Source organism: Pongo abelii, chromosome 9 (genome assembly GCF_028885655.2).
Source record: "Pongo abelii isolate AG06213 chromosome 9, NHGRI_mPonAbe1-v2.0_pri, whole genome shotgun sequence".
NCBI classification, from domain to species: Eukaryota; Metazoa; Chordata; class Mammalia; order Primates; family Hominidae; genus Pongo; species Pongo abelii.
In genome coordinates, this window is record NC_071994.2 from 145,165 (window position 1) to 212,042 (window position 66,878).

The 66,878-nt window shown below is 56.7% G+C and overlaps 7 protein-coding genes and 1 pseudogene across 12 annotated transcripts; 4 read left to right on the top strand and 4 right to left on the bottom strand.

Moving 5' to 3' along the window:
- The first annotated feature begins 12,919 nt into the window (after positions 1–12,919).
- Positions 12,920–20,606, top strand: NLRP6 (NLR family pyrin domain containing 6). Of its 3 annotated transcripts, none has more exons than XM_024241353.2 (8): positions 12,920–13,110; positions 13,963–14,243; positions 14,470–14,508; positions 14,719–16,477; positions 17,345–17,437; positions 18,881–19,051; positions 19,126–19,293; positions 19,784–20,606. In XM_024241353.2, the coding sequence occupies exons 1-8, from the start codon at positions 13,082–13,084 to the stop codon at positions 19,920–19,922; spliced, it is 2,679 nt and encodes an 892-aa protein (XP_024097121.2). In that variant the 5' UTR covers positions 12,920–13,081; the 3' UTR covers positions 19,923–20,606. The 3 variants fall into 3 exon arrangements, with proteins under 3 accessions (XP_024097121.2, XP_024097119.2, XP_024097120.2); XM_024241351.2 differs by lacking the exon at positions 12,920–13,110 and adding an exon at positions 13,205–13,233 and having other exon boundaries at positions 17,342–17,437; XM_024241352.2 differs by lacking the exon at positions 12,920–13,110 and adding an exon at positions 13,205–13,233.
- A 2,595-nt stretch (positions 20,607–23,201) lies between these two features.
- On the top strand, positions 23,202–29,829 carry PGGHG (protein-glucosylgalactosylhydroxylysine glucosidase). 4 transcript variants are annotated; one of them, XM_063728310.1, is made up of 15 exons: positions 23,223–23,363; positions 23,786–24,200; positions 24,514–24,724; positions 24,802–24,905; positions 25,053–25,237; positions 26,106–26,225; positions 26,673–26,804; positions 27,013–27,124; positions 27,291–27,363; positions 27,494–27,630; positions 27,723–27,856; positions 27,958–28,053; positions 28,227–28,324; positions 28,395–28,606; positions 28,913–29,124. In XM_063728310.1, exons 2-15 carry the CDS (start codon positions 23,942–23,944, stop codon positions 29,011–29,013), a joined length of 1,974 nt encoding a protein of 657 aa, XP_063584380.1. In that variant the 5' UTR covers positions 23,223–23,363; positions 23,786–23,941; the 3' UTR covers positions 29,014–29,124. The 4 variants fall into 4 exon arrangements, with proteins under 4 accessions (XP_024097123.1, XP_063584380.1, XP_054379996.1 ...); XM_024241355.3 differs by having other exon boundaries at positions 23,202–23,363; positions 24,802–25,237; XM_054524021.2 differs by lacking the exon at positions 27,958–28,053 and having other exon boundaries at positions 24,802–25,237.
- A 2,356-nt stretch (positions 29,830–32,185) lies between these two features.
- IFITM5 (interferon induced transmembrane protein 5) lies at positions 32,186–33,612 on the bottom strand. Its single transcript, XM_024241354.2, has 2 exons — positions 33,330–33,612; positions 32,186–32,700 (listed from the first exon to the last, which is right to left on the bottom strand). The coding sequence occupies exons 1-2, from the start codon at positions 33,513–33,515 to the stop codon at positions 32,488–32,490; spliced, it is 399 nt and encodes a 132-aa protein (XP_024097122.1). The 5' UTR covers positions 33,516–33,612; the 3' UTR covers positions 32,186–32,487.
- A 1,654-nt stretch (positions 33,613–35,266) lies between these two features.
- Positions 35,267–38,449, bottom strand: LOC112131358 (small ribosomal subunit protein uS3m-like). The gene is given in 3 exon segments (XM_024241342.3): positions 35,267–38,138; positions 38,141–38,233; positions 38,236–38,449. Coding segments are annotated over 3 exon segments (780 nt in total). The 3' UTR covers positions 35,267–37,665.
- Positions 38,450–41,568: 3,119 nt separating this feature from the next.
- Positions 41,569–43,400, top strand: LOC100453977 (interferon-induced transmembrane protein 3). The gene is made up of 2 exons (XM_002821311.6): positions 41,569–42,519; positions 43,086–43,400. The coding sequence occupies exons 1-2, from the start codon at positions 42,271–42,273 to the stop codon at positions 43,236–43,238; spliced, it is 402 nt and encodes a 133-aa protein (XP_002821357.1). The 5' UTR covers positions 41,569–42,270; the 3' UTR covers positions 43,239–43,400.
- A 3,897-nt stretch (positions 43,401–47,297) lies between these two features.
- On the top strand, positions 47,298–48,543 carry IFITM1 (interferon induced transmembrane protein 1). The gene is given in 2 exon segments (NM_001198762.1): positions 47,298–47,619; positions 48,186–48,543. Coding segments are annotated over 2 exon segments (378 nt in total). The 5' UTR covers positions 47,298–47,433; the 3' UTR covers positions 48,378–48,543.
- A 3,745-nt stretch (positions 48,544–52,288) lies between these two features.
- Positions 52,289–54,209, bottom strand: LOC129048547 (uncharacterized; annotated as a pseudogene).
- LOC100455435 (interferon-induced transmembrane protein 3-like) lies at positions 54,178–55,579 on the bottom strand. The gene is made up of 2 exons (XM_009245970.4): positions 55,059–55,579; positions 54,178–54,492 (listed from the first exon to the last, which is right to left on the bottom strand). Exons 1-2 carry the CDS (start codon positions 55,302–55,304, stop codon positions 54,340–54,342), a joined length of 399 nt encoding a protein of 132 aa, XP_009244245.2. The 5' UTR covers positions 55,305–55,579; the 3' UTR covers positions 54,178–54,339.
- Positions 55,580–66,878: the final 11,299 nt, after the last annotated feature.

Here is a 66,878-nt window from a genome sequence, read left to right on the forward strand (position 1 = left end):
CTCCCAAAGTGCTGGGATTACAGGCATGAGCCACTGCACCCAGTCAACATACAATGACTTTATGTGACAATTATAATTATTAATGATAACATACACTAAATCATATCAGAATTATAGGAGTTTCCCATTTTTTTGGAACACATACCAGTAACATGCAAATACACCCCAAAGATAGCCAAATACCATTTGACATTTGACAATGATTCCTGTATGATTTTCATACCAAGTAACCAAATTTCACCCTTTGCATTAGTATACTATTAATGTCAACCCCAGTTCTTAGTAAAACTTTATAGACAAATCTATCCAATCTTAATCAGTTTGACCATAACGTAAGATTCTCATAAACCTTTTGTAACCCCTTACAATTTTTGTTAAAGAGCAACCAGCACTCTAAGAAAAACCTGTTGTGCTTTTATTTTAATGTTTAATTTAGAGAAAAACTGAAACCCCTTCAGCTTCATCCGATATGCTCACAGAATTTCTTTTATAATTAATCTTTTATAACCTTCCACAACCTGTTCAAACCCTTGAGTTTTTCCTATCTCACTTAAACAACTCTTTAACCCTCTAAACTCAAGAAATCTACATTCCAGTGCCATCTTATAATCTTTTGCCAAAAGCATACTCTACTTTCCTTATGAGAACTGTTTCTTTAGTAGCCTCAAACACATGTTATACCGTTAATTCTTAGCAATTTTTACTTTTGGTGAAAAATCTAGTTCGTAAGTGATTGTGATTATGTACCAGGTGCACAGCCTAGGACATCAGACAGAAGTGCAGATAAGGGCTCTTTCCAACATAGCTAGGAGGTGTGGCTCTCCACATGTCCCCAGGCCTTATCTAGAATCCAGTGCTCCAAAGTAGGTAAAATGAGGCCGGGCACAGTGGCTCATGCCTGTAATCCCAGCCCTTTGGGAGGCTGAGGTGAGCAGATCACAAGGTCAGGAGTTCAAGACCAGCCTGGCCAACATGGTGAAACCCCACCTCTACTAAAAATACAAAAATTAGCCCAGCATGGTGGTGCATGCCTGGAATCCCAGCTACTCAGGAATCTGAGGCAGGAGAATTGCTTGAATCCAAGAGGCAGAGGTTGCAGTGAGCTGAAATCACACCACTGCACTCCAGCCTGGGTGACACAGCAAGACTCCATCTCAAAAAAAAAAAAGTAGGTAAAATGAATAATTTTTAAAAGTCAAAGAAACAGTTTATGACCTTAAAGCAACTAGCAAACCTAATATCCACCTGACTGACCTAATATCCACCTGATTGACCTGCCCAATTTACACCAAATCTTGAAGACATTTTTATTTTACCAAGAAAAATTATCTAAATATTTGTCTAAATTTGCCTATATTTGTCTAAATTCAGACAAAATGAATTGTCTAAATTTTGAAGTCTTTTTTTTTTTTTTTTGAGATGGAGTCTCGTTCTGTCGCCCGGGCTGGAGAGCTGTGGCACAACCTGGGCTCACCGCAACCTCTGCCTCTGGATTCAAACAATTCCCTCCCAAGTAGCTGGGATTACAGGCATCTGCCGTCACACCCAGCTAATTTTTATATTTTTATTAGAGATGGGGTTTTGCCATCTTGGCCAGGCTGGTCTTGAACTCCTGACCTCGTGATCCACCCGCCTCGGCCTCCCAAAGTGCTGGTATTACAGGTGTGAGCCACCATGCCCAGCAAAGACATTTTTATTTTACCAAAAATATTTAAAACTGTCTTTATTTCCCAAAGCTTACTAAAGTCACATGAACCAAAAGGCATTATAGTTTTCCTTTTTTTTTCTGAGACAGAGTTTCACTGAATTGTCCAAGTTGGAGTGCAGTGGCACAATCTGGGCTCACTGTGACCTCTGCCTCCCATGTTCAAGCGATTCCCCTGCCTCAGCCTCCCAAGTAGCTGGGACTACAGGCGTGCATCACGACATCTGACTAATTTTTGTATTTTCAGTAGAGATGGGGTTTCACCACCTTGGCCAGGCTGGTCTTGAACTCCTGACCTTGTGATCCACCCACCTCGGCCTCCCAAAGTGCTGGGATTACAGGCATGAGCCACTGCACCTGGCCAGTTTTTCTTTTTCTGACAAAACATTTGATTTCAACACTTATTATTTTTAAACCAACTAATCAAAGCTCTTTTATTTCACACACACAACACGTATAAATACAGAGACAGAAGAAGTTCCAGCAGTTGTCAGATTTTTCATTTGCCAGTTGCTTCATTGGATTACTGGCTTCAAGGTGGAGCTCCTGGAGAAACAGGGCCAGGAAAGCATGCAGTTTCCACAGCTTAATAAACAAGCACAGCTGGAAGCAAAACAGATCCCCAAAAATGAAGGGCCCCATTTTTACACTGGATCCCAGATACCCAAAAGAGAAACACTATGGAACAAGACAGTGCAACGATCCGAAGCCAGTCAGTCCATTTTGTAATTAGCGCATCCCCCATGGGGGTCATCTCTCAGGGGGCTGAGGACACCTCCGCACCTTCTAGGTGGCCAGGAGCTTCTCTGATCCAAACATGCAAAGAGCAAGTGTTCACCCTGGGGGGGCTGAGGACATCTCCGCACCTTCTAGGCGGCCAGGAGCTTCTCTAATTCAAACATGCAAAGAGCAAGTGTTCACCCTTAACTGCCATTAGCCATTCCTAAAAGTATATTTCCTACCTAGTTATTACACATCAAAGCTGTCTCATAATGCGAGGTAATTTCTGATACCCCCAAAAGTCAAAAAGGTCAGATAATGCAATGTGAAACAGAACAGAGACTTAGATTTTGAGAGAGATCTATCCACTTTCAATTCCTGGGGTTCCATGAGGAAAACAGTGTTGTTGTTTTTTTCCAAAACAGGGTCTGTGGCGCCTCCTCCTTTTTTGCCCAGGCTTTTAGAGCATGAATATCCACTTTTAACTATGCTTACTGTTAACCATAGTGCTCTTAAAAAAACAAAACAAAAAAAACTCCTTTTAAATATCTTATTACCCAGCTTTAGCCAGGCTAAACAGCCAACATTTCTGCCTTTTGAACTTTGCCAAAGGTAACTTCACAGGTGCTCAGAGAAAGAAAAATTCAAGACAGTTCCTGGAAGGGAAGATAATTAATAAATGATAAAGGTCACTCAAATATCATACTAGAAACCACTCATTCTCTAAGTCAGGAATTGAACCCTGGACCCAGGCCACCATTCTGAAAAGACAAAGCTTTAGCTACTGAGCTACAGCCCTGAGCAGTCTCCATTGCTCTTTCCAGAAGGAGCCTAAAGCAGCCAATTTTGAGCTTGCAAAGGCTTCTAACCGCTCAAGATAATTTTTAGGACTATAACATGAACCCCCAAATTCCTGTCCACTGGATGGTGGAAACTGAGAGAGAGAACCGCCCTGGAGGGTGGAGACCAGAGAAAGGGCCGCCCTGGACGGCGGAGACCGAGAGAAAGAACCGCCCTGGACGGCGGAGACCGAGAGAAAGAACCGCCCTGGACGGCGGAGACCGAGAAAGAACCGCCCTGGACGGCGGAGACCAGAGAAAGGGCCGCCCTGGACGGCGGAGACCAGAGAAAGGGCCGCCACATAGTTATCAGGTCAGGTTCCCAAGGACATGAAACAAAACGAAAGGGAGAATTCGTCCTTTTTTTCCCCCAGAAATCTGCAGCAAAGTTTATAACTGAGCAGTTTGCTGAGCCATCTTGAACAGCAGGCTTACAGGTGCCTAGGCCTGCATTCTATACCCCTCTTTATGACAGAACAATACATAAAGACACACGAAGCACATCAGATTTGCTGCAGTTTCTCACCTTGGCCAGGCATGGTGGCTCACGCCTGTAATCCCAGCACTTTGGGAGGCCGAGGCAGGTGGATCACCTGAAGTCAGGAGTTTGAGACCAGCCTGGCCAACATGGAGAAACCCTATCTCTACTAAAACACACACACACACACACATACACAAATTAACGAGGCATTGTGGCGCACGGCTGTAATCCCAGCTACTCGGGAGGGTGAGGCAGGAGAATCTCTTGAACCCGGGAGGCAGAGGTTGCAGTGAGCCAAGATCATATCACTGCGCTCCAGCCTGGGTGACAGAACAAGACTCTGTCTCAAAAAAAAAAAAAAGGAAAGAAAAGAAAGAAAAGCTAGCCTCACGAATCCTTTTTCCCATTAGTCAGAACTTTACAGGAGATAAACAGTGATTTTACCATTCATTCAACCAGTTTGCACAGACAGAAAGAAAGAGGCCGCAAGTCTGACTGGTAAGAAATTCTTACCCTTTTGCTGGTATGCCAGGCTTCTGGGTTCCCTCTCCCTCAGCGGCCCTAGTGACCCAGCTTGCTGCACCACAGCTCCGGGGCCAAGCTGCAACACAAACGAAAATTACCTTTTTCTGTTCTGGCCAGAGTAAAATACGTGTGACAAAACACAGACATTAGCCACTCTGCTTGGCACCCAACATCAGACTGGCAAGGCTCAAACTTGCCCCTGACTGGGCCCTGTCATCGTTTATCCAACCTCCGACCATGTAGTCTCTGCGCAAGATGGTCTCTCTGAGTAAGAGAAAAGTTAAGAAAGGGAAAGATCAGAAAGGGAGAAAAGCATTGCCTGCGGTAGGGTGAGGAAGGCGAGGGGCTCAGGGAGGCCAGAGAAAGACCCACCCCTCCCAGTGACACTGAATCAAAAGTTCAGGAGGCCGCTGTCAGTCAAGAAGGGATCTTTCCCAGAAGTCCCATCAGCTCTTATTTATTTTTTTTTTTTGAGTCGGAGTCTCACTCTGTCGCCCAGGCTGGAGTGCAGTGGCGTGATCTCAGCTCACTGCAACCTCCGCCTCCCGGGTTCAAGCAATTCTCCTGCCTCAGCCTCCCGAGTAGCTGGGACTACAGGCGCCCGCCACCACGCCCGGCTAATTTTTGTATTTTTAGTAGAGACGGGGTTTCACCACATTGGCCAGACTGCTGTCAAACTCCTGACCTCAGGTGATCCGCGCACCTTGGCCTCCCAAATTGCTGGGATTACAGGGTTGAGCCACCGCGCCCGGCCCCATTAGCTCTTAAGTGTCTCACTTTGGGAAGGAAAAAGCTCCACATCCCATGATCCTGTACATGCCTAATTCTGTCACCCACAGCCATCAGCAAAGACTGCAAGGTAGATTATTCCAAAGAGAATAGCGGTTAACATCCCATAGTACCAAATCCATTCTTAGCCAAGAGGAACTTTACCAAGTGGGGCTTCTAAACCCCTAAATCTTAGAAGGGACTCTAACCCTCCTAAGTTGGGCCTCAAACCCAGGTTTGGTCAAGCATCCTTGCCTTTTATTAAGAGGAGCCTTGCTGAGCACAGTGGCTCATGCCTGTAATCCCAGCATGTTGGGAGGCCAACGCGGGTGGATCACCTGAGGTCAGGAGTTTGAGACCAGACTGGCCAACATGGTAAAACTCCGTATCTACTAAAAATACACAAATCAGTCAGGCATTGTGGCGCGTGCCTATAATCCCAGCTACTTGGGAGGCTGAGGCAGGAGAATCGCTTGAACCCGGGAGGCAAAGGTTGCAGCGAGACGAGATCACGCCATTGCACTCCAGCCTGGGCAACAAGAGCGAAACTCCATATCAAAAAAAAAAAAAAAAAAAAAGCAAAAAAAAACAAAAAACACAGAGGCCTTTAACCCTCTTGGTTTTAGGAGAGACTCTAACTCCCTTAAGTTGGGCCTCTAACGCAATCCCATCCTTTACTCGGGTACCCCACCACTTACCCAAAGTTGGCCGATTTGTGCTGCAGTCTATTTCCTTTGGGTCAGGGGTCTCCTCAGTATCATCCCATCTGTGGTTTGATAGAACGATGTTACCAGAAAGGGGTCCCAATCCAGACCCCAAAAGTGGTTCTTGGATCTTGCACGTGAAAGAATATGAGGCAAATCCATAAAGTGAAAGCAAGTTTATTGAGAAAGTAAAGGAATAAAAATGGCTACTTCATAGGCAGAGCAGACCCAAGAGCTGCTGGCTGCCTTTTTTTTTTTAAACAGAGTCTCACTCTGTCACCCAGGCTGGAGTGGAGTGGCGCGATCTCGGCTCACTGCAAGCTCCGCCTCCCGGGTTCAAGCAATTCTCCTGCCTCAGCCTCCCGAGTAGCTGGGACTATGGGTGCCTGCCACCACGCCCAGCTAATTTTTTATTTTTAGTAGAGACGAGGTTTTACCATGTGGCCAGGCTGGTCTTGAACTCCTGACCTCAGGTGATCCACTGGCCTCAGCCTCCCAAAGTGCTGGGATTATAGGCGTGAGCCACCACGCCCATCCAGGGTGCCCATTTTTATGGTTACTTCTTGATTATATGCTAAACAAGGAGTAGATTATTCATGAGTTTTCCAGGAAAGGGGTGGGCAGTTCCCAGAACTGAGGGTTCCTCTCCTTTTTAGACCACACAGGGTAACTTCCTGACATTGCCATGGCATTTGTAAACCGACATGGTGCTGGGGGAGTGTCTGCTAGCTTGCTAATGTATTGTAACTTGAGTTTAATGAGCTGTGAGGACCACCAGCGGTCACACTCATCGCCATCTTGGTTTTGGTGGGTTTTGGCGGCTTCTTTGCCACAGCTGGTTTTATCAGCAAGGTCTTTTTGACCTGTATCTTGTGCTGACCTCCTATCTCATCCAGCGACTAAGGATGCCTGACCTCCTGGAATGCAGCCCAGTAGGTCCCAGCCTTATTTTACTCAGCCGCAATTCGAAATAGAGTTGCTCTGGTTCAATGTCTCTGACAAAACTGTATCATTCCACCCCTGGCCCCTCCCAAATCTCATGTCCTTCTCACATTTCAAAACACTATTGTGCCTTTCCAACAGTCCCCCAGAGTCTTAACTCACTTCAGCATTAACTCAAAAGTCCAAGTACAAAGTCTCATCTGAGACAAGACAAATTCCTTCCGCCTGTGAGCCTGTAAAATCAAAAACAAGTTAGTTACTTCCAAGATGCAATGGTACAGGCATTGGGTAAGAACGAAAGAACGAAAGAAAGAAAGAGAGAGAGGAAAGAAACAGAAGAAAGAAAGAAAGAGAGAAAGAAAAAGAGAAAGAAAGAGAGAAAGGTTTAATTAGCTCATGGTTCTTCTCCTTGGGAGGCCTCAGGAAACTTAATAATCATGGCAGAAGGTGAAGGGAAAGCAGGCACATATGACCGGCAGGAGAGAGAGCAAATGGGGAGGTGCTACACACTTTCAAACAACCAGATCTTGTGAGAACTCACTCACTATCAAGAGAAGAGCAAGGGGGAAATCCACCTCCATGAGCCAATCATCCCCACCAGGTCCCTCCTCCAACACTGGGAATTACAATTCAACATGAGATTTGGGTGGGGACACAGAGCCAAACCATATCATAGTTCTGCTCGGATTTTTTTACTTCTTTTGGAGTCAGTTTCAATAGCTTGTGCCTTTCTATGAATCAGTCCATTTCATCCAAGCTATCTAATTTGTTGGCATACAAGGGAGAGTCCACTTCCCTGCTCCTCCAAATGTCATGGAGCCTTCAGATGTCCTCATTCTGAGGCTGAGATGTAAAAATGGAATGCTTTATATCTTTTTCCATAAAAATGGAAAGTTGTAAAAAGGAAAGAAGGATGCTGCTCAGGGCACAGGACATGCGTGAGAACCTGGCTTCCCAAAGGAAGGAGGTTGAAGGGAATGCCGAGGCACAGTCGAGTGGACTCCAGGGAGGCCTAGTCAGCAGCTGCCATGAGAGAAAACCTGAAGGGAGGAAGAAATGCTTAAAGAGTTTCCTGACATTTTGCTGGGTAGTAAAATCCCTGTGGACGGAGCCTTTGAGGAAATACAGGAAATACACAACGCAGTCTCAATTGCGTGTTAAAGATTCTAAGTTGTCCTTGGGAATTGGCTCTGCTCAGAAGCTAGGCTTTGTGGGCAACACAAATCCAGAATAGACGGCACTACAGGCCAAGCTGCTCCCACCCGCCCCTCCTATTCCCTTGTCTGTTCACTTGTTCCTCTCCTCTCCCTACTCTCTGGCTTTCTTTACCCACCATTGTGGCCCCACAACCTGCAGCCCCTCCCTCCCAAATCCCCTCCTCATCCCCAAATTTCCACCTATGGCCAAGGACTCTGGGAAATGTTGGCTTTTGTTACCAAACCCTTTTCCAGGACTGTTATCAGCAGGTGCTAAGAGCTGATGAGGCAGAGTCCACTGAATGTGAGGCCCTTCTTATGCAGATGGACAGGCTATATCCCGACCCAGGCAACCCCACATCACAGGCCTCAGAACCTTTCCCACCTGGTATGCCAGAATGCCAAGGAGCCAATGCAATACTGTCCTGCTCCAGTGATCTCTCTGTCCTACAGCCATCGGTTCCCTTTGACCCCAGGAAAAGAGCATTTCAGGGGAAAGACCATGATCGGCGCTATGTGCTGGTGAGAAGCAAAGTGGAATCAGAACTGAAGTGGGTTTAGCAATCGAGATGCTTTTTTTTTTTTTCTGTCACCCAGGCTGGAGTGCAATGGTGTGAACTCGGCTCACTGCAACCTCTACCTCCCAGGTTCAAGTGATTCTCTTGCCTCAGCCTCCTGAGTAGCTGGGATTACAGGCGTGCACCACCACGCCCAGCTAATTTTTGTATTTTTAATAGAGATGGGGTTTCACCATGTTGGTCAGGCTGGTCTCGAACTCCTGACCTCGTGATCCGCCCGCCTCGGCCTCCCAAAGTGCTGGGATTACAGGCGTGAGCCACCGCACCCGGCCAGCATCAAGATGCTTTTGATGGCTCAGAAAACACAGGTGCAGAAGAGCAGTACAGTCAGGGCCGAGGCTGTCCCGTCTGCAGAACACGGCAGTGAGAACAGGAGGTGTGCAGGGCATGCCCGATGTGTGCAGTGAGCTTTACGCCCCAACCCTACAATATAAGTTCCCTCACTGCCCCATTTTACGAATGAGAAAATGGAGGCCCAGAGAAAGTGGGTAATTTGTCCAAGGTCACACATCTATTGGGCAGTGGAGCCAGGGTTTGATCCCAGACAGCCTGGTTCCGAAGACTGTGCTCTTCATCTGTGCATTCTCTGTCTTAAATGACAGGGACTGGGAGTCAGAGCACTTGGGGAGACTGCTTCCAATCAGTTTCCAATCAGTTGTTTCCAATCAGTTGTGCTGTGGAGAGAGAAAAGAGAATGCGCATTTAGGAGCGGTGGAGCTGTGCCTCAGAGGGCTGCATCTGCACCTGAGTGGGAGAGCCTCTGGGTTAGAATGGGGCCGAGTGAGAGGTCGGCGGGGCCACCTCGGGGTATTCAGGCTGGGGCGGTGGCCTAGAGGCCCAGCGGCGCCCACTGAGCTGGCAGCACCCAGACTCTCCCACAGCCGAGCTCCGAAGCACCCCTGTTTGTTCTCCAGGTTGTTGCCTTGCAGAATCCCAGCCTGTCAGAAGAGCTAAGTCAGGGCCAGCAGGTCAAGCAGCTGAGAACCCCAAATGGACAGACCCTGCCTCTGAGCCGGGTGCCCACAGCAGTCACTCCCCTCGCAGCCAGGCCGGGACACGGGCTCAAGGCCAGCCTCCGAAACTAGGCCACAGGCTGCTCACAGCTTGTCCCCAGGGCTCTACCCCAGGAAGACCCTGTCCCCTCCTCTACTGCTGGGAGCTGCCCATACTGTGGCCCGGAGCGAGGGCCTTGTCGTTGCTCTGGACCTGCCCGGGGGAGGCTGCTTCAGCACACAGGCCCCGCATGCTGTCTCTGCCTGGGGCCGGTGCCTCCCAAGGTTCTGTGATAACAGCAAGATGTGCTCATGTTCATGAAAGTCCTTTAAAGAGTACCCCCCAGCACGCACACGCACACACACACAACTAGCAAGATGTGTTCATGTTCACACACACACACACACAACTAGCAAGATGTGTTCATGTTCATGAAAGTCCTTTAAAGAGCACCCCCTGCACACACACACACACACACACACACAACTAGCAAGATGTGCTCATGTTCATGAAAGTCCTTTAAAGAGCACCCCCCAGCACACACACACACACACACACACAACTAGCAAGATGTGCTCATGTTCATGAAAGTCCTTTAAAGAGCACCCCCAGCATGCACACACACACACAACTAGCAAGATGTGCTCATGTTCATGAAAGTCCTTTAAAGAGCACCCCCCAGCACGCGCACACACACACACACACAACTAGCAAGATGTGCTCATGTTCATGAAAGTTCTTTAAAGAGCACCCCGCAGCATGCACACACACACACACAACTAGCAAGATGTGCTCATGTTCATGAAAGTCCTTTAAAGAGCAACCCCCAGCACATACACACACACACACAACTAGCAAGATGTGTTCATGTTCATGAAAGTCCTTTAAAAAGCACCCCCAGCACACACACACACACACACACAACTAGCAAGATGTGTTCATGTTCATGAAAGTCCTTTAAAGAGCACCCCCCAGCACGCACACACACACACACTCACACACACAACTAGCAAGATGTGTTCATGTTCATGAAAGTCCTTTAAAGAGCAACCCCCAGCACACACACACACACACACAACTAGCAAGATGTGTTCATGTTCATGAAAGTCCTTTAAAGAGCACCCCCCAGCACACACACACACACACATACACACACCAGGATGTGTGCTGGCGGCAGCCCCCTCCAGGCCACTCTCCCTCTCCCTCTGTGCCCAGCAGTCAGGTGAGACAGGCAGGGGCCCCAGCAGGAGGTCAGGAAGCAAGAAGGAGCAAGGAGGGATCCCCTCTCCACTCAGCTGTGTCCCCAGGCTCCTGCTGCCATGGCATCTCCTCCGCCTGCCTGGGAGCACCCCCGTACCACCCCTCAGCGTGGTCTCTCCTTCGACTCTGCTCACGGCTTTCCGAGGAATCCCATTGCAGCCTGGTCAAATGTGGGCGGCATTCCTCATTCCCTGCCACAGTCTGGCTGCCACAGCAGTGAGACTGGACAGCTGATGGCCATACACAGGCTTGTCATCACCCGCACCCCATGCAGAAGGCAAGGTGAGGAGGGGGCCTCTTACCCACTGACCACCTGTCCTGGGCCCTGTCCTTGTCCCTTTAGTCACCACAGCACCCTGGAAGGCAAGACTTTTCTCCTTGCTTTAGCGCAAGGGAAACTGAAACTTCGAGAGGTTGCTTTGACAGGGCCACATGGCCGGGGAGGTGGAGCCCAGACTCAAGCTCAGCGGAGTCTTCCTGAGTCTGTGAGCCTCCTGTGAGCCCCTACTCTGCTGGGGACCTTTCTAGGCACCAGAAAACCCCTGTAGGGACAGGCCAACAGGTACCTGGAGCCACCCTCTGCAGAGACCAGTGCTGATCATGCAGTATCTGGAGGCAGAAGCTGCTGGGGATGCACATTGAGAGTCTGAGGGGTAGGTGTGAATGGGACTGAACAAGAACCACAGCTTTAACAATCTGAACCTCAGGAAGAGGTGGGGTCTCTTTTGTCTTAAAATTTTTTTTTTAATCATAGGGAGAAATGGACCCATCTCTGGGCCCTTCCTCCAGTTCTCTCCCCAAAGCAGCTCTCAAGGCTCCTGATGGAAGCAGGACTGAACACAGGGGTCTTCGATGGCCCAAGGGAGACCTGTCAGGTCATCCAGCCAAGATGACAGGGTCAGGCCAGGCACTGCTCTTGCAGACAGCTTTGTGCACACAGGTTCATGCAGATGGGTTCTGTGTTCACATCCTGCAGCCGCCATAACAAATTATTACCGACACAGTGGCTTAAAACAGCACCCATGGCCAGATGCAGTAGCTCACACCTGTAATCCCAGCACTTTGGGAGGTTGAGGTGGGTTGATTACTTGAGGCCAGGGGACCAGCCCAAGCAACATAGCGAGACCCCGTTTCTACAATACATTTTAAAATTAGCCATGTGTGGTGGCGCATGCCTGTAATCCCAGCTACTCCAGAGGCTGTGGCAGGTGGATCACGGGAGCCCAGGAGTTCAAGGCTACAGTGAATTATGATCGTGCCACTGCACTCCAGCCTGGGCGACAGAATGAGACCCTGTCTCTAAAATAATTTTGTTTAAAAAACAGCACACATTTATTTTCTTACAGTTCTGGAGGTCAGAAGTCCAGTTGCTTTCCCAGGGCTGAGATCCAGGTGTTGGCCTGGCCGCGCTCTGCCAAGAGGCCAGGGAGAGAACCCTCCTCCTGCAGCCTCCCTCCTCATCGTCAGAGCCAGCAGCTTCAGTGCCACACCATGCCATGTTGGTGTCTAGTCACCCTCTGCTTCCACTTACGGCGTTCAGGGCAACATTTAGGCCCACCTGGAAAATGAAGGACCATCTCCCATCTCAAGATCCTGGCTTTAGTCTTGTCTGCCAAGTCCCCTTAGGCACATGAGGAACATTTGCACATTCTGGGGACTAGGACTCGATGTCTTTGGGGACTATTATTTAGCCTACCCCAGATACATTCACACACACACCATCAACATGGCCACAAAGACGTACACACACACCTCTCATTTCCACACATTAACCCCCCCGTTCCACACACTCTCACATTTGGTCCCGGGGGTCTTGAACACCCCTGACATCCAGCCTCTGCCCGCCAGCTGTTCAGGTCAGGTGGGGAGGCTGCAGTGCAGGCCCCTGCCCGGCGTCTCCCTGGAGACTGCCTTCCCTCCCATGTATGGTGCGTGCTGCTGGCTGTCCTCCCTGTTCCCTCTACCTGGAAGTCTTTCCTCACCCCTGCTTTCAGAGTCTAACCTCTCCCCAGGCCTCAGCCGAAGGCCTGGCTCTGAGCCAGCCACCTCCTTCACACAACCCACCTTGCTCTGAAGCTGCCTGCTCACAGCCATGCCCCGATGCCACACCCAGGGGTTCTTGGGGAACAGTAATGGGATAAAGGAGTAAGAAAATCAAAGGTCACCAAGCCAAGCCCTTAAAGGGCAATGCTGTGCGTGTGCCACAGTGCCCAACAGCATCTCGTGCCAGCTGAGCTGTGGTGTGTGGACCCGGGAATGGACCAGGCTGGACAACCTCTAAGACTTGGCTCCAGCTCAGCCTGTGAAGCACTCACCTCTCTGAACCCCACTTCTGCCCCGGAGTGCTAGACCCAGGGAGGAAGAGACCCCATGGACCAGCCAGAGGCCCCCTGCTCCGGGTGAGTGCTAGACCCAGGGAGGAAGAGACCCCATGGACCAGCCAGAGGCCTCCTGCTCCGGGTGAGTGCTAGACCCAGGGAGGAAGAGACCCCCATGGACCAGCCAGAGGCCCCCTGCTCCAGGTGAGTGCTGGCCCCAGGGTGGTCACTGGGAACCGCCTGGTCTCAGCCCTCTGGGGCCTCCACCTCACCCGCTGACTCCCTCAGGCTCTCCACCCTTATCCACATCCTTCCCCCACCCTCACTCCCAGGCTTAGGAGTCTAAGCACTGCCTCCCCACAGAGGGCATTTGTGGATTCTGTTCCCCACCAGGGGCTCAAACTCAGACCCTGGTGCAAGGCCCCAAGCTGGGCCCCACCAAAGGGTGGCGGGGGTGGGAACCCCAGGAATACAGCCTGGGCCTGGCAGTGTCTGCTGCTATAGAGGCCAGTTCTGCTCCGGGCTCGGGAAGAGAGGAAAAACTAGGAAAGGGAGGAAAGAGAGCTTTCCTTGGAAATACCTCCCTCGGGGCATGTGACCTGTCCTGGGGTGTGGAAGGACAGAAGCAGAAAGGGAGGTGCAGGGGAGGAAGGTGCCCCCCAGAGCTCAGATCAGCGGTGGCCAGTGCCCACTTCACCCTCAGAGGGCGAAGAACACCAAGACGCCCCAACCCGGGTCCGGGGACGGGGGAGGGCGAAGTCTGGGGTCACTCCCGGTTGCCCCCTCCCCCCACCCCATGGATCCAGACGTTGCTTGGCCCGGGACTCCCTGAGGCCCTGCCCGCGGTGGGTTCTCGGACGCCAGAGTCGGGGGAGGGCGGGGGTCACCCGAGGGCCGCTCCCCGATGACCCGCGCCCGCCCGCCCGCCTCCAGCACCGGGCCGCGCCTCGCGGTGGCCCGCGAGCTGCTCCTGGCTGCGCTGGAGGAACTGAGCCAAGAGCAGCTGAAGCGCTTCCGCCACAAGCTGCGCGACGTGGGCCCGGACGGACGCAGCATCCCGTGGGGGCGGCTGGAGCGCGCGGACGCCGTGGACCTCGCGGAGCAGCTGGCCCAGTTCTACGGCCCGGAGCCCGCGCTGGAGGTGGCCCGCAAGACCCTCAAGAGGGCGGACGCGCGCGACGTGGCGGCGCAGCTCCAGGAGCAGCGGCTGCAGCGTGAGTTCGGGGCGGGAGGTCCCTCCTGTCTGGGCAGAGGCTGGGCTGCCCTCCTCCCCGCTTCCCGGAGAAGCCCCGGCGCGGTCCTCGGCCCCCGCGTGTTTTATCCACAAATTCGCGGTCCCCAGGGGTAGGACCCTGCGTGCTCCTCAAGGTGACTCGGACCCCCGTGGCGCCTTCCCCTGTTCCCGCCCTCGGCGGAACCTCACCCAAGTTTCCTTTCCAGGGCTCGGGCTCGGCTCCGGGGCGCTGCTCTCCGTGTCCGGTGGGTCTCTCGCTGGAGGGCACGAGTGTCCCCAACCCCACTTGGAGGGTCCCGGGGAGGACCGGGGTGGGAGGGCCGCCAGGGGCGTGGGCTGTGGTCCCGTAGAGGAAACTGAGGCCTGAGCAGGGCCGGGGAGGGCGTGGGCTCCCTGAGGGCGCAGCCTGCCCCACCTCCGACCCCTGTCCCCGCGCTGTCTCCCGCTGCGCCCAGAGTACAAGAAGAAGTACCGGGAGCACGTGCTGCAGCTGCACGCGCGGGTGAAGGAGAGGAACGCCCGCTCCGTGAAGATCACCAAGCGCTTCACCAAGCTGCTCATCGCGCCCGAGAGCGCCACCCCGGAGGAGGAGGCGCTGGGGCCCGCGGAGGAGCCCGAGCCGGGGCGCGCGCGGCGCTCGGACACGCACACTTTCAACCGCCTCTTCCGTCGCGACGAGGAGGGCCGGCGGCCGCTGACCGTGGTGCTGCAGGGCCCGGCGGGCATCGGCAAGACCATGGCGGCCAAAAAGATCCTGTACGACTGGGCGGCGGGCAAGCTGTACCAGGGCCAGGTGGACTTCGCCTTCTTCATGCCCTGCGGCGAGCTGCTGGAGAGGCCGGGCACGCGCAGCCTGGCTGACCTGATCCTGGACCAGTGCCCCGACCGCGGCGCGCCGGTGCCGCAGATGCTGGCCCAGCCGCAGCGGCTGCTCTTCATCCTGGACGGCGCGGACGAGCTGCCGGCGCTGGGGGGCCCCGAGGCCGCGCCCTGCACAGACCCCTTCGAGGCGGCGAGCGGCGCGCGGGTGCTAGGCGGGCTGCTGAGTAAGGCACTGCTGCCCACGGCCCTCCTGCTGGTGACCACGCGCGCCGCCGCCCCCGGGAGGCTGCAGGGCCGCCTGTGTTCCCCGCAGTGCGCCGAGGTGCGCGGCTTCTCCGACAGGGACAAGAAGAAGTATTTCTACAAGTTCTTCCGGGACGAGAGGAGGGCCGAGCGCGCCTACCGCTTCGTGAAGGAGAACGAAACGCTGTTCGCTCTGTGCTTCGTGCCCTTCGTGTGCTGGATCGTGTGCACCGTGCTGCGCCAGCAGCTGGAGCTCGGTCAGGACCTGTCGCGCACGTCCAAGACCACCACGTCCGTGTACCTGCTTTTCATCGCCAGCGTGCTGAGCTCGGCTCCGGTAGCCGACGCGCCCCGGGTGCAGGGCGACCTGCGCAATCTGTGCCGCCTGGCCCGCGAGGGCGTCCTCGGACGCAGGGCACAGTTTGCCGAGAAGGAACTGGAGCAACTGGAGCTTCGTGGCTCCAAAGTCCAGACGCTGTTTCTCAGCAAAAAGGAGCTGCCGGGCGTGCTGGAGACAGAGGTCACCTACCAGTTCATCGACCAGAGCTTCCAGGAGTTCCTCGCGGCACTGTCCTACCTGCTGGAGGACGGCGGGGTGCCCAGGACCGCGGCTGGCGGCGTTGGGACACTCCTGCGTGGGGACGCCCAGCCGCACAGTCACTTGGTACTCACCACGCGCTTCCTCTTCGGACTGCTGAGCACGGAGCGGATGCACGACATCGAGCGCCACTTCGGCTGCATGGTCTCAGAGCGTGTGAAGCAGGAGGCCCTGCGGTGGGTGCAGGGACAGGGACAGGGCTGCCCCGGAGCGACACCAGAGGTGACCGAGGGGGCCAAAGGGCTCGAGGACACGGAAGAGCCAGAGGAGGAGGAGGAGGGAGAGGAGCCCAACTACCCACTGGAGTTGCTGTACTGCCTGTACGAGACGCAGGAGGACGCGTTTGTGCGCCAAGCCCTGTGCCGGCTCCCGCAGCTGGCGCTGCAGCGAGTGCGCTTCTGCCGCATGGACGTGGCTGTTCTGAGCTACTGCGTGAGGTGCTGCCCTGCTGGACAGGCACTGCGGCTGATCAGCTGCAGACTGGTTGCTGCGCAGGAGAAGAAGAAGAAGAGCCTGGGGAAGCGGCTCCAGGCCAGCCTGGGTGGCAGCAGGTGCGTCTCCAGGGCAGAGGTGCTCTCTTCTGTGTGAGGTGTGTGTGCCGGTGCAAACCTGTGCACCTCAGTGTCCATCTGGCATGGGGCGCACCTCCAGACCAGACCCTGGTTCCCCAAATGGGGAGGCTTTGACCACCTCCTTGCAAGGCAACGACTGAGTTCCTGTCTTCTTCCCCAGGGTGTCCTCACCATGCCCACCGTCAGCCACCCACAACCTATGAAAACTTCCTAGTATGGCCCTACAGCTCTGTCCCAGCCCTTCTTCCCATTATACTTTCTGACAATAAGCTCTGGAACACACGATGCCCTCTGTCCTGAGCCTCTGCACTTGCCCTTCCCTCCACCTAGAATATTCTCAGTTTGCTGCCTGTCCTGCAAGTCTGCCCTGGCTCCCCCAGCTGGCTGGGGACCCAACTGGCTCCAGAAGTGCCCTTTTGACCACCCTGCTATGACATCTGCCCCACACCTCCACCAGACCCTTGGCTCCTCCAGGGCAAGGCTTTTGCCAGAGTTCCTTTGAATTTAGCTCCAATTCAGCCCCTGCCCAGGTGCTTGCTATCTGTTGAGAGGATGAACGTCATGGTGTTGGCAGGGGCTGGGCCTGGGGACCCAACAACCCATGTAGGGGATGTGGGTGATACCGTCCCACTGGCCTCACTCAGACACCCCAGTGGGATGATGCCTGGGCCACAGATGAGTGGTTTTACTCTGGGTTTGGTTGGCGGAGTGTGAAGGAGGTGGCTCAGCATGGAGGTGAGGAGGAGGGGCAGCTCTGAGACCCCAGGACTAGAGATAGACAGGAGTCCTTTCCAGGAGGCACTGTGAGGAGCAGGGTGGGCTTCACCTTCCTCTCTCTCCCAGCAGTTCTCGAGGCACCACAAAACAACTGCCAGCCTCCCTTCTTCATCCACTCTTTCAGGCAATGACTGACCCACTGTGCCATCTGAGCAGCCTCACGTGAGTGGCAACGCCCCCAGCTCTTCCCATGGAGCGGGCTGAGAGCAGGATGCCCTGGGCAGAGACAGACGTATGGCCTAGGAAAGAAGGCTGAGGGGTCAGGCCAGAGCCTGAGGCCTGTGGGTGCTGGGGCTGGCAGGCTCTGCCCACACAGAGCAGAGGGAGGAGGGGATGAGGGTCTGGGGCTTCATTACCAGGTTAGGTACTGGTAGGAAAAAGTTGGTCCTGGTGTGAGTGGAAAGCAGCTAAGCGTACTGAGGGAGGGATTAAAGAAGACAAGAGTATATTTTCCTTCCGAAGGAAGGCTGCCGTTGGAAACTGCTGGGTTCTTAGAAGCAGTGAAGGAAGGTGTTCAAGCACAGGCTCCAAGGTCAGGCTGTCTGCAAATGCTAGCCTGCTTCTGTGTGCCCAGTGGCAAGTCCATCTGTTCAAGCTTCCATTTCCTCCCCTGTGAAATGGAGCCAGTAGATCCAGAGAGTTGGGGTGAGATTTAATGTGGCTACACATGTACAGTTCTTTTTTTTTTTTTTTTTGAGACGGAGTCTCGCTCTGTCGTCCAGGCTGGAGTGCAGTGGCGCAATCTCGGCTCACTGCAAGCTCCGCCTCCCGGGTTCATGCCATTCTCCTGCCTCAGCCTCCTGAGTAGCTGGGACTACAGGCGCCCGCCACCACGCCCGGCTAATTTTTTGTAGTTTTAGTAGAGACGGGGTTTCACCGTGTTAGCCAGGATGGTCTCGATCTCCTGACCTCGTGATCCGCCCGCCTCGGCCTCCCAAAGTGCTGGGATTCCAGGCGTGAGCCACCGCGCCCGGCCACATGTACAGTTCTTACATGGCAATAACTTTCCAGTCACTCTTAGCTACCACCAAGTGAGCAGAAAGGAAGAGAAAATCTAGGAACTAGTACTGATGGTGAAACAGGTATATCCTACGTTGATGGCGACTCAGCAAATTAGCTTGATATGGGGGTGGGGGATGTGGCAATCTGGAGATAAACATAAGAGCCAAAAAGGTGTTCACATTTGGCCCAGCAATTCTGCTGGTAAACTGAGATGTTCAGCACACCATTATTTACAATGGCAAAAAAAAAAAAAAAAAAAAAAGGATAAACAACAAAACTACCCAACCATTAGGGACTGCCTGACTAAATAAACTGAGTTGGCCACCTCAACTTGGTGGACGATTGCGCAGCAAACATGCTGAAACATGTCTCAGCTCTCCCAAGAGCTCGTAGAGAGTGTCGTAGGGAGAAATGGACACAGCTCCCCGGGGGTGCATGGTGACAAAGGGCAGGGCAGGCTCTGCCGGGTCCAGGGAGGGGACGTGGCGCCAACACATCTCTCAGCTGAACCCTGGGCCACCGGGCAGCAGGCATCGTGTGCAGTTGGAGGTGGTGTGGTGGCTGAGGCGCCTGCAAGTAAATCTCTGTGCTTCTTGACCACAGGCTGTCCCACTGCAAAGTCCCTGACGCAGTCTGCCGAGACCTTTCTGAGGCCCTGAGGGCAGCCCCCGCGCTGACGGAGCTGGGCCTCCTCCACAACAGGCTCAGTGAGGCGGGACTGCGTATGTTGAGTGAGGGCCTAGCCTGGCCCCAGTGCAGGGTGCAGACGGTCAGGTGAGGCCTGGCCTGGGAGGGACTGTGGGATGCCCCCGCCACCCCAGCAGCTCCTGAGGTTGGCCCTCCCACAGGGTACAGCTGCCTAACCCCCAGCAAGGACTCCAGTACCTGGTGGGTATGCTTCGACAGAGCCCCGCCCTGACCACCCTGGATCTCAGCGGCTGCCAACTGCCCTCCCCCATGGTGACCTACCTGTGTGCAGCCCTGCAGCACCAGGGATGCGGCCTGCAGACCCTCAGGTGGAGGCAGGGGAGGGAAGGGTGCTGGGGACACAGCCTGTCAGCCCAGGGAGGGGGAGGGGGCCTGGGGGCTTCCCCTAGACCCTGAAGAGGAGCCCCTCCCAGAGACCTCCCATGGGACCGAGCTCAAACACCAACCTAGGAGCCTGGCCCTGACAGCCCCGCCCTCTGAAGCCCTGGCCACAGCTCGGGGCCTTGACCGCTTTGTCTGACCAAATGTTCATCTGTTGTCTGGTGCCCATGGCAGCACTCTGGGCCAGTGGCCCCAATACCCTTTTGCCACCCCCAAGGCCTGGCCTCTGCCCCCTCCCCCAGCCTCCGACAAACCTCTCAACTGACACCACCTGTCCCTAAGTGTCTGTGGCACAGCTAAGCCGACAGACAGCCCGGTCACTGCCCGCAGCCCGGCTGCCCCCACGGCACTGCCCCCAAGCCCTGGCTGCTTTCCTCCACCGCTAACCCCGCTTCTGCTCTCTGTGTGTGGCTGCAGTCTGGCCTCTGTGGAGCTGAGCGAGCAGTCACTACAGGAGCTTCAGGCTGTGAAGAGAGCAAAGCCGGATCTGGTCATCACACACCCAGCGCTGGACAGCCATCCAGAACCTCCCAAGGAACTCATCTCAACCTTCTGAAGCCCTGGTGGCCAGAGCAGGGTGGAAGACCCTAGTCAAAGTCCCTGTGGAGAGATCGGCCCATTCCAAGGGCGGGAGGATATTGCTCTCGGCCTCTGGGAAACTTTTGAGCCGAGAGGCCCCGGACAGGCATGTGGGAGGCCCAGACACGGCACCCTGCCCCGTCCAGGACAGGCCCAGGACCCGCCCCTCTCTCCACACCTGGGGGACCCCCTCTCCCCCAGCCCCACCACTACTCCACCCACCTTCCTCTCCTGAGACCCTCCAGCCATTCCCCTTGAAGACAGCCCCCCCCGACCCCAAGCCACGATAATGATGGCGAGAGCTCCAATTAACTAAGCACCTACCTGGAGGGCAGAATGACCCTTCACTGTCTGGTCCCCATCTGCAGTGTGGCCCAACAGCCCCCAGAACTGTGCCCGTGTATACTGGAAGTAGGCAGGTCACCGTCCCTCCCTGTTAGGAATGAGACCATCCCTGAGGCTGTGGCCCAGGCCCAGAGGTGTCCAGTGTCTGAGATCTTTGGGAAGGGAGACTAGGGCAGGGTGGAGAGAGCAGAACCCCCGTGCTGAGTGGGAGGCATGATCACACGGTGGGTGAGCAGCCGCCGTGCACTGATGGTAAATTCCCCTGTGGACTCATTTCTGTTGGTTTCTATTACACTTGGCCAGGCGTGGTACAATACAGGTCGGTGCTCATCATCTTTCCAGCATTCCACTTTCACAGGGCAGGATGGTGGCCCCCGGTTCCCCAATGAGGAAAGTGAGTCTCAGGGGGCAGCCTGACTGCAGAAAGTGCTGCGACAAGGGCCCTGATGGACAGGACCTGCAGCGGACAGTCCTCGAATCCTGGAGTCTTCTCTGCTCAACCCTGCTGGGCTGCTGAGACTCCAGTCTGAGTGGGGAGGTGGGGGAGACTCTGGATTCAGCTCCATCACTACCCAGGGGAAATTCCCTACTATAATCCACTTTCTAACTCCATTTCTTCATTTCAAAAAACACAAAAACCCCTGTCCTCCTAGAGCTGACATTCTAGGTAGGAAGACAAACACCTATACGATACACAGTGTAATACAATAAATATATATACAATACATACCCAACACATATGTATGTGATACACAACGCAATAGCACAAATACGTATATTATACGTATACGTGTGCCAGGTGTGGTGGCACATGCCTGTAGTCCCAGATACTCAGGAGGCTTGAGCCGAGGATGCAGTGAGCTATTAGGTTGGTTGGAAAGTAAGCAAAAACCACAATTACTTTTGCACCAACCTAATATGATTTTGCCACCGCACTCCGGCCTGGGCCACAGAGAGAGACCCCATCGCTAATAAGTAATAAATAAATGTGTATCTGATACATAAATGCACACCACAATCCATAGGCCTATGATGCGGCCGGGCGCGGTGGCTCACGCCTGTAATCCCAGCACTTTGGGAGGCCAAGACGGGCGGATCACGAGGTCAGGAGTTCGAGACCATCCTGGCTAACACGGTGAAACCCCGTCTCTACTAAAAATACAAAAAAATTAGCCGGGCGTGGTGGCGGGCGCCTGTAGTCCCAGCTACTCAGGAGGCTGAGGCAGGAGAATGGCGCGAACCCGGGAGGTGGAGCTTGCAGTGAGCCAAGATCAGGCCACTGCACTCCAGCCTGGGCGACAGAGCGAGACTCCGCCTCAAAAAAAAAAGACCTATGATGCATCAACAAGTAACAATGTAATAAAGATGCAGAGGCAGGGCGGATAAATGCTGCGGAGGAAAGTAAGGCAGAGCCTGGGGCTGGTGGGAATGGATGGAGCGCAGGGTTTCCAGTTGCATGAAAGGGGGGTCTGAGGAAGTCTAACTGACTACTGGGCATTTGAAAATCCGAAGGAGTGAGGGGGCAAGCCCCAAAGAGGTCTTGAGAAAAAGGGCTTCAGACAATGATGCTGCCAGAGCAAGCCAGGCGGGGAGCTTGGAAAGTTCTAGAAGCAGTAAGGAAGCCAGGTAGCAGCAGCGGAGTAGGGGAAGGGGAGGAGATGAGGTCAGGGAACCAAGGCAGGTGCAGGAGGGGGTTTGTGGGTGGAGCTTGTGTGAGGAGAGCTTTTGGCTCGTCCTCGGTGAGTTGGGCGCCATGGCTGCCTTCTGGGCAGAGAGCAGGGTCTGCCTTAAATGTTGCGGGGGGGTCTGTTCACAACAAAAGCAGAAGTTGGGAGCGACTGAGCCACTCCAGGAGGAGGTGTGGGCCAATGGCGTGTTGGAGGTGGAGCCACAGGACCCGTCCATAGGTTGGATGGAGTGTGGGTGACAGAGGTAAACCAGGGCTCTCGGCCTGGGCAGCAGGACAGGTGGAGTCATCCTCACCTGTGCTGGGGACTCTGTGGGAGCAGCAGGCTTCCGAGCACGTGTTGGACCCCGGCGTCTCTGGCTGCACCGAGGGGTCAGGGCAGGGACATTGAGGCCGCGTCAGGGAGCGTGAGATACAGGGACAAGCGGGCCCAGGGCTGAGCCCAGCAGTGTCCGGGTGGAAGTGGCGTTGAGATGGGAATGGGGAATTGCACGGGTGGTCTCAGGAGGATGGAAAACCCAAGCAGCAGCTGGACCAGGACCGAGGCAAAGGGACCGCAGTTTAACAGAAAACCCAAAACGAGAGCGAGAAAATGGCCAAAACCCCGTGCGAGTGAGACGTCCATGACCCTTCCCGGCAAAATCCCAAATAAGGGAGAAGGGGCAGTCACGGCGGGGGCCGGGGTTCCCTGAAATCCCCTTCGTTTCCAGAATCCCTGAAGATTATTCCGCCCCCCAAGGAGGAAACCCAAGCTCCGCCGAGCGCGGCGGGTCTGGGCCTTCGCTTCGCTTCCTTCTGACCCGACCCTGAGTTCTTTCTCCGGACGGTGTCGCGAACCCGGGCGCCGGCTGGGGCTGGGGTCTCGCTGGCCTCGGAGCCCCCCGAGCCCTCAGGCAACAGCGAGGCGGCCGGGGGCGCAGAAGGCCCAGGTGGAGGCGGCCGGGGGCGCAGGCGGAGGGAGGAGTCGCGGGAGGGAACCCCCGGCCCGCGGGCCCCACCCACAGCCGCCCCGGGACACAGCTCGGGGTCCAGGCTCGAGCTTTGCTCGCTCGGGGCGCTTCGTGCAGGGAACGCCAGGCCCCCGAACGCAACCCACACGGGCCCCTGCCAGCGGGGACCGAGGGGAGCCGGGGCTGCAGCCACGAGTCCACGTCCCGCCCCCGGGCCCGGCCCAGCGACCGCCCCCGCCTCCCTCCCAGCGACCGCCCCCGCCGCCCAGCGACCGCCCCCGCCTCCCTCCCAGCGACCGCCCGGGCCCTCGGGGCGGGGACCGCGGACCTTCCTGGTGGCGCGGCGGCCGGGCGGCTCCCCCTTCCTCCCGGCCCTGGCGTGGAGCAGAGGGACACGGGTTCCCACGCTGGCGCCCGGCGACCGGGTGGGGCTGCGGTGAGTCCCAGAGGCCCCCGCCCCGCAGCTCCTGGCCGCCCCGGCGCGTCCCCCCAGCCCCCAGTCGCCCCATGCGCCCTCCCCCACCCCCGCCTGCCCCAGTCGCCTACACCCCCGAGACCCCCACCCGCCCAGCGCCCCCGCAGCCCCAGACTCCCTCCCCCATCCCGCCCAGCGCTCCCCCTCACCCTCCACGCACACCCGCCCCCACTTGCCGCCAACAGACGCAGGTCCCGACCACAGAGGGTGGGGGCAAGACCGGGGTTGTGGGGGGTGCGTTTGGAAAGCAGGGTTAGGACTGGAATTCTAAGGTGCCAGGTGGGAGAGACACACTCAGGGGCTCAGCTGGGTTCCTGGAGATCAACCTTTGGGGTCTGAGCACTTCTGTGAGTTGAGCTCCTTTCCTGGGTGTTTTCCTCTAGGAGGGGCCTCAGGAAAATCGGGGCTGCCCAGCTGGTTCCGCAACTCCCCCCAGTTCTGAGGGAGGCTTCAGGGGATTCCAGACGGTCTCAAGAGAGAGGCCCAGCCAGTCCCGGGGCCCCTGACACCCCATCAGGCCGCTCAGGCCCAGCAGCTCCATGGAGGACACCGGCGAGGACCCCACCACGTTCGCTGCCCACTCTCTTCCCAGTGACCCCCGTCTCTTGGCCACTGTGACCAGCGCATACCTGGGCACACGAGTGTTTCACGACACGCTGCACGTGAGCGGCGTGTACAATGGGGCTGGCGGGGACACGCACCGGGCCATGCTGCCCAGCCCCCTCAACGTGCGGCTGGAGGCCCCTGCAGGGATGGGGGAGCAGCTGACCGAGACCTTTGCCCTGGACACCAACACAGGTAGCGCCACCTGGCCTGCCTCACCCCCGCCCCAGGCATTGTTCCAGGTCGGTGGGGAAACCACAGCATCGAATCCCACCAGCACCTCCTGAGTTTACACCGGAGTCTCACTAACACAGGAGGCCCCAGAGGCCCGCAGGGTCCCCCCTTCCCTCCGCCTGGAGGCTTCCTGTGCAGCTGTAGCAGGAACAAGCAGCCAAGGGCCCGGAGGGATCCGCCTCATTATGGAGAGAGGCAGTGGTCGGGTGGTCCGCTCCTGCCCCAGAGAGGCCATAGCTTGGCAACCCACCTGCCTTCGCTTCTGCCTCCCCAGGCTCCTTTCTTCACACCCTGGAGGGCCCCCGCTTCCGGGCCTCCCAGTGCATCTATGCGCACCGCACGCTGCCCCACGTCCTGGCTTTCCGAGTGTCCATCGCCCGCCTGGCCCCGGGGAGCGGGCCCATCACGCTGCTCCTGCGGTCAACCTTCTCCCCAGAAAGCCCAGACCTGGACCTGCATCAGGGCCCTGACTTCCAGGGAGCCCGGTAAGGAGGGGGCTGGATTTGCGGCCAGGGAGTCCAGGGAGGGAGCTCATCCCTGAGGCATGGCCATACTCTCACAGGTACCTGTATGGCCACACCCTCACCCCTGAGCAGCCCGGGGGGCCACAGCAAGAGGTACACATGCTGTGGACACCAGCACCCCCAGACCTGACCCTTGGGGAAGGTGAGGAGGATAGGATGTGGGACTTCCTGATGGCGGTGGGCGGTAGCCAGGCTGAGGCTCAGGCCTGCCTCACTGAGGCCCTGCAGCTGCAGGCCAGGGGAGCTCTGTACACGGCTCATGCACAGGCCTGGGCCCAACTCTGGGCAGAATGCGGCTTGGACGTGGTGGGGCCCCTGCCGCTGCGCCAGGCCCTGCGTGGCTCCCTCTACTACCTGCTCAGTGCCCTGCCCCAGCCCAAGGCCCCAGGATACATCTGCCATGGCCTCAGTCCTGGAGGCCTCTCCAATGGGAGCCGTGAGGAATGCTACTGGGGCCACGTCTTCTGGGACCAGGTGAGCACTGTACACCCAGCGCCAGCCACACGGCAGGCGACACATGGAGGTCCACGGTCTCTGCCCTCCCTGGGATCAGGGCTGTGGTTGAGGAAGCACAGGGACTGTGACAAAAGGGAAGAGGCCTGGACGGTGTGCAGGAGTTTGGTAGAGGAGTGATCTAGGTGAGGGGAACGGAAGGCACAGAGACCAGAGCTGAGAGGGCCTGAGGTACTTTCCAGGGCGTGGGGAGGGGCCCCCACCAAGGTGAGAAGGGCTGCAGGTCCAGATCACCAGGGTTTGTAGACAGTAGTTTGGTGCTTGGAGTTTACCTGAGGGCCAGTAGAGCTCCAGGGACCTATCAGGACGGGGACCTGTGGGGACTGGGAAGGCCTGTGGGGCTGCGTGGAGCCCGGTGCTGGAGGCCGACGGGGGTGACAGGGACACTGAGGGCACAGAGTGGAGGGGCATGATGGCTGCTGGGCGTGGAGGTGTCGAGACTGACTGCTGGGGCTGCTCCATCGTTGTCTGAGCCTCCCGGTGCTGCTGCTGTGGCCGTTTCTTTGATGAGGCTCCCAGAGGCCAAGTCATTCACTGCAGGTTGGCCGGCCTGAGGCTGCCCATGCCCATATTCCGGCTGGAGCCTCTGAGGCCACACAAACGCCGGCTGGGGAGGCGAAGTGTGGAGCTGAGGACCAGAACTCCAGGAGCGTCTGGGCTGGAGACAGAACTGGGTGGGCAGGTGGGGAGGGCCTGCAGATCTGAGTGGGCAGCAGAGGAGGAACCCAGAAGACGCCAGCAATGGAGCTCTGCCGGGGTGGAATATGGCCAGGAGGGGTGGGAGCAGTGACGGCCTGTCCGGCGCTAGAACGAGGGACCGTGCTCTCAGGACCTCTGGATGTTCCCGAATATCCTGATGTTCCACCCAGAAGCCGCCAGGGCCATCCTGGAGTACCGCATCCGCACGCTGGGCGGGGCCCTGGAGAACGCCCAGAACCTGGGCTACCAGGTGAGGGGACCTGGGCACTGGCCCACAGGGCCCTGCAGAGCCTGCAGCCCCCACACCCCTCCCAGGCCTGTATCCCTCTCCCCAGGCCCCTCTCTGGACAGAGCTGGGACGTCCTAGATTTCCCACCCTGAGGCTTGTGGGGCCTCAGCAGTGCCCTGCAGCCCGCACCTGAGAGAGAGGAGGTGGGAACCGCAGCAGGCTGGGACCCCGCTTTGGCCCAGGACCCCCCGGGGTGCCCTTGCTGCCCTGTACCAGGGTCAGCACTCGGTGAGAACTGGGCAGAAGCCACCTGGCCCCGTGAGGACGTGTAGTGGGCCTTCTAGCAGTAGCACCCACCGGTACCTGGCGCAGGCCGTGCCCCCCTCCTCCAGGGCGAGGGCATGGGAAAGTTGGGGGGCCACCTCTCCCCTCCAGCAAGGTCAAGTCTGCCCCCTCCCAACCCCTCAGGGAGCCAAGTTTGCCTGGGAGAGTGCAGGCTCCGGCCTAGAGGTTTGCCCTGAGGACATTTACGGAGCCCAGGAGGTCCACGTCAATGGGGCCGTGGTGTTGGCCTTCGAGCTGTACTACCATACCACCCAGGTGAGGTGCTGCGTGCCCAGCATTCCTGCAAGTGTGGCCAGGCAGCTGGTGTAGCCCCCACTCCTCGTGGCTTCCTGTTTGGGGCCGGTCCTGGGAAGCTGGCTGAGGACAGGTGTCTCAGTGCCAGGCCTTGCTTCTGGGCACAGACAGGCCACTGGGAATGAGAGTGACTGGGGCCCTGGCCTGTGTGCCGCCTCCTGTTCCCCAGGACCTGCAGCTATTTCAAGAGGCTGGTGGCTGGGACGTGGTCAGGGCTGTGGCTGAGTTTTGGTGCAGTCGTGTTGAGTGGATCCCCAGGGAGGAGGAGTACCACCTGAGGGGTGAGGGCCATGGTGGGGAGGGGCTTGGGGAGGAAGGGTGGATGCTCCCAGACTCAGCAGATGATTTTCAGACACCTCACATGTGCCAGCCCCACGCTGACCACCGGCGTGGAGGGAAGGCCTCTGAGACTCTGCATTGAGCACCATCTTGGACTTGTGTTTCCAGGAGTCATGTCCCCCGACGAGTACCATTCAGGGGTCAACAACTCTGTGTACACAAACATCCTGGTCCAGAACAGGTCAGACACAAGATCCCCTCACCTCACCCCACCCCCGCCCCAGCTGGAGACCTGCTCCAGTGCCCCCACTAGGCAGGCAGCAGCTGGAAGCGTAGGGATTGCAGCCTCCCCCACCTACCTCCACCTCCAGCCTGCGCTTTGCTGCTGCCCTGGCCCAGGACCTGGGTCTGCCCATCCCCAGCCAGTGGCTGGCGGTGGCTGACAAGATCAAGGTACCCTTTGACGTGGAGCAGAACTTCCACCCGGAGTTCGATGGGTATGAGCCTGGTGAGTGGACCCCTTCAAGGGCTCCTCCCCTGCCGTCGAGACCCTCAAGTCTGTCCCGGAACACCCCCCAGTCCAGCAGCATCTCCCTGTAGGAGAGGTGGTGAAGCAGGCAGACGTCGTGCTCCTGGGATACCCCGTCCCCTTCTCCCTGAGTCCTGAAGTTCGCAGGAAAAACCTGGAGATTTACGAGGCTGTGACGTCCCCCCAGGGCCCCGCCATGACCTGGGTGAGCACCTGGGGCTGGGGAGTTCCTGCTCCAGTGGCCTCAGTCTTCTCTGCCCACGCAGTGGGCCTCACCCCTGTGTGTCCTCTTACCTCTGACCCCAGAGCATGTTTGCTGTGGGCTGGATGGAGCTGAAGGACGCAGCGCGGGCCCGGGGCCTCCTGGACAGGAGTTTTGCCAACATGGCTGAACCCTTCAAGGTCAGCCTGGCCACGCCTGCCTCCCACTGGACCCCTTGTGGTGGGAGTGGAGCCCGGCCTCAGAGCAGGCACAGCAGGGTGCACCCCTGGAGCTTCCTGCCAGATCTTGGGACAGCAGCCCAGACAGGACGGTGTCCTGGGGGTCCTGGTGTCAGCTGCCCTTTCCCCTGCAGGTGTGGACAGAGAATGCAGACGGGTCAGGTGCTGTGAACTTCCTGACAGGCATGGGGGGCTTCCTGCAGGCGGTGGTCTTCGGGTGCACAGGGTTCAGGTAAGTGCAGAGGCTGGCAGAGGGCAGCCCACGCCCCCACCTGCCACCTCACAAACCTCTCCTCCCACAGGGTCACCCGAGCGGGTGTGACCTTTGATCCTGTGTGTTTGTCGGGGATCTCCAGAGTGAGCGTCTCCGGCATCTTCTACCAGGGGAACAAGCTCAACTTCTCTTTTTCCGAGGACTCCGTGACCGTGGAGGTCACAGCTCGAGCGGGGCCTTGGGCTCCCCACCTGGAGGCTGAGCTGTGGCCGTCCCAGGCCCGGCTCTCCCTGTTGCCAGGTAGAAGACCACCCCAGCCCCCAACAGCCCAGGCGCCTGTGACCCCAGGCTGCCCCTCACCCCCAGGCTGTCCCTCACCCCCAGGCTGCCCCTCACCCCCCGGCTGTCCCTCACCCCCAGGCTGTCCCCTCACCCCCCGGCTGTCCCTCACCCCCAGGCTGTCCCTCACCCCCAGGCTGTCCCCTCACCCCCAGGCTGTCCCCTCACCCCCAGGCTGTCCCTCACCCCCAGGCTGTCCCCTCACCCCCCGGCTGTCCCTCACCCCCAGGCTGTCCCCTCACCCCCAGGCTGCCTCTCTCCCTGCAGGACACAAGGTCTCCTTTCCCCGCTCGGCTGGCCGGATACAAAGGTCACCCCCGAAGCTGCCTGGAAGTTCCAGCTCCGAGTTCCCTGGGAGAACTTTTTAAGGTGTTGGGGACCCACTCCAGAGCCCCCTCTGGGTCACCCTGGGTTCCTCCAGCCCCACTGAGTCACTCACTGTGGACCCTGCCTCTGAATAATCAGGAACGTTGGCTTCAGAGATGTCTCTTGGGCTTTCCCTCTGGCCACTCCTTCTGCACCCACCCCTCCTAGGCACCCTCCTAGCCTGCCATCCCTCGCCTGCAGCCAGGCTCTCAGGGAAGGTCCATGCTGCTTGTGGTCACAGCGGCCGGCCGCTCTGCTGAGAAGGCAGAGAGGCAGGCGCAGGCCTCAGCGTGGACAGCAGGGATAAGGGGCACGAAGGATGGGGACTCGGCCCCTTCGGAATTCCTCAGGACTCTCAGGTGCAGCTTTGCCGAAAAGGAACTTTTCATGTCGTGCAGTTGAGGGGACTTAGTCTCAATCCCAGGCTCCTCTTGACTCTGGGCAGCTTTAATCAGGTTGGGCAGCCTCTGCTACAGCGTGGGGTGGGATGGCTCTCTTTCCTCAGCCACGCAGCTTGTGAGGACAGAGGTTGGGGAGTGGGAAGTGGGAAGTCACCAGAGAACAGAAGAGGGATTTGAGAGCGAGACCCCAGTGCTCTCCGGGGACCAGCCAGAGGGACTGGAGCCAGATGTGCATGGGTTCAAGGCCCTGGCCCTGCCCAGCCTCTGTCTTGGGGCCTCAGCCCCAGGGTTGGGTCGTCAGCAGTTTCCCAAGAACAAGATGTGGTGACATCTGCTGCTGAAACCCTGATGAGGACCAGGCCCCCTGCACTGCTGTCAGCCTGAGGAATTAAAGCTTTGGTGCTGGGAAGAGCATTATTCCTCTGAGGAGCCACTGTGCTTCCTTCTGAAGTAAGGGCCATGCCCTGGGTCCCATTTCTCCTTTCACTTGGGTCGGGAAGCACAGCAACTTTGAGGCTCGCGCCCAGCAACATGGGTCCCCTCGCATCTGCACCTCCCTCCTGCTCTGGTGTTGCCGCTGCACCCTGTCCTCGGAGGACAGCGGAGCTTCGGATAGAGACTCAGGGAGGGAGGGAAGGAGGCAAGGATGCCTGTGGAAACATCTTTCGGGCAGGTCTGGGGGTCAGGATGCCTGGGTCTCCCGAGGCCTGTCTGCCTGTCTCTGCCACCCTCAGCGGCTGCCAGAAGCAGCGTGTGGGGGACGCATGTGCTGCAGCACACTCGCGGCCAAGACCAGCACTCAGAGGTCGGCTCCCCCTACAGGAACTGTGTAGAGTGCAGACGGCTGAGACCTGTAGACACCGCGTGTCTTATGGCAGCTTGCTTGCTGGGGCTCATGCCACGGTGGAGAGGGGCTGTGGGTCAGGGGGTAGCCTGGCGTGCAGTCCAGTGCCGGGCAGGAGCCCTGCAGAATGCAGCCTGACGCCTCCATGTGGCTCCCCCGGCCCCTTCAGGCTCCCTCAGCTGCAGAGCTGGGTCCCATCCGACACTGTCGCTGGGCAGCGAGAGGCAGAGGCAGGTTCCCCGAGGGAAGCATGGGCCCCGTCTCCCTGCCAGGGTTGCCCCAGCAGGAGTTCATCTTTGCAGCCCCAGAGCCAGGGTGATGTGGGCACAGGTGTCAGGTCAGAGTGGTCGGTAGCCTTGCGCCCGCAGGAGAGATGTGGCCTGAAGCCTGCTGCACGTGCATGCCACACACGTGTGGGGCCATCTCTGCACATCCTGAGGTGACCCTTTGGGGGGGTCATGATGGTCAGTGCACGTGTGCCGGCAGGGCTGGTCAGGGTTCATCCGCCTGCCCAGGAGCCTGAGGCAGGGAGGTGTTGGTGACCGTTCCCCCAGGGTGGCTCACCCACAGCCCCGGGCATGGACCAGGTCGTCCCTGCCCCTCCGTAAGCCTGGGGACTGGCAGACCGTCTCTTCTCTGGGGACACGTATCCAGCCACACATGGGCTGACCCCCTCCCAATCTCTGCACCCGACACAGTTTGATCCCTTCTCAGGCCAATCCTGAGGCTCAGGACTGGCACACTGTCTCCATCCCGAGGCAAGCACAGGTGGGCACACTGCCCTTGTCCTTGGTCCACCATGGGACTGGTCCTGTCTGTCTCCAGCGCCCAGCATGGCTTCAACACAGCTCTGCCTCTGGGGCTGGCTGGGCCTGCACTCAGAGTCCCTGCCACACCAGCCGTTGGCTGCAGGCATATCACAGATAGGGGTGCTGCCCAGGGCTCCAAGTAGACCAACTAGATAAAGATGCCCACCCACAGCCCAGGATGAGCGGGCAGGCAATGGCGGTTCCCTGGGAAGGGAAGGGCCCCAGAGTGGGGTGCTCAGAACCCTGGGCCACTCTGCAGTTAACCACCACCTCCTGGCAATGGCTGGCCTCAGCGAGGCCCCAGGGCCTCCCTGCAGCGTCACAGTGTGCATGTCCCTGGCACTGTCCCATCACCAGGCTGTGGTGGGTGTGTGGGGAGGCTGTGGTACACAATGCAGGTAAGATAATATGAGAACGTGCACCCAGCACCAGGGGACTCAGAAAATGTTGCACACATGCCCATTTTCTCTTTCTGGATACGGTTTGGTTGGCGTGTGTGTGTGTGTGTGTGTGTGTGTGTGTGTGTATGTGAAAGGAAAGCTGCTATCCTGCCCACATGTGTATGTGTGTGTGTCCAGCCCCACCCATGGGATGGTCCCAGCCCTGCCTCTCCAGCCACCCTCACTGCCCAGAAGGGAGGGAAACCACCGTGGGGACTGGGATTTCTCAGAATTAAGGGGGCACGCAGGGTCATGGGGACAGACGGAATGACCCAGAAGGAAGGAGGCGTACACCAGACCGCAGATGGAGCCCACTCACAGGCACGGACTCTCATGCAGACTTTGAGCACGCACACACATGCGCACAGAGAGGTGGGGTGGACACATGTGGAGTTGGGACGCACCCACCATGTTCTGGAGCACAGGCCGCTAAACCACAGAGCAGCAGAGATCAAAGGCCTGGGCTCTCAAACTTAGTCTAAAATACTCTGGGCCTCCGCCCCGTAAGCCACAGGCTGCCCAGTGGCTGAGAGAAGGGGACAGTTGGGGCCGAGCAGGGCTGCTGAGCTGCGGGGGGTGCTCCCGCCACTGACTGGGGGCCGGCCCTGTGGCATTTGGCTTTGGTGGTCCCTAGGGCAGCTCCTTCCCCCACGCTAGGCAGGAAAGAGGCCGGGAGGCACTTTCTGGAACCAGGCACTTTTAATCATGGAACCGAGGGTCCTGGAGTGTGAGGAGGGAGGGGCAGGGTTGGGGGCAGAGTTAGGGCCCGGGAAACCTCAGGTTAGGGTGAGGACCCTGGGGTCTGACTGGTTCAGCCTTAGGTGCCCATGTTGGGGCTGGAGGGCCCCCAGGATCAGGATGGGGCAGGGATGGAGGCCCCACAGAAGGAGGGCCAGGCTCCGGGGAGTCAGTATTGAGCCCCAGGGGCAGCAGCCTGGGGTCAGTGTCCTGGGGCTAGTGCCCCAGATCAGGACCCAGCCTGTCAGTCATAGTCCGCGTCATCAAACTTGGTGCTGAAGAAGGCGGCAGAGTCCTTGGCCAGCCGGGCCAGGTGCAGGGCACCAGTCACCACCAGCCCCAGGAGCAGCAGTGGCGGCACCAGCGTCCACATCGCAGCCAGGATGTTGTAGCACTTGGCTTTGGAGCCAAAACGCCGGGCCGCTTCCAGGTCACCAACCACCTTCTGATCTCGGGCCTGCAGAGAGACCGCAGGGCCAGATCTCTATGTGTCCTTGGGGCCTGGGGGCCCTTCCCCACCCCCACCCTGGGCACCTGGAAGCCCCTACTGGACCCAAAATCTGGATGGAAGGGTGTGGCCTGAGGAGATACTCCCTGGGGACCCAGCTATGGACCCAGGGGCCATCCCAGGCCAGTGTCAGCCTATCAGAGCTCTCCATGGGTGAGGGTCCCCCAGGGTGCTGAGACACCCCCAACCCTGCCAGCCAGGAGCTGAAGTCAAAGGGACCTCTGTTCAAGAAGCCCACAGCATGTGAACCCCCCTTGATTGCAGAGACCTCTGTGGGTGCCTCCCAATGGCCTCTGTGCTCTTGGATGGGCCAGACCCCCTTAAGAAGAGACTCCATGTCTAACGGAGAAGCCCCCAGCCTTGCCTTCATGAGGAGCTCTTTCCCGGCCATACTGATGGTGTTACCTTCACAAGCGGTGCCCACAGAGCCCCTCACTGACAAGCAGAGCCCCCCACCGCCCCCAGCAAAGCAAGGACCCCCCACGGAGCTCCCCACCCCTCCCCCCTTCCCTCCACCTTGGTGCAGTAGTGGAGCCTCCTCCCCACCCCACCCCCGCCTTGGTGGGGCCCCTGCCCACCTTGATGGAATAGGCCAGTGCCAGGAAGCCGAGGCAACACAGGTTCAGGTAGAGGGTGCTGAACACCGACCAGATCAGGTGGTCTCGAGGCGGGGGGTGCGGGGCCCCCAGTGTGAGGGCTGTGTGGGCACCGGCCTTGCTGGGTGTGGGGGCCCGGGGGTCCTCGCGGGGATACGCCGTGTCCATGGGTTCCAGCGCCGTCTCTTCCACACTCAGACTGGTGCTGGGAGGGTGGGCACCCGCTCACTTATGGCCCTGCCGCCCTCCCCGCCCAGCCCCTCAACGCTATATATAACACAAATTACAGCCTGCAGGCCGAGGCTGCGGCCTGCCCCTTGGCCCCCACCCCAGGGAGCCCCTGTCCGAGGCTGCCTTGGACCACCCAGCAGGGTCCCTCCCGACAGACATCCCGTCAGGGAGCCCCCCGCTTGGAAGACTATGGCCGGGCAGTGGCAGAGACCCCCACCCATCCCCCCACCCCCATCAAAGGCTGCTGGCCGAGTGGGCAGTGGGCAGACCACTGGCCAGAGCCCCCTCCCTCCAGGCCAAGAAGAGCTGGAGGTGCCGCCTCAGCGCCATGGGCCTCATAATTCAGGGATGTACAGGAGCCCCCCTCCTCAGAACCAGAGCTGCTGAAACCGCAGCCCCTCCATTCCCAGAACTCAACTCTGCCCCTAACACTCTCAGAGCACCAGCGCCAGGCCCTAGGAGCGCAGGCATCCCTGCAAGGAGGACAGGGAGGGCAGCTGTCAGAGGGCGCGCGTGAGAAGGAGAGAACCACATGGGGGGAAAGCCAAGGGGTGCAGCCTGTTAGGAGCCAACAGGGGGACCCCCAGGGACCAGCAACAGCTGTTAACACTGGTGTCGGGATGCAGGGAGCCTGTGGGCTCCTGTGGTGGACACTCCCCTCAGCCTCCTCGGCTGCCCTCCCTGATCCCAGAATGTCTGTGGTGAGTGGTCCTGTTTAGGGCTCAAGGTCCGCCCCAGTCATGTCTCTGGCTGTAGATGCCTCTGTGTGCTGACGACTCACATTTATGTCTTGAGCCCAGACTTCCCCCAAAGACATTGGCTTGATCCCCAGCTCTGGACACACACACCGCAACTCCTGCTCTGTGGACCTCCACTCACGTCCCAACAATAGACCCTGGATCCTCCCTCCAAACCTCCTCTGCCAAGCCTTCCCCCGAGCAGTAGTGGCAACTGCAGCCGGCCAGAAGGCTCAGCTTCCCCGTCTCCCAGTCAGCCACACTCCCGAGTGCCCGGGACCGAGCTGCCCTCCCTCCTCCAGGACCCACACTCGCCACCTGCAGGGGATGGTTGGGTGGGGGGTTCCTTGCTGCTGTGCTTGAGCCTGTGAACCCCAAATATCTGAGACAGGTCTCGGTTAATTTAGAAAGATTATTTTGCCAAGGTTGAGGACGTGCCCGTGACTCAGCCTCAGGAGCTCCTGAGGATCTGTACCCAAGGTGGTCAGAGCACAGTTTGGTTTTATACATTCTAGGGAGACAGGAGACATCAGTCAACATATGTAAGATGAATATTGGTTCAGTCTGGAAAGGCAGGACAATGCAAAGCAAGGCAGGGAAGACTCGAAGTGGGGAGGCGCTTCCCGGTCACAGGTAGATAAGAGACAAAAGTTGCATTCTTTTGAGTTTCTGACTTGCTTCTCCAAAGGAGGCAACCAGATATGCATTCACCTCAGCAGAGGGGTGACTTTTTTTCTTTTTCTTTTTTTTTTTTTGTGAGACAGAGTCTCACTCTGTTGCCCAGGCTGGAGTGCAGTGGCGTGATTTTGGCTCACGGCAGCCTCTGCCCCCCGGGTTCAAGCGAGTCTCTTGCCTCAGCCTCCCGAGCAGCTGGCACTACAGGCGCCTGCCACCACGCCCGGCTAGTTTTTGTATTTGCAGTCAAGACAGGGTTTCACCATGTTGGTCAGGATGAAAAAAGCTAACTCTGTAAAGCATTTAAAGAGGTTTGTCCTGAGCTAAATATGACTGACCACGGCTCATGATACAGCCTCCAGATTTCCAGCAAACGTGCCAGAGGTGGCCGGGCTACAGCTTGGTTTTATACACTGTAAGGAGACAGAAGTTGCAGGCAAAGACATAGATCAATACAAGTGTCAACGAAAAGAGTCCAACTCTGAAATATTTGAAGAGATTTATTCTGAGTCAAATATGAGTGACCATGGCCCGTGGTGCAGCCCTCAGGAGGGCCTGAGAACATCTACCCAAGGGGTTCAGGGCGCAGCTTGGTTTTATACATTTTAGGGAGACATGAGGCATCATTCAAATACATTTAAGAAATACATTGGTTTGGTCCAGAAAGGTGGGACAACACAAAGCTGGGGGGTGGGGGTAGGGGTGGCAGTGTTCCAGGCTATAGGTGAATTTAAACATTCTCTTGTTGACAATTGGTTGAGTTTGTCTAAAGACCTGGGATTGGTAGAAAAGGAGTGTTCAGGTTAAGATCAAGATTGTGGCCAGGCGTGGTGGCCCATGCCTGTAATCCCAGCACTTTGGGAGGCCGAGGCGGGCGGATCATGAGGTCAGGAGTTCGAGACCAGCCTGACCAACATGGAGAAGCCCCGTCTGTACTAAAAATACAAAATTAGCCAGGCGTGGTGGCGCATGCCTGTAATCCCAGCTACTCAGGAGGCTGAGGCATGAGAATCACTTGAACCCGGGAGGCGAGGGCTGCGGGGAGCCGAGATCGCACCATTGCACTCCAGCCTGGGCAACAAGAGCAAAACTCCATCTCAAAAAAAAAAAAAAAAAAAAGATAGGGCCGGGCGTGGTGGCAGACACCTGTAATCCCAGCACTTTGGGAGGCCAAGGCGGGCAAATCATGAGGTCAGGAGTTCGAGACCAGCCTGACCAACATGGTGAAACCCCGTCTCCACTAAAAATACAAAAATTAGCCGGGCGTGGTGGTGGGTGCCTGAAATTCCAGCTACTCAGGAGGCTGAGGCAGGAGAATCACTTGAACCCGGGAGGCGGAGGTTGCAGTGAGCCAAGATCAGATGGTGCCATTGCACTCCAGCCTGGGTGACAGAGCGAGAGACTCCGTCTCAAAAAAATAAATAAATAAAAAATAAAGATTGTGGAGATCAAAGTTCTTTTGAAGTCTTATAGCGGCTGCCCTTAGAGACAATAGGTGACCAGTGTTTCCTATTCAGATCTTAGTTAATCTCTTCAGGACTGGGAGGGTCTGGAAGAAAAAGATCTGGCTATGTTAATTGAGATTCTTTACAAATGCAAATTTTCCCCCACAAAGAACAATTTTGCAGGGGCCATTTCAAAATATGGCAAAGAAACATGTTTTTGGGGTATTTTGATTTTCTTGTTTCATAATGTTATGCCAGAGTCAGGTTGGAAAGTAAGTCACAATATATAGGGTTAAATAAAACTCATCTGGTCGGCCGGGCATGGTGGCTCATGCCTGTAATCCCAGCACTTTGGGAGGCCGAGGCAGGCAGATCACCTGAGATCAAGAGTTCGAGACCAGCCTGGCCAACGTGGTGAAACCTGTCTCTACTGAAAATACAAAAACAAAACAAACAAACAAAAACCAAAACTCATCTGAAGAGAATTTACCATTTGTAGGTAAATTCCGCAGACCCCTTTGATAGGAACTGGGGCAAGATTAAAAAGTCAGAGTTTAGTCCTCACAAGTAAGGTGTACATTGCTTCTGCCAGGTAAGGCAAGACATCTCAAAGGGGTGTGGTCACAGGTCATAGTGATAACACTGGGCTTGGGGAGGTCCCCAATTGCCAGTGGGACCTGGACCCCCACGGGTGGCCAGGCTCTTGGCACAAGAAGGAAATTCAAGGACAAGACCGAAAATAGTGAAAGTAGGAAGATTTGTTGAAAAGTGAAGGCCAGGCGCGGTGGCTCGCGCCTGTAATCCCAGCACTTTGGGAAGCTGAGGCGGGTGCATCACCTGAGGTCAGGAGTTCGAGATCAGCCTGGCCAACATGGCGAAACCCTCTCTCTACTAAAAATGCAAAAATTAGCCCGGCGCGGTGGTGCGTGCCTGTGATCCCAGCTACTCGGGAGGCTGAGGCAGGAGAATCACTTGAACCCGGTAGGCGGAAGTTGCAGTGAGATGAGATCGCATCACTGCACTCCAGTCTGGGCGACAGAGGAAGACTCCCTCTCAAAAAAAAAAAAGAAAAGAGAAGTGAAAAGAAAGTACACACTCAAGAAAGGGCTGTGTGGGCGGAGACTCGAGAGAGTCACTTGCAAGGGGTTTGGGTGGGGGTTCCATCTTTCAGGGTTTCTTTCACCAAGGTGGAGAGTACCATGAAGATTCTTGCAAGAAGGTGACGATTTCTCAGACCTGAGCTGCCTTGCATTTTTCTTTCAAGACAACATAGAGGGTCTTTATTCGATAGCAGCTGAGAGACCATGCCTCAGTCCTCTTGAGGGGACGCCTTTCCCCCCGCGTACCACTTCTTTCCCACGTTTCCCTTCTCTGCAGGCTACAGCTTGATGCAAAAGAAGGGGATCGTCCTACAGGTCCTGAATACACAACCTTTGAGGGCACAGTTTGGAGGTGGAGTGGCAGAGGACATTTGTAAAAGTGGGACAGCAAAGTTTCACTGTAGCCCACGAGGAAGGAGAACTTGCGGGCAGGCAAGTGCCTCAGGACCAGGGCACAGATCTCCAACCGGTCAGCCCAGCACTGTAAGACCAGCCGGTCAGCCAGGCAGCCCGGGAAGGTTCCCCACATGAACGTGCGACGGAAAACACCCTCCAGCGTTCGCTCCGCGGCACGGTCCTCCCCATCCGGGTTCCCCGTGTGAGCGACCTCTGGCCCTCACGGCGGGCGACGAAGTGCGGCGCGGGCGCGTCCTCACAGGTCACCGGCTTGTCCCCCCGGCCTCCGCGGACTCGGGCCGCCGGTTCTTGTTACAGACCGCGGAGGTGTGCAGGGCCCGCCCCGCGCAAGGCAGCTCTCGGCCCCGCGCAAGGCAGCTCTCGGCCCCCGCACAGCACCCGCGGCCCCCGCACAGCACCCGCGGCCCCCGCACAGCACCCGCGGCCCCCGCACAGCACCCGCGGCCCCCGCACAGCACCCGCGGCCCCCGCAGCCCGCCGCGCACGGAGGCCGCCATCGTGGGCCGAGCGCCCGCCATGTTTACAGCAAATCTGTGTGTTCCTGGAACTGCCGCGGGGCGGGTGGCTGCGGGCGGAGTGTGTTCATATGAGGAGGTCCTCGGGGACGCATTCAGCGCCGGGGTGGCTCTGGTCTGTCTTCGCCAGCTCGGCCCACACTGCTTTTGAAGGTCTCATCGGCCCCTCGCTTCTGCAGCAACTTCAACAGTCTCCTTTGCTAGTCCTGTGAGGCCGCTGCTTAGAATGTTCTATTCTCCTGCAGCCGCTCCATATTATTCTGTCTCATTTTGTGGATTTAAAGATTTTCTGATGGTCAATTGGCTTAAAGAGTTCAGCTTTGGGGCCGGGCGCGGTGGCTCACGCCTGTAATCCCAGCACTTTGGGAGGCCGAGGTGGGTGGATCACGAGGTCAGGAGATCGAGACCATCCTGGCTGACGCGGTGAAACCCCGTCTCTACTAAGAATACAAAAAGTTAGCAGGACGTGGTGGCGGGCGCCTGTAGTCCCAGCTACTCGGGAGGCTGAGGCAGGAGAATGGCGTGAGCCCGGGAGGCGGAGCTTGCGGTGAGCCAACATCGCGCCACTGCACTCCAGCCTGGGCGACAGAGCGAGACTCCGTTTCCAAACAAACAAAAAAAAAGTTCAGCTTTGCCTGAAGAGTTGGTTAGTCGAAAGAAATTCTTGAGTTTACATAACCGGGGCTGTGGAAGCCAAGGCGCTTGTTATGCAGATGCCTCCAGGTGGCAGGCTGGAGATACGGATGATAAAAAATACCTCTTTTCCACCCTTAAAAAGGGCTCTTAGTTAAATGTCTGTTCTATAGGAAAAGACCTAGAAAGGGAAGGAGATTCGCTACAGAATGCAAATTTCCCTAATAAGAGACAGTTGTGCAAGGCCATTTCAAAATATGCCAGATAAATATATTTTGATGCTGTGCATGGAGGATGAGGCAGGTGGATCACTTGAGCCCAGGAGCTGGAGACCAGTCTGGGCAACACAGTAAGGCCCCGTCTCAAAAATAAAAATACATATATTTTGGGGGTAAATAATTTTTATTTCCTTCAGAGCCTGCTATTTGTTGTGAAAGGAAAATAAATATTGGGACCCCAAAATCACTGAACCAAAAGGAGGTCTCGTCAAGCTGGGAACTGCTTGGGGCAAACCTGCCTCCCATTCTACTCCTAAAAACGACTGCTGCCCAAACAAAAAAGCTACATACCTCCCTCACAAGTTGTCCACAGGGAATTTCCTTGCGGACAAAAGACAAGTAGAACTCAAACTTACCCTTCTGTCCGCTGAGATAATGCATATCTGATTGCTTCCTTTGCAAAGGCTAATCAGAAACTCAAAACAGTGCGATCCTTTGTCTCTTCTCGACCTATGACCTGGAAGCCCCCTCCCACTTCGAGTTGTCCCATCTTTCCAGACTGAACTAATGAACGTCGTACATATATTGATGTCCATGTCTCCCTCAAATGTATAAAACCAGCTGTGCCCCGATCATCTTGGGCACCCTGTCAGGACCTCCTGAGGCTGTGTCACCCGCGCATCCTTAACCTTGGTCCTAAATCGACTGAGAACTTTCTCAGATATTTAGGGTTTACACTGTCATGTGATGCTGTACCACGGTCAGGTTGGAATTTGGTAACTTATTGCTACGAAGAGTCTGTTTTGTCAGTACTATGAGCTCCATCTCAGTGTTAATGCTGGTCGGTTGTGCCTAAACTCCACAGGGAGGGGATATGAGTAGGTCTGTCCAAACTCCCTTTCCCTTCGACGCTGTGAATTCAGTTTTTCAGGTTTGTTTGGGACCCCCTTGGCCAAGGGAGCTCCATTCAGTCATGGGGGCAGTGGGGGGCTTAGATTTTTAATTTTGGTTTTCAGTCAGCACTCCAGTCCAGTCAGGAGGGCTTCAGACCACGAAGAGGGGAGGTGTCCCCACGGCAGAGCCAGACACAGATCCCAGGACATTCTGTGTGTCAGGGAGACATGGCCCAGGACAGAAGGCCTCTGGAGGCCTGGACATGGATAAGTCCTTAGAGCTCACCCCAGCCAGCAGAAGGAGGAGGACTTAGGGTGTTCGACGTCGAGAAGCACTGTGAGTCGATGGTAGACACAGCCATTGTTAAAGTTAAATCATAAATCTTAGAAATTATCAATACAATGTATCTTATAGAGCCAAAGTCATCATTACTCAAACACATCACTCTGCAGTTACACGGCTGCACGCTACTGTCATGTAAGCTCTGGAAGTTACTGACGTGGACCTGACCGCCCGCTGAGGTGAAAGGCTACAGCAGGGTGAGCAGCTGCCCATCTCTGTAAATTCCACCTTCAGCGATGTCCTCTGGGGAGTCTGGCCTGGTGGGCGAATAAGCCCAGGAAAATGGGCCCACGTAGCACATCAGGAATTAAACAGGTCGCGGGTCGCGGTGCACACAGGCCTGCAGGCCACACTCCTGCCCCGTGACCCACACTGCCCCCTCTGACAAGCCCAAGTGTACAGCATCAGCTCAGTTTGCCGCAATAGCCTCTGCCAAGGAGGGTCCAGGAAGAAACTCAGAGGCCACACAAGGTGTTTCCACAGGAAGGCTGTAACCTCAGGAACTCTTCAGAGGCAACACCGGTTCATGGGAAAAACAGGCGGCAACTACGGGAAGCAGCTGGCACCCGTGTGAGGACCCAGGGAAGAGGCAGAGATGATCAGAACCTGGGAATCTGGAGGGTGCCCCAGGGACCAGCCAGCCAGAGCTCCGGGCAGTGTGGGCGCTGCTGGGCCGTGTGGAGCGGGTCTGGGAGCCGTCACCCAGGTGGGCCTCCAGGGGAAAGGGCCATGGCTCCTAACTCCACCGTCCAGGTCTCTGCCATTGGCATCCCACAGCCCCGTCTTCCATCAGTGCTCCCCAGAGTCCCCGTTCCTGGGCCTGGAGGGCTCCTTTGGGGCAGGCAACATTGGCCACCAGGCCTCTGACCTGCACCAGGAGACACGGGGACCTTTAGTCCCTAAACCTGCATGGAGCAGGACTGCAACCCCAGGAAAGGACAAGGGATGTCAGCTGTCAGCAGATGAGGCCTGTGACAAGTGAGGTGAGGGCTTTTTTTTTTTTTTTTTGAGACGGAGTCTGCCTCTGTTGCCCAGGCTGGAGTGCAGTGGCACGATCTTGGCTCACTGCAAGCTCCGCCTCGCCGATTCACGCCATTCTCCTACCTCAGCCTCTCGAGTAGCTGGGACTACAGCTGCCCGCCATCACACCAGGCTAATTTTTTTTTTTTTTTTTTTGTATATTTAGTAGAGACGAGGTTTCACCGTGTTAGCCAGGATGGTCTCGATCTCCTGACCTCGTGATCCGCCCGCCTCAGCCTCCCAAAGTGCTGGGATTACACGCGTGAGCCACGGCGCCTGGCGGAGGTGAGGGCTTTGGGGGAACGGTTGTGGGGCCTGGAGTGTGGAGGCATCAGCACAGGCCTGGCAGGAGCCCTGAACCGGGACAGTGAGGTCCTGCAGCTGCTGGCCTGGGGTGTGGAGACTCCCAACACAGGGGAAGTCTCCAGGACCCCCACACCACTAACAAGATGAGACTTGTACTCCCGTGGGCTCTAGAGAGGAAGCCCCTCTTAGCCCTCAGCCCTTCCTTCCTCCCTATCCTAAAGTAATTTGATCCTCAGGAATTTGTTCCGCCCTCATCTGGCCCCGGCCAAATCCCGATTTGACAAATGCCAGGAAAAGGAAACTGTTGAGAAACCGAAACTACTGGGGAAAGGGAGGGCTGACTGAGAACCATCCCAGTAACCCGACCACCGCTGGTCTTCGCTGGACACCATGAACCACACTGTCCAAACCTTCTTCTCTCCTGTCAACAGCGGCCAGCTCCCCAACTATGAGATGCTCAAGGAGGAGCACGAGGTGGCTGTGCTGGGGGCGCCCCACAACCCTGCTCCCCCGACATCCACCGTGATCCACATCCGCAGCGAGACCTCCGTGCCGGACCATGTTGTCTGGTCCCTGTTCAACACCCTCTTCATGAACCCCTGCTGCCTGGGCTTCATAGCATTCGCCTACTCCGTGAAGGTGCGTATGGCCCTGGGGGATGCTCAGAGGGTCCCAGTGAGTCTGGAGCTCCACCTGCGCACATGCTGCCTGGGGTGGGGACTTGTGTGTCCCTGTGAGTGTGAGTTTGTGTGCACGTCTGTCCCGTGTGTGCCCACGTCAGTAGCTTTGTCTGTGTGATCTGTGTGTGTGTGGCTTGGGAAATCTGCCCAGTGCAGGTCTAGGAGGAGGCTCCAGGAGGCTGGCTGGCTGGCTCAGAGTCTGTCCCTGGCTATCCACTAGCCCAGAGCAATTCTCCCTACAGCCCAGTAAGAAATTACACCCTCACCTTCCAGACTGGCCCCCAGGCTCTCCCAGAAAGTGAGAAGGGAACTCACAGGTGACTTCACCCCATGGTGGGGAGAACAGCCTGTGCTGGGGCCAAGGCAGAAGGAGGATGAGCCCCGAGGCTCCTGGAGAGTCTGAGCCCGGGTGAGGACGGGGAGGAGGTGGTCCCTGATCTCAGGGCGGGGAGGAGCCAGGGGGAGCCATAGCACGCGGCTCTCAGCTGGGGGATCCTGGTCTCTTCACCATCTCCTCTCCCCCAGTCTAGGGACAGGAAGATGGTTGGCGACATGACCGGGGCCCAGGCGTATGCCTCCACCGCCAAGTGCCTGAACATCTGGGCCCTGATTCTGGGCATCCTCATGACCATTCTGCTCATCGTCATCCCAGTGTTGATCTTCCAGGCCTATCAATAGATCAGGAGGCATCATTGAGGCCAGGAGTTCTGCCCATGACCTGTATCCCACGTACTCCACCTTCCATTCCTCGCCCTGCCCCCCGGGCCGAGTCCTGTATCAGCCCTTTATCCTCACACACTTTTCTACAATGGCATTCAATAAAGTGCACGTGTTTCTGGTGCTGCTGCGACTTCACCTGGGGAGGGGTCCTGCTGAGGGTTCGGAGCGTGGTTCTGAGACTGAGCAGGTTGGTCAGCCCCTGCACTGTCCCTTCCAGCCTCTGTGCAGTTCTTGGGGATGGGGCAAGTGCTCAGGCCTTCTGGTTTCGGGCCTCCTGCCGTGAGCAGCAGCTGGATCCAGGACCCTTGGAGGAGTTTCTGTGTCCTGCACGTCTCAGCTCCGACTCAAGGTGAGCTCTTTTCGGGAACGTCAGTGCTGAGTTCGGGACACCCTGGGCCCAAGGCCACGCTCTCGGCCTGTCAGCAATCCAGGCTGTCGGCTCAGGACAGAGGGAAGGGTTAAGCCCCCAGTAGGGCCACGGAGGGGTAAGGTGGCACCGGCTCCCCAGCTGCTCCCAGGCCCTGCTCTGTGGTGCTGAGGACCTGGCTTTAGTTCCTCGGGGTGGAGGGAGCACACAGCTGCCTGCCTCCGAGCTGTCTGGAGCAGCCAGTCCTGCAGATGTGGGCAGCTCAGGCCCCGTGGGAGGGAGGGGGCTTTGTGCCCAGGGCAGCAGCTGAAGGAGCCCCGGGCCTCGCAGCCCCTCCTGGGTGACCAGGTGCTGCTTCGCGGCGGCTGCCCCCTCCAGTCCAGCGGGTATCGGCCCGGCCCCCCCGTGGTGGGGGCAGCACAGGAGAGTGGAGCGACCCTCCTCGAAGGGTCTGACGCCCCGGACAGAGACCCCCGCCCCGACCTGGTTACAGCTCCCTTCCCGGGTTCGGTCTCCGGTGTGCGCACGTGGGGTGCCCCACGGGCGGCCGCGGTAGGAGCTGGGGTGGCCATGCGCGCCCCCGCCCCGCCGTGCACCCCCGACTCCAGGTCTGGATCTACTCGCCCTCCCCACCCTTATGCGCCCCCAGCCCCGGAGCCGCGCTCTCACCCCAGGGGCCGCAAGGGCGATGGACGCAGAGGAAGCGCCCTCCCCCCCTCGGGGTCTCCCGGAGGTGAGTCCCAAAGGGGGCGAACTCCGAAGTGGGTCCCGGGTGGGAGGCGCGCGGCCCCGCCCGGCGGGGAGGGAGAAGCGGCGGAGGCGGGAGCTCAGCGGCGCCCCTGGCGGCGGCCGGCGTAGGTGCAGGTCCCGGAGGAGGCTCCGCCCGCAGCCCAGACCCCCGCGGGGTGGGCGGGACGCGGACCCTGAGACCCGCAGCGCCTGACCGGGGCGGGAGCCCCTCTCCTCCCCCTCGGGCGCGTCCCCGGCCGAGCCTTCCCGCCCTCCTCTGGGGCTCCCACCTCCCCTTCACCCGCGGGGGTCCCGATTTCCGCGTCTCCTGGGCCCCTCCCTGGGCAGGGGGTCCAGCCGGAATCCACGGGTGACCTGCTGGAGGACTTGGTGGCCAGGGAATCACCGTGGGAGGCCGGTCCTGTGACCCCATAATGGGTTCTCTGCGCTCCTGGACGGGCCCATTGGTCGCATCGGGGCAGGGGAATCGCAATAAGGAGAATGTAATTCATGCAGAGTCCGCTGCGGGGGAGACCGGAGTTTTATTATTACTCAAATCCGTCTCCCCAAAATGATATGGTGGGTAGGCGGCCAGTGAGTCAGGAGTGCTGACCGGTCCGGTTGGAGATGAAGTCTTGGGGAGTCGAAGCTGTCTTCCTAACCCTAACCCAGTTCCTGGGTGGGGGCCACAGGACCAGATGAGCCAGATTGTGGATCTGGGTGGTGCCAGCTGATCCATTGAGTACGGGGTCTGTAAAGTATCTCAAACTCTGATCCTAGGTTCTACAGTAGTGCTGTGATCCCCGGGAGCAATTTAGGGGCTGGCGGGGTCAGAATCTTACCTCCTCCAGCTGCATGACTCCTAAAACATAATTTCTAATCTTGCAGCTAATTTGTTAGTCTTGCAAAGGCAGTCTGGTCCCTAGGCAGGAAGGGGGCTTGTTCAGCCTTGATCTGTAAACTGTTTCTCTCCAGATTAGTTTAGGCTAAGCCCAGGGATGCGCAAGGGCAGCTTGGAGGTTAGGAGCCAGGTGGAGTTGGTTAGGGTCAGAACTCCTTCACTGTCATCATATTCTCAGCTATGACTTTTGCAAAGGTGGTTTCAGTTCCATGCCTGCCCCTCAGAATCCTGTCTCCCTCTTGTGCCCTGCAGTTTCTTCCTCCCTAAACCGTCCATGGTTTAAAGAAGCTTCCAAAATACCTTCCACAGGAAATTCAAGCCCCACCCCACTCCGCAGTGACGTGTGGCCTTTGATAGGAGGTCACAGAGCCTTGTGGGGAGTTTGTGTAGGCAGCCCTCGATGTCTCAGAGCAGGCTCTACCCACATCCACCCCTGGCTTGCCGGGACCCAGCCATAGTTTGGTCTAAGTGGCCTGGGATGTGGTTGGGCTGGCGGCGACCTGTTGAGGGGTGGGTGGAGGGTGGGGGGTTGGTGTGCAATTTGGGGAGGCCCAGGAGTGACTCCAAGCAAGGGCGAGGGCTAGCTCTTTTTTTTTTTAGCTGCAATGGGTAGGGAGGGGCTGATGGTTCTGGAGCTCGGTGTTTGAGATGTTAAGTCCGCTGATGCTCCTGGCTGAATAAAGGCCAAATAAAGCCCTTTCTTTCCTCAACTCGATGTCTGAAGGTTTTGTCTGTGGCTCGTCCTGGTACAATTTCTAACGTTACCAGTAATTTTAAAGCTAGCTTATTAAAGATTCTACTTAAGTCACATGAACGTGAAAAGCATTTAGGCTTATTATTTAATTTATGAGTACTCTTTAAGTGTAAGCTAAATTTGGTAACTTGTGGCCAAAAACACATAACGAAATATGTGTATGTGTACATACACACACATACACACTCAAGCAAAAGTATGGCTTTTACTTCAGAACTCCAGCTATGAGATAGTAATACAAATTCATTGGTTTACACAAACAATAAAAAGAAATGGTTGGATGCAAACAGTGGATTTTATCTCTGTAGAAAAGTAACAGCAGACTTAAAGCAGGCAGAAAAGAAAGCAGAAAAAGAACTTAAGAACAATATATTAATAATTGCGGGCCCACCTTCGGGCTCTGATTTTTCCTTTATGTAATTTGCAATTTGTAATTCATGATCCTTGTGCCTGAGGGCTCACTCCTGCTACTTAGTCCACAATTCCCCGTCCCTGTGAAGGCGCACCCAGGCCTGACAGCCCCAGACTTGGCTTTGCCAGCCCTCCAGGTCTCTCCTGCATGGCTAGGACCCAACGCCTAGGTCATCCAGCACTCACCCCAACCAAAGCCATGGGAAATGCTGGGACCCAGGAGGTAGAGGGTGGCACATGTGTGCCCTGTGCGCCGAAGCTCCCCCGTCAGGCCCTGGAATCCTCCCTGTGTCTCAACACACTCCCCTCTGGGGAGTCACTTCTCCCCAGAGTCCCCGTTCCTGGGCCTGGAGGGCTGCTTTGGGGCAGGAAACTTTGGCCACCAGACCTCTGACCTGCACCAGGAGACACTGGGAGGTTTAGCCCCCAAACCCGCACAGAGCAGGACTGCAACCTGAGGAAAGAGCAAGGATTTCAGGAGAGAGGCCTGTGACAAGTGAGGTGAGGGCTTTGGCAGGATTGTCCTGGCGCCTGGAGTGTGAAGACCCCAGTGGGGGCCTGGCAGGGGCCCTGAAACGGGACAGTGAGGTCCTGCACTTGCTGGCCTGGGGTGGACAGAACCCAAGCCTGGGTAAAATCCCCAGGGCCCCCTAAACCCCACACTTAGGAAGTCACTAGTCCTGACTTGAGTTTCTGATGAGGAAGCCCCTCCCCTTCACCTTCAGCCTTTCCTCCCACCCTTCCATAAAGTAATTTGATCCTCAAGAATTTGTACCACACCTCATTGGTCCCCGGCTAATTCACCAATTTACAAACAGCAGGAAGGAAATAGAAAAGAGAAATACACACTTCTGAGAAACTGAAACGACAGGGGAAAGGAGGGCTCACTGAGCACCGTCCCAGCATCCGGACACCACAGCGGCCCTTCGCTCCACGCGGAAAACCACACTTCTCAAACCTTACTCAACACTTTCTTCCCCAAAGCCAGAAGATGCACAAGGAGGAGCACGAGGTGACTGTGCTGGGGGCACCCCCCAGCACCATCCTTCCAAGGTCCACTGTGATCAACATCCACAGCGAGATCTCCGTGCCCGACCATGTCGTCTGGTCCCTGTTCAACACCCTCTTCTTGAACTGGTGCTGTCTGGGCTTCATAGCATTCGCCTACTCTGTGAAGGTGCGTATGGCCCTGGGGGAAATCCGGGGGGTGCCGGTGAGCCTGGGGCTCCACCTGCCCAGATGCTGCCTGGGGTGGGGACTTGTGTGTCCCTGTGAGTGTGAGTTTGTGTGCATGTCTGTCCCGTGTGTGCCCACGGCAGTAGCTTTGTCTGTGTGATCTGTGTGTGTGTGGCTTGGGAAATCTGCCCAGTGCAGGTCTAGGAGGAGGCTCCAGGAGGCTAGCTGGCTGGCTCAGAGTTTGTCCCTGGCTATCCACTAGCCCAGAGCAGTTCTCCCTACAGCCCAGTAAGAAATTACACCTTCACCTTCCAGACTGGCCCCCAGGCTCTCCCAGAAAGTGAGAAGGGAACTCACAGGTGACTTCACCCCATGGTGGGGAGAACAGCCTGTGCTGGGGCCAAGGCAGAAGGAGGATGAGCCCCGAGGCTCCTGGAGAGTCTGAGCCTGGGTGAGGACGGGGAGGAGGTGGTCCCTGATCTCAGGGCGGGGAGGAGCCAGGGGGAGCCATAGCACGCGGCTCTCAGCTGGGGGATCCTGGTCTCTTCACCATCTCCTCTCCCCTAGTCTAGGGACAGGAAGATGGTTGGCGACGTGACCGGGGCCCAGGCGTATGCCTCCACCGCCAAGTGCCTGAACATCTGGGCCCTGATTCTGGGCATCCTCATGACCATTGGATTCATCCTGTTACTGGTGTTTGGCTCTGTGACAGTCTACCATGTTATGTTACAGATAGTACATGAAAAACGGGGTTACTAGTAGCTGCCCATAGCCTGCAACCCTTGTACTCCACTGTGCAATGCTGGCCCGGCACGCTGGGGCTGTTGGCCCTGCCCCCTTGGTCCTGCCCCTAGATACAGCAGTTTATGCCCACACACCTGTCTACAGTGTCATTCAATAAAGTGCACGTGCTTGTGATGATGCTGTGACTTTACCTGGAGTGGGGGCCCTGCTGAGGGGTCCCAGCCTAGTCCTGAGACAGCCCAGTGGTCAGCCCCTGCACAGCCATATCCCTCCTCTGTGAAGCTCTCAGGGGAGCAGGGATGTGCTCAGAATTTGCTGGTTTCCGCCTCCTGCTGGGGGCAGCAGCTGGACCAGGACCGTGGGGTGGGCGTTTCTCTGACACCAAGGTAAGGACACACTGTCCAAAACACCTTTGGGCCAGGACAACCTGCCTCTGAGCTGGCTGGAGCAGCTGGTCTTGCAGATGTGTGCAGCTTAGGCCCTGTGGGAGAGGCAGGGGCTTTGTTCCTAGGGTAGCAGCTGAAGGAACCTCAGGGCTGCAGCCCCTCCTGGGTGATCCAGGTGTGCTGGGTCCTAGCAGCTGCCTCTTCCAGTCCAGCCGGCATCTTCCCTGCTCCCCTGGGGTGGGGGCAGCCAGTGGCCCGAGGGTGGGGCGGAGCCCCCCGCGCTGTGGGCTGACGACACAAGCCGGTCAGACCCAGTGACTTTTCCACCAAGTCGGACGGAAACTCTGAAGTCTGAACCCAAACGCAGCTGGGCCTCCTGGGTGGAAGAGTTCCTGGGGACAAGGCAGGGCCTCATTGTGGCGGTGGGGGTCCTCCTCCCACGGGTGCCTTGTCCCTCGGGGGATTCTGGCTCTCAGGCTGCCGGCAGTGGGACCGCGACGACAAGCCCCGCCTGCCTTCCGCCTCAGCCGGCGGTACTGAAGGGCTCTCCCGGGGCCTAACTCGGTGCCGACATTGCTAACTGCCTCCAGGTCCCCCCGCCGCTCACCCTGCGGCGCCCTAACTCCGGGGCTCCCCGCGGGGGGCCACGGACGCGCATGAGGGCGCGCCCTCTCCCCGGGGGTTCCACTTTCGCGAGCGTGACCAGGGAGTGAAGCCGGCTCGGGGGTCCTGGGGAGTGAGGGGCGGGCCCGGCGCCGCGGGATCAGGGAAAGGCACTCGCTCCGAGGCAGCGAGGTCGGCGGGAGCAGCAGCCGGGCCCGGGGAGGAGGCGCAGCCAGGTGCCCAGGCCCAGGCGCGGGGCGCGCGGGTGCGGGGACCTTCCCCAGGCGGGCAGCGCTCGCGAGGGCCTGGGAGGGCAGCTTCCGACCGGGAGCCCCGCGGGAGCTCGGGAAGAGGGTCCCGCCAGATGGAGACCCCTCTGGCGCAGCCAGCGAGGGCCCCGGGATCCCGCAGTCTGGAAATGTGACGGGAAGTCTGAGGCATCACGAAGGCGGAGACGCAGGGCGCGTCGTGGGTCCTGGGTGCCGAACGCCAGCTCGCCAGGGCCCAGCAGCGCGGCCAGATCCCGGTCCCCACGCGCGTCGGGGGTGCGCGGGCCGCGGGGAGGTGAGAGGCCGGAGCCGAGAAGTTTCCCAGACAGCACCCGCGGGAACAGAGCTGGTCGGCCTGGCCGCTCCTCGCCGCGGACTCCTCGGGGTCCCCGTGGACAGCAGCCCCTGCCAGGCCTGCAGCGGCCTTGGGCCTCTCCTCCTCTGCAGGGGAGACTCCGGCCGCGGGCTCTGGAAAAGGGCAAGACCAGGCACGGCGCAGGTGCTCTCTGTCGGGAGAATGCGGCCACACGGGCTGCGTTCACAGCGGGAGAAACCCTCCTGGGAGGGACGGGGAGGACGCTGAGCCCAAGGCGGGAGGCGCCGGAGGACAGACGTGCCCTACACGGGGTGCCGAGGGACCGGCCAGGCTGACCCCGGCGTGGACAAGTTTGCCTCCCAGAGGCCGGAGATTGAGAGGAGAAGGGACCGGCCGACTCTGGGTGCAGCGTGCCTCCTCACCGGGCGGGTGTGTGCTGCGGGCATCCATTTGCAACCGCTGGAGGGGACTTCCTGCCCGCGAGGGCATTGCAGTAAAGAAAGGGTTTGGGAGGCAGAGGCTGCAGTGAGCCGAGATCCCGCCACGCACCCTATACTGGGCGACAGAGAACACTGCGTCTCAAAAAAAGGGTTTAATAAACCCTTTCTGTCCTCTTGAGCTGAATCGCCCCTCCCGGGTGGGGCCACAGGAGCTGTCAGGTCCAGGGGGAGCCATGGGTGTCAGGCACGCAAAAAAAAAGGGAGGGGAATCTCAAAAGGCCAATCTTAAGCTCTAAATTATGTGGACGAAAAGAGTCGAACTCTGTAAAATATTTGAAGAGATTTATTCTAAGCCAAAATATGAGTGTCCGTGGCCTGTGACGCGGCCCTCAGGAGGTCTTGAGAACATGGGCCCAAGGTGGTCGGGGCCCAGCTTGGTTTTATACATTTTAGGAAGACATGAGGCATTTAAGAAATACATTGAAAAAAAAAAATACATTGGTTTGGTCCGGAAAGGCGGGACAACACAAAGCTGGGGGGTGGGGGGGCGGTGCAGTGCCCCAGGCTACAGGTGAATTTAATCCGCTGGTTGACGATTGAGTCATTGAGTTTGTCTAAAGACCTGGGATTGGTAGAAAGGGGGTGTTCAGGTTAAAATAAAAATTATGGAGACCAAAGTTCTTTTGAAGTCTTATTATAGTGGCTGCCCTTAGGGACAATAGATGACGAATGTTTCCTATTCCTAAAAGGTGCTAGACTGTTAATCTCTTCAGGATTGGGAGGGTCTGGAAGAAAAAGATTTAGCTATGTTAATAGAGATTCTTTACAGCTGCAAATTTCCCCTACAAAGAACAGCTTTGCTGGGGCCATTTCAAAATATGGCAAAGAAACTTGTTTTGGGGTAAAATATTTTTATTTTCTTCCTCATATCGTAATGTTCTGCCAGGGCCAGGTTGGAAAGTAAATAATGATATACTTGGTTAAATAAAACCCATCTGATGAGAATTTATGGTTTGTAGGGCATGGCTCCCCAAGCCCCTTATAGGTAGGAATTTGGGCAAGATAAAAAATCAGAGTTTAGTCCTCAATCATGATGAGCTGCTGAGTTTTGCACAAGGCCTGTTGTCATTTAAACTATAGCCTAAATGTCTCTCAAAGTCAGCTTGGCCCCAAAAACCAGGAATAATTAAGGGAAAGGCAAGATGGGGGTGGGTTAGCTCAGCTCACAGTTATAATAATTCTTCTCACTGATATTGTTACAGCAGGTAGCTCCTCCGGCTTGAGCAGGACAGGAGAGCGCTTCCCACCCCCAACCAGGAATGTCAGGCGACCCCTCAGGTGATGGTCAGATGGTTGTTACACTGTTTCTCTAAAATAATAATTGTTAGCAACCAGCGCCAAGGAAAGGCAGTCAGTCTCCCAGTAGATAGAAAAACACCTGAAACGTGGTCAGCAGCTTCCCAGTAAGATCTCAGGAGCTGGGTGAGTGTGCTCCAGCATGCGCATGAGGAGGCAAAACGGCGGGGTTTAACTGGTGTATGACCTTCGAGGACCTTTCAGCTGGGAAGGGAAGAAGGCCTCAAGGGAGCATGCGTACAGCTCCCCACGTTTTTAGGGAGACGGATTTGAGTTATAATAAAACTCCGGTCTCCCCCGCAGCGGACTCTGCATGAATTGCATTCTCCTTATTGCGATTCCCCTGCCCCGATGCGACCAATGGGCCCGTCCAGGAGCGCAGAGAACCCATTATGGGGTCACAGGACCGGCCTCCCACGGTGATTCCCTGGCCACCAAGTCCTCCAGCAGGTCACCCCTGGATTCCGGCTGCACCCCCTGCCCAGGGAGGGGCCCAGGAGACGCGGAAATCGGGACCCCCGCGGGTGAAGGGGAGGTGGGAGCCCCAGAGGAGGGCGGGAAGGCTCGGCCGGGGACGTGCCCGAGGGGGAGGAGAGGGGCTCCCGCCCCGGTCAGGCGCTGCGGGTCTCAGGGTCCGCGTCCCGCCCACCCCGCGGGGGTCTGGGCTGCGGGCGGAGCCTCCTCCGGGACCTGCACCTGCGCCGGCCGCCGCCAGGGGCGCCGCTGAGCTCCCGCCTCCGCCGCTTCTCCCTCCCCGCCGGGCGGGGCCGCGCGCCTCCCACCCGGGACCCACTTCGGAGTTCGCCCCCTTTGGGACTCACCTCCGGGAGACCCCGAGGGGGAGAGGGCGCTTCCTCTGCGTCCATCGCCCTTGCGGCCCCTGGGGTGAGAGCGCGGCTCCGGGGCTGGGGGCGGATAAGGGTGGGGAGGGCGAGTAGATCCAGACCTGGAGTCGGGGTGGACGGCGGGGCGGGGGCGCGCATGGCCACCCCAGCTCCTACCGCGGCCGCCCGTGGGGCACCCCACATGCGCACACCGGAGACCGAACCCGGGAAGGGAGCTGTAACCAGGTCGGGGCGGGGGTCTCTGTCTGGGGCGTCAGACCCTTCGAGGAGGGTCGCTCCACTCTCCTGTGCTGCCCCCACCACGGGGGGGCAGGGCCGATACCCGCTGGACTGGAGGGGGCAGCCGCCGCGAAGCAGCACCTGGTCACCCAGGAGGGGCTGCGAGGCCCGGGGCTCCTTCAGCTGCTGCCCTGGGCACAAAGCCCCCTCCCTCCCACGGGGCCTGAGCTGCCCACATCTGCAGGACTGGCTGCTCCAGACAGCTCGGAGGCAGGCAGCTGTGTGCTCCCTCCACCCCGAGGAACTAAAGCCAGGTCCTCAGCACCACAGAGCAGGGCCTGGGAGCAGCTGGGGAGCCGGTGCCACCTTACCCCTCCGTGGCCCTACTGGGGGCTTAACCCTTCCCTCTGTCCTGAGCCGACAGCCTGGATTGCTGACAGGCCGAGAGCGTGGCCTTGGGCCCAGGGTGTCCCGAACTCAGCACTGACGTTCCCGAAAAGAGCTCACCTTGAGTCGGAGCTGAGACGTGCAGGACACAGGAACTCCTCCCAGGGTCCTGGATCCAGCTGCTGCTCACGGCAGGAGGCCCGAAACCAGAAGGCCTGAGCACTTGCCCCATGCCCAAGAGCTGCACAGAGGCCAGAAGGGGCCGTGCAGGGGTTGACCAACCTGCTCATGAAAGGAGGGTCCAGCTGGGCTTCCTGGGTCCAGTAGGGGTTCAGAAAGCTGTGAAACACTCCTTTCCTGCATCAGGACTCCCTTCGGTCCTGGATGAATAGTACTGAAGATACATGCCTACAATATTCCTAACACCAGGATTTGTGCATGTTTTCTTCCTCAAGAAAGCTATAAACAGCAAAAATTCTGCTGTAGGCTTCCCTGTGTCCTCTCCCTGTCTTCCTTCCCCCCACTAAAACTAAAAGGAACGTTAAAAGCCCCTTTTTCTGCGACCAGCGGACCTTATCTATGCTCCCAATTCCAATTCCTGTGAACATACTTTGTAAAGTCCCGTGAAATCCTGTCTCCTTTGCCATACCGCTGCAGGTCATAAAGTAGATAAAATTAGATAAAACCTAAGTTGCAATTCCGTTTTTCCTCAAAATCTAAGACATGTCACAAAATAATTTACTGCCTTTGTTTCTCCCTCTGGTAACATCTTCCCACCACAAGTATTTCCCGCCTTAAAGAGATTAAAAGGCAATCACCCAAAACCAACAGTGGCTACCCGCTCGGGACCCCTTCCATGCTTGGTCTGTGTCTCCAACACTCGCCGCGGGCAGCCGCCACACCCACTTCTTTGGTGTGGCTAAGGCAAGAACCTTTGGCATTACATTTAGTCTCAGAACCAGCAGGACCGCTCCCCAGGTGAAGTCGCAGCAGCACCGGAAACATATACACTTTATTGAATGCCATTGTAGAAAAGTGTGTGAGGATAAAGGGCTGATACAGGACGCGGCTCCGGGGGCAGGGCGAAGAATGGAAGGTGGAGTATGTGGGATACAGGTCATGGGCAGAGCTCCTGGCCTCAATGATGCCTCCTGATCTATCGATGGGCCTGGACGATCAACACTGGGATGACGATGAGCAGAATGGTCATGAGGATGCCCAGAATCAGGGCCCAGATGTTCAGGCACTTGGCGGTGGAGGCATACGCCTGGGCCCCGGTCATGTCGCCAACCATCTTCCTGTCCCTAGACTGAGGGAGAGGAGATGGTGAAGAGACCAGGATCCCCCAGCTGAGAGCCGCGTGCTATGGCTCCCCCTGGCTCCTCCCCGCCCTGAGATCAGGGACCACCTCCTCCCCGTCCTCACCCGGGCTCAGACTCTCCAGGAGCCTCGGGGCTCATCCTCCTTCTGCCTTGGCCCCAGCACAGGCTGTTCTCCCCACCATGGGGTGAAGTCACCTGTGAGTTCCCTTCTCACTTTCTGGGAGAGCCTGGGGGCCAGTCTGGAAGGTGAGGGTGTAATTTCTTACTGGGCTGTAGGGAGAATTGCTCTGGGCTAGTGGATAGCCAGGGACAGACTCTGAGCCAGCCAGCCAGCCTCCTGGAGCCTCCTCCTAGACCTGCACTGGGCAGATTCCCCAAGCCACACACACACAGATCACACAGACAAAGCTACTGACGTGGGCACACACGGGACAGACGTGCACACAAACTCACACTCACAGGGACACACAAGTCCTCACCCCAGGCAGCATCTGGGCAGGTGGAGCCCCAGGCTCACCGGCACCCCCCGGATTTCCCCCAGGGCCATACGCACCTTCACAGAGTAGGCGAATGCTATGAAGCCCAGGCAGCAGGGGTTCATGAAGAGGGTGTTGAACAGGGACCAGACAACATGGTCGGGCACGGAGGTCTCGCTGCGGATGTGGATCACGGTGGATGTCGGGGGAGCAGGGTTGTGGGGCGCCCCCAGCATAGCCACCTCGTGCTCCTCCTTGAGCATCTCGTAGTTGGGGGGCTGGCTGCTGTTGACAGGAGAGAAGGTTTGGACAGTGTGGTTCATGGTGTCCAGCGAAGACCAGCGGTGGTCGGGTTACTGGGATGGTTCTCAGTCAGCCCTCCCTTTCCCCAGTAGTTTCCGTTTTCTCAACAGTTTCCTCTTCCTGGCGTTTGTCAAATGCAGAGTTGGCCGGGGGCCAGAAGAGGGCGGAACAAATTCCTGAGGATCAAATTACTTTAGGATAGGGAGGAAGGAGGGGCTGAGGGCTAAGAGGGGCTTCCTCTCTAGAGCCCACGGGAGCACAAGTCTCATCTTGTTAGTGGTGTGTGGGTCCTGGAGACTTCCCCTGTGTTGGGAGTCTCCACACCCCAGGCCAGCAGCTGCAGGACCTCACTGTCCCGGTTCAGGGCTCCTGCCAGGCCTGTGCTGACGCCTCCACACTCCAGGCCCCACAACAGTTCCCCCAAAGCCCTCACCTCACTTGTCACAGGCCTCATCAGCTGACATCCCATGTTCTTTCCTGGGTTTGCAGTCCTGCTCCATGCGAGTTTAGGGGCTAAAGGTCCCCGTGTCTCCTGGTGCAGGTCAGAGGCCTGGTGGCCAATGTTGCCTGCCCCAAAGGAGCCCTCCAGGCCCAGGAACGGGGACTCGGGAGCACTGACGGAAGACGGGGCTGTGGGATGCCAATGGCAGAGACCTGGACGGTGGAGTTAGGAGCCATGGCCCTTTCCCCTGGAGGCCCACCTGGGTGACGGCTCCCAGACCCGCTCCACATGGCCCAGCAGCACCCACACTGCCCGGAGCTCTGGCTGGCTGGTCCCTGGGGCACCCTCCAGATTCCCAGGTTCTGATCATCTCTGCCTCTTCCCTGGGTCCTCACACGGGTGCCAGCTGCTTCCCGTAGTTGCCGCCTGTTTTTCCCATGAACCGGTGTTGCCTCTGAGGAGTTCCTGAGGTTACAGCCTTCCTGTGGAAACACCTTGTGTGGCCTCTGGGTTTCTTTCTGGACCCTCCTTGGCAGAGGCTATTGCGGCAAACTGAGCTGATGCTGTACACTTGGGCTTGTCAGAGGGGGCAGTGTGGGTCACGGGGCAGGAGTGTGGCCTGCAGGCCTGTGTGCACCGCGACCCGCGACCTGTTTAATTCCTGATGTGCTACGTGGGCCCATTTTCCTGGGCTTATTCGCCCACCAGGCCAGACTCCCCAGAGGACATCGCTGAAGGTGGAATTTACAGAGATGGGCAGCTGCTCACCCTGCTGTAGCCTTTCACCTCAGCGGGCGGTCAGGTCCACGTCAGTAACTTCCAGAGCTTACATGACAGTAGCGTGCAGCCGTGTAACTGCAGAGTGATGTGTTTGAGTAATGATGACTTTGGCTCTATAAGATAAATTGTATTGATAATTTCTAAGATTTATAAGATTTAACTTTAACAATGGCTGTGTCTACCATCGACTCACAGTGCTTCTCGACGTCGAACACGTTTGCTACAGCATGTTTTCCAGGCCATGCAGCAGGGATTGTATCCACATAGTATAATTTTTTTTTTTTTTTTGAGACGGAGTATCACTCTGTCACCCAGGCTGGAGTGCAGTGGCACCATCTCAGCTCACTGCAAGCTCCGCCTCCCGGGTTCAGGCCATTCTCCTGCGTCAGCGTCCCGAGTAGCTGGGACTACAGGCGCCGCCACCATGCCTGGCTAATTTTTTTTTGTATTTTTAGCACAGACAGGATTTCACCGTGTTAGTCTATTTCCTGACCTTGTGATCCACCCACCTCGGCCTCCCAAAGTGCTGGGATTACAGGCATGAGCCACCGCACCCAGCCTCCACATAGTAAAATATTAACGTCTCATACTAAATGCCCGCTCGCAGGAGTCAGTCCTCAGGCCCAGCTCCCTAAGTGCTCTTCCTTCTGCCGGACAGAGTTAGTTCTAAGGAGCCATGTCCAGGCCTGCATACACATGTTCTATCCTGGGCCATGTCTGCCTCCAACACAGGATGGCTTGGGTTCTGTGTCTGGCTCTGCCATGGGGACACCATGATCTGAAGCTCCCCTCACCGGGTGGAGTGCAATGCCATCGAGGTCCTACTTGCTCCCTCACCCACAGCCAGCGCATGGAGGACCAGGCTCTGAATTCTGCCTCCCCCATCGTCTGGTCCCCCAGGATTCTTACTGTAGCCCCAGACGTGAATGGAGGGACAGGCCTCGGGAAAAAGTGGTGCGGGACAGGGGTCAGGGCAGCTCGCCTGTTCCATCCGGGTGCTCCGCTTCCGTGCTGCAACGATGCATTGTTGCTGGTCCCACACCTGCTCTTACTTGGTGGGTCTGACAGGGCCCTGCTGGTGGTGAATGGTTCTGCCACAGGCTCACATGGTGGCCCCTGTCCATCTTTGGCAACAGAATAGAGAAGACTGCATTTGCCAGATCAGTGTCCACACCTCCCAGGCTCCAGGCCGGCTTGATCTACACCTGGCTGTCAGCTGCCACTGGGCTACAGTTGGTTGGTCTGCACCAATCCCCTCCACCCACCAGGGGCCGTGGGTCCTGCGGGGCCAGACTGCTAAGGAAAGGGCGGACGACCGGGCACCAGCACCCTGCACCCACTAGGCTCCGAGGGTGCCACTTACTTCCGTCCCTTCCCAGATGAGACTTTGTTTTCGGTTGACTCTCCCAGCTGGGGCGGGTGGGGAAGCAATTTCAGAGACTCCACCTGCCTATCCCCCATGCAATAGCTGCTACCCACCAGGCCACTGATGGCGCGAGGGGCTGTGCCTACCCCCATTTCTCCCTACCCCAGCTACACATTTTGGGAATGGGAAATGCCTGGGGGGAGGGTCCCTGGACCAGGGCCCCACTGATTCCTTGGCCCCCCTGTGTCCCGTGTGGGCCAGTGGCCAGGATGATGTTTTCTGTGTCAGGGTCCTGGCCTGTCCCCTGTGTCCGGCATGGTCTGAGATGTTTGGGATGCGGCTTTCCTCAGGGCCCGTGATCCAAGTGCACGGCCATAAGCTCCTCCAGAAGGACTGAGGGATGTGAGGAGCCCAGAGCCTGGTGGGGCAAGGTCCCTCCTCCTGGGGCCTCCAGCCTCACTGAGTGGATGGGCTGGGGCGGAAGACTCGCTGGCGTCTGGAGGGTCCAGGTCCTGAGTGGCGATGGAGGTGTCACCTGTGTCCCGCTCTGCCGCGGGCTCCTGGGCTGGTGGGAGCTGGGGAGCAGCACTGTGAGCCTCCTCTTCTTTCCCTGTGGGGATAGCATCTTTCCAGACATCTGGAGGACTCTGCTGGCAAATGCCGTGGGGGCTGCTCTCACCTGCGTTAGGAGGGAACTACTCTCCACCTGGGGTCTTTTCGTCTCTGAGCCATGAGGCCCCTCTCCCGAAGGAGGTCAGTCCCGGTCAGGGCAGGGAGGCCTCCACGGACGAACCATCCTGTGTGCGGTTGGCACGCTCCCAGCCGTGACCTTGGTGCATGGGGTGCCCCGACCCTCCCTGGCCAGCTGCTCAGAGACAGCATCCTGGATTCAGGCTGAACCCCTGCCCAGGGAGGGGCCCAGGAGACACAGAAATCTGGACCCCTCGCAGGTGAAGGGGAGGTGGGAGTGGCAGAGGAGGGCAAGAAGTCTTGGCGAGGGATGTGCCCAAGGGGAAGGAGAGGGGTTCCCGTCCTCGCCAGGTGCTGCAGGTCTCAGGGTCCGGGTCCTGGCCACTCACGATGCCCCAAGAGCCGCACATGAGCACGTGCCCTGTCCGTAAGAGCTGCACAGAGGCCGGAAGGGGCAGGGCGGGGGCTGACCACCCTGCTCAGTCTCAGAACCATGCTCTGGACCCTCAGCAGGACCCCTCCCCAGGTGTAGTGGCAGCAGCACTGTTGTGGGATTCAGGAGGACGAGAGAGAGACTTTGCGTTAAAACAGGAGAATCTTTTATTAATACACTCAGGCCCAGCAGACTCACGTCCAAAGACTGGGTCCGGAACAAAGACAGCATCTGACTTTTATACACACTTCACAAAAGGGGCAGAGCTAGCTTGAAGCAAACTTACAGTGGCATGAAAGCAGGGATACAGGAGCAGGACAAAGACAGCATTGCACACGACCGTTGCCAGGCAACCCAGATGTCCATTGTCTGGGTTTGCCTGGGCACAGGCTTATCCCATAACCTTCACTGTGCTGCCCAGGCAGCTGGATTATCCCATAACCCTCACTGTGGTGTCCAGGCAGCTGGATTATCCCATAACCTTCACTATGGTGCCCAGGCAGCTGGCGTTCAGGCCTGCTCACGCGTCTTATGACCTTCACTGTACTTCTTAGATAAAACAGAATACTTGAAGTCACTAGTTACAGAGAACAGGAATCTATAAACTCATTCCATAAAACAAAGGAAAATTTGTTTTTTCTTCTCCCTGTGTTGAGGGAATGCTGGGAGAGTCTCAGAGCACATTAGATAATATTATTAAGACTTCTCCTGGGTCTCGGCTGTGCCTGCTACTGCCTCTGGGACAAGTCAGCCTAATACAGGAAAACCTATTTCTCTTTCTTTTTAATTTTATTTTTATTTAATTTGCTGCCTCATTCCCTTCCCCTCTGAGGCCTTTTATTATTATTATTTATTTTATTTATTATTTTTTTTTAGTTGGAGTCTCGTTCTATCACCCAGGCTGGAGTGCAGTGGTGCGGTCTCGGCTCACTGCAAGCTCCGCCTCCCGGGTTCACGCCATTCTCCTGCCTCAGCCTCCCGAGTAGCTGGGACTACAGGCACCCGCCACCACGCCCAGCTAATTTTTTGTATTTTTAGTAGAAACGGGGTTTCACCGTGTTAGCCAGGATGGTCTTGATCTCCTGACCTCATGATCCGCCCGCCTTTGAGGGCTTTTATAACAGAAGTTTACAAGAAGGCCTCAATATTACTTAATTCTGAATGAAGAGACAAGTTTTCTTCTTTGGGCAAAGTTTGATATTTACGCAAAGCCATTAGCTGAGTGGCAGTTTGCTACTGTTGCCTCTGTAGCTGATTGAATGCTTCCGACAAGGAGAGGTCAGAGACAAGGGAGCTTAGGCAACTTCTTAGTATGGCCAGAACAACTCCTATTAAAGTCTTGAACTGTCTGAAAAATGAAAACTAGCCTCTAAAGGGAGAATCTAGAGACTACTTTTTCTTTTCTTTTTCTTTTTTTTTTTTTTTGAGATGGAGTCTTGCTCTGTCACCCAGGCTGGAGTGCTGTGGCGCGATCTCAGCTCACTGCAAGCTCCGCCTCCCGGGTTCACGCCATTCTCCTGCCTCAGCCTCCTGAGTAGCTGGGACCACAGGCATCCGCCACCATGCCTGGCTGATTTTTTGTATTTTTAGTAGAAACGGGGTTTCGCGTGTTAGCCAGGATGGTCTCGATCTCCTGACCTCGTGATCTGCCCGCCTCGGCCTCCCAAAGTGCTGGGATTACAGGCGTGAGCCACCGCACCCGGCTCTTGACAAAATTTGTTTAGCAGCTGCTTGAGTGTCCAGTTCATGCGTTCCACTTTACCTGAGCTCTGCAGCCTGTAAGCTGTAGGTAATTTCCACTTTATTTTTAATAATCAAGTTAAGTCCTGAACTATTTCAGCCATAAATATTGGTCTATTGTCTGATCTTAGAGATAGAGGCAGTCCAAATCTGGGAATAATGTCTCTTAACAACACCTGGGTTACTTCTAGTGCCTTCTCTGTCCAGGTGGGGAAGGCCTCAACCTATCCTGAAAAGGTGCAGATGAACACCAACGTGCACTGATAACCCCCCTCTCAGGGCAATTCGGCGAAGTCCGTACCACAGCTTTTCACAGGGCATGGCTCCCTGGCTCCTGTTTCCTGAACTCCTGGGGGCTGAGTAGGCCCTTGTTGTGGATTGTTCTGAGCACAAATTTAACACCATTTGTTTACAAATGGCTCGAGTAATAGCAGTGAGCCACGGCACATAGAAATGATGCCTTAATAGGGCCGGGCGCAGTGGCTCACGCCTGTAATCCCAGCACTTTGGGAGGCCGAGGCGGGCGGATCACGAGGCCAGGAGATCGAGACCATCCTGGCTAACACGGTGAAACCCCGTCTCTACTAAAAATACTAAAAAAATTAGCCGGGCGTGGTGGCAGGCACCTGTGGTCCCAGCTACTAGGGAGGCTGAGGCAGGAGAATGGCGTGAACCTGGGAGGCGGAGCTTGCAGTGAGCCGAGATCGCACCACTGCAGTCCAGCCTGGGGGACAGAGCACAAGACTCCGTCTCAAAAAAAAAAAAAAAAAGAAATGATGCCTTAATAATGTCTTTAGTGCTTGTTTTTGTTTTGTTTTGTTTTGTTTCCAGTGGAACTGTTTTACAAATCTGAGGGCCACCATTCCAGGTATGGCTAGCCTCCCGTTGGAGAATTTTTACCATCTTTCTTCAATGTAGTTCTTATTCTTCTGGGCAAACCAAGCCTTTTCGTTTGGAGTGGAGCTTGGGGTCCCCAGGAGGGGAGTCTCCGGGAGGGGGAGGCATAGCTAAGGGTTCCTCTCTAGAAGGTGGAGTTGTCGTTGCAGCCCATTTGCCTCTTCGTCTGCCTTTCTGTTTTGTTGCTTTTCGGCGCCTCTTGCAGTGCATTGCTGCCACCTCTTCTGGGGCCCACACAGCATTTAACAGCAGTAGAATTTCTTCCTTATACTTTGTTTTTTCACTTCCAGCGGTTAAAGGTCTTTTATTCTTTGTAAACAGCCTCATGAACATGCAAAGTGGCAGAAGCATATTTGGAATCTGTGTAAATACTTGCCTTCTGCTCTTTTCCTAGCCAGAGAGCTCTTGTCAGAGCTATTAGCTCTGCTTTCTAAGCAGAAGTTTCTGTAGACACAGACGGCACCTCTGCTACTGAGTCCAAAGTCACCGCGGCATACCCAGCTCGGCAGACTCCCTTTAGTATGAAACTGCTTCCATCAGTAAAATATTCAATGTCCAGGTCCCCGAGGGGCTGATCTGCTAAATGTTTCCGGCCTGAGAACACTTTATCTACCACGTCCACACAGCAATGAAGGGGACTTCCTGTGTAGGGTCCAGCCCTATGGGGGCTTAGCGGGTGTTCTCCCCGTGTGCAGAGACAAGAGATTGTAAGAAATAAAGACACAAGACAAACAGATAAAGAGAAAACAGCTGGGCCCGGGGGACCACTACCACTAAGACATGGAGACCGGTAGTGGCTCCGAATGGCTGGGTGCGCTGGTATTTATTGAATACAAGACAAGGGGGCAGGGTAAGGAGGGTGAGTCGTCCAAGTGATTGATAAGGTCAGGCAAGTCACGTGATCATAGGACAGGGGGCCCTTCCCTTTTAGGTAGCCAAGCAGAGAGAGAAGGCAGCATACATCAGCGTTTTCTTCTATGCACTTTTAAGAAGGATCAAAGACTTTAAGACTTTCACTATTTCTTCTACCGCTATCTACTACGAACTTCAAAGAGGAACCAGGAGTACGGGAGGAGCACGAAAGTGGACAAGGAGTGTGACCACTGAAGCACCACAGGGAGGGGTTTAGGCCTCCGGATGACTGCGGGCAGGCCTGGAGAATATCCAGCCTCCCACAAGAAGCTGGTGGAGCAGAGTGTTCCCTGACTCCTCCAAGGAAAGGAGACTCCCTTTCATGGTCTGCTAAGTAACAGGTGCCTTCCCAGGTACTGGTGTTATCGCTGGACCAAGGAGCCCTCAAGCGGCCCTTATGTTGGCGTGACAGAGGGCTCACCTCTTGCCTTGTAGGTCACTTCTCACAATGTCCCTTCAGCACCTGACCCTACACCCGCCGGTTATTCCTAGGTTATATTAGTAATGCAGCAAAGATTAATATTAAAAGCTAATGACTAATGTTTATAATAATGATTGATAATTGTCCATGAGCATCTCTGTATCTAATTTGTGTTATGACTGTTCTTATTCTAACTATTTTCTTTATTATACTGAAACAGTTTGTGCCTTCAGTCTCTTGCCTGGGCACCTGGGTAATTCTCCGCCCACAGCTGACTTCACACCATGCTTCTCCTTGAGCACGTCTCAGGTTTCCGGGAGGCTGATGTTTTTGGGACTGAAGAAGGCTTGGGAAGTGTGGTTCCTGGTCTCTTACGTGGCCATTTGTGGAGTGACGTCTGGATGCTGGGGTACCGTCTCTGGCAGGTCTGTCTTCTCAGGCACCTTCTCCCACCTGGACTCAGGGGTTCTGCTTTCTTAGAAGTTTCTGTTTCCTGCTGTTTGGAAATTCATGAATTGTGTGAGGTCTGAGGAGGGGGGTAACACATTTCTGAACGTGAAGTTATACATTCAGGGCAGGCGGAAACACTGTGGGCTAAGGAGGGTTCTCTGCAGGACCCCCATCAGGACGGTGTCAGGGCAGGTGGAAACACTGTGGGCTAAGGAGGGTTCTCTGCAGGACCCCCATCAGGACGGTGTCAGGGCGGGTGGAAACACTGTGGGCTAAGGAGGGTTCTCTGCAGGACCCCCATCAGGACAGTGTCAGGGCGGGTGGGATCACTGTGGGCTAAGTAAGGAGGCTTCTCTCCTGGACCCCCATCAGGATGGTGTCAGGGCGGGTGGAAGCACTGTGGGCTAAGTAAGGAGGCTTCTCTCCAGGACCCCCATCAGGACGGTGTCAGGGTGGGTGGGATCACTGTGGGCTAAGTAAGGAGGCTTCTCTCCAGGAGCCGCATCAGGACAGTGTTATGTGACTCCAACCTCCTCTTGTAGGGGTGCCAGAGGCCCCTGTGAGCTTTACTAGGCCTGGGAGTCTCCTCACCTCACCCCAGCTGCTGCAGGACCTCACTGTCTTGGTACAGGTCCCTGCCAGGCCCCGATGGGGCTTCCACACTCCAGGCCCCACAGGGAGCCCCTCAAGCCCTCACCTCTCTCATCACAGGCCTCCTCTGCTGAAATCTTTCCTTTCCTGGGGCTGCGGTTTTGCTCTATGTGGGTTCAGAGGCCTAAGCCTCCCCGTGTCTCCTGGTGCAGGTCAGAGACCCAGTGGCCATTGCTGCCTGCCCCACAGCAGCCCTCCAGGCCCAGGACCAGGGACGGCAGGGAGCACTGACTGAAGAGGCGGCTGTCTTGGGACACAGGGAGGATTCCAGGGCCTGTGGGGGCAGCTTCGGTGCTGAGGGCTGACACGTGTGACCCCCTCCTTCCTCCTTCCGGGGCCCCTTTGTTTTATAAAACACCACAGAGGTCGAGGGTACATGAGGGGTTGGGGGGGGTTCCTGGACTCAGGGCCACACCCAATGGGGCCTGGGCAGGGCTCTAGGGCCCCACTGGCCAAGAGGTTCCTGAGATTACAGCCGTTTCCTCTTCCTGCCTCAGTGTCCCATGGACAGGGGGTGCAATCTGAGCAGAGTGAGGTGAGGTCACTGGGTCAGCGGCTCCTGTGGCATCCGGCCAAGGACAATGTGCTGAAAAGTTTCCCCTGAAAAAATCAGAAACAAAACTCACCTCAGGAGAGGCCCCTGCTCCCTCGAAGAGGAAGTGGGAGTCACGTGAGGCTCGTCTTGATTGGGGTTCCTGGAGAGGAGGCCCCCTCTCCCTAGGTGGGGGCTCCTGTTTCCCCTGCTCTGCTCTCTGAGGTCCCCAGGGTCCAGTCCCCTCCCCACCCTATCCTGAAGCTTGTCAAGGCCACCAGAGACCTGCTCCCTGTGCCGTCTCAGACTGGACTCTGGGGTCTCCTGTGCCTCCTCTGATTCTGCACCTCAGTGCAGCCTCTGGCCTGGCTGCACTCTGAGGAGCTCCCTGTGGCCACCGAGCCCTTGGAACGTGGCCAGTTCCATTCTCAAACTGCTGTGAGTGCAAAGCTCATGCTGGATTTTGAAGATTTGGTGAGAAAAAAAATTTCTTTGTAAAATGTCAATATTTCATCAATAGTATATTTTATTGATGATATGTTGAGATAATATTTTGGATATATTTGTTTTAGTAGATTGCTGGCCAGGCATGGTGGCTCACTCCTGTAATCCCAGCACTGGGAGGCCAAGGCACAAGGATGGCTTGAGGCCGGGTGGTTGAGGCTGCCGTGAGCTGTAATGGTGCCACTGCCCTCCAGCATGGATGACAGAGACCCCGCCTCTAAAAACAATTAATTAATTACAATTAAATCAGTAAAAAAAAAAATTTAATTAAAATTTAAAAAATGGATTGTTAAAACAAATATCACCCATTTACTTTTGCTTTTTTAGAAATGTTGGTACTGGAAGATTTAGAATGGGGTGTGCAGGGCTCACCCTCTTCACTCATGTCACTGGCCCCTTCCACTGGCAGCATCGCAGGTGGAGCTGCCATGCGTCCAGAGGTGAGGGTCCTGGCCTGGGGATCTGCCCCCACAAGTCCCCCAAGACTCCGGCTTCCTCTCAGGGGTTCACTTCTTTCTTGAATTAGAGCTGGGTCTTCTGGTCACAAAGGAGCTGTATCTTTGAGGCTTGGACTGTTCCCCAAATATGCCTCATGGCACAGGGCAGGCCTCTGAGCAGTGGGCAGCGGGGGCTCGCTGCCGCCAGTCCCTGACCCCCGCCCTTGTGTGAGTGCTTCAAATGGCTTCCCCACTGCCATTCAAACACGATAACTTCAGAAGGTGGCATTTGTATCTGACATCTTGAGAGTCTTAAGACTTTTTCTAACAGTTTCCAAGGACAGGCTAATAATCAGAGAGATGAGAACAACCTGGTCATCACTAGGAAAACAAAATGTTCTGACTGCACAGGAAAATAAGGTTGATATTTCTGTGAACCTACTCAAATTAACACCCAATCAAAAACATTTTTTTTTTTTTTTTTGAGAAGGAATCTTGCCCTTGTTGCCCAGGCTGGAGTGCGATGGCATGATCTTGGCTCACCGCAACCTCTGCCTCCCAGGTTCAAGCAATTCCCAGCCTCAGCCTCCCAAGTAGATGAGATTACAGGCACGAGCCACCGCGCCCGGCTAATTTTGTACTTTTGGTAGAGACGGGGTTTCTCCATGTTGGTCAGGCTGGTCTCGAACTCCTGACCTCAGGTGATCTGCCTATCTCAGCCTCCCAAAGTGCTGGGATTACAGGCGTGAGCCACCGCACCCGGCCTGTCTTCTTCCTTCCTAAGTAAGTGAAGGAAATAATGTATACAGTGGTCCATTTCCAAGACAAAGTGCCTTAAATCAGCTTGGGTCAGCAAACTACAGAAGAAACAGGATATACTAGGCCCCTGCTTGGATAGCTGATGCCTTCTTGTCAGCCTCCTCCCTCCCCTTCTCCCTCCACTTAGTTGCCCTTACCCAAACCAAGGAAGTTTAGTCTAAGATGAAAGTTTACTGGCCTGCAAAATAGCTCGGTTTGTCTGTCCTTATCAGCCTGCCCAGCTACTTAGCTCGTAAGTCAAATACACAGAGCCCCTGGGCTGACTGGGATTGCAACGCATTGTGGGCTGCAACAAAATGCAGCAGGACAACCCTAAAGAAGACACCTAAAGCTCCTGCCCAACAACCAATAGGAAGACTGTGACCCCACAGTACTCAGCCTATGAGGATGCGGGGGAGGGGCCTGTGCACTGGGGGATAAATCGCTTGTTGTGACTGTGCTGCGTGTGCCTGCCCGTCAGATGCCTGATCTCGTAAGACCATCATTAAAAGTCTCACTTTTACTGTTTTCCGTGTTTCTA

Bases quoted from the DNA above. Each gene is read 5' to 3' on its own strand.
- LOC100453977 (XM_002821311.6), top strand. From the start codon at position 42,271: ATGAACCACACTGTCCAAACCTTCTTCTCTCCTGTCAACAGCGGCCAG. The intron at 42,520-43,085 runs GTGCGTATGGCC...CCTCTCCCCCAG, and splicing joins CATTCGCCTACTCCGTGAAG to TCTAGGGACAGGAAGATGGT.
- PGGHG (XM_024241355.3), top strand. From the start codon at position 23,942: ATGGAGGACACCGGCGAGGACCCCACCACGTTCGCTGCCCACTCTCTT. The intron at 24,201-24,513 runs GTAGCGCCACCT...CTGCCTCCCCAG, and splicing joins TGCCCTGGACACCAACACAG to GCTCCTTTCTTCACACCCTG. The intron at 24,725-24,801 runs GTAAGGAGGGGG...ATACTCTCACAG, and splicing joins CCTGACTTCCAGGGAGCCCG to GTACCTGTATGGCCACACCC.
- NLRP6 (XM_024241351.2), top strand. From the start codon at position 13,205: ATGGACCAGCCAGAGGCCCCCTGCTCCAG. The intron at 19,052-19,125 runs GTGAGGCCTGGC...GCCCTCCCACAG, and splicing joins TGCAGGGTGCAGACGGTCAG to GGTACAGCTGCCTAACCCCC. The intron at 19,294-19,783 runs GTGGAGGCAGGG...GTGTGGCTGCAG, and splicing joins TGCGGCCTGCAGACCCTCAG to TCTGGCCTCTGTGGAGCTGA.
- IFITM5 (XM_024241354.2), bottom strand. From the start codon at position 33,515: ATGGACACGGCGTATCCCCGCGAGGACCCCCGGGCCCCCACACCCAGC. The intron at 32,701-33,329 runs GTGGGCAGGGGC...GTCTCTCTGCAG, and splicing joins CACTGGCCTATTCCATCAAG to GCCCGAGATCAGAAGGTGGT.
- LOC100455435 (XM_009245970.4), bottom strand. From the start codon at position 55,304: ATGAACCACACTGTCCAAACCTTCTCTCCTGTCAACAGCAGCCAGCCC. The intron at 54,493-55,058 runs GTGCGTATGGCC...CCTCTCCCTCAG, and splicing joins CATTCGCCTACTCTGTGAAG to TCTAGGGACAGGAAGATGGT.